Consider the following 72,089-nt stretch of genomic DNA (forward strand, 5'->3'; position numbering starts at 1 on the left):
GCGGAGGTATACACTATGTGTAGACCAAAGTCTACAAACAGGCTCTACAGCAATCTCAGCAGTATACAACCTTAGTGGCTTATGTCAAACGTAGCTCCGTATTATCCCCCGCGACCTGCGCTTGGTTACAGCGGACACGGGTTTGGCCGAGATTAACGATTTTTGCCTATTGTCAATCTATAGACGGCATGTGAGCCTGAAGCAATAAGACTTTTACAGTAACGGCTGTTTTCTGCTTCATCTCATGCCTTACCACAATCGGTATACGGGCTGTTCGCTCAAGTTAACATGACCTTTGGTGACGTCCCACCCTATGGCCTTCATCGGCGGTGATATAGGAAACCGTGTAGAATAATTTAAATTGCAAAGAAGTATACGGGGTGTTTCACTTAATTTGAGTCAGACCTTAAAATATGCAAATGTTACGTAGCTGGAGAGAACCAAGGTAATGTTGTTTGCTATCGCTTGGACATACTCGGATTATTAAATTCATTCCCCCTGATTAGATAATCAGTCTTAATTATTCAACTTCTCAATTATTGTAATTAGATGAAAAGTCTCAATGAGAAAATTGTACAGCAACATTAGAAACTCCCGATACAGCTTTCTGTTGCTCAACACGTGCTCCATAAAGGTGTGTTTCCGAGCGTGAAGAAGCCCGCGATTACAAGCAATGTGCCTCGAGCGGCCCGTCGCGTAGCTATATATATATATATATATATATATATATATATATATATATATATATGTGTGTGTGTGTGTGTGTGTGTGTGTGTGTGTGTGTGTGTGTGTGTGTGTGTGTGTGTGTGTGTGTGTACGTGAATGTGTGCATGTACGTATTTGTGAAGAACTACGTAGGCTGGGAGCAGACAAAACTAATCAACACCATATCGACTTTTTCTATAGACCGTCTACAGACTGCAAATAGACAAAAAGAAACAGAAACCTCATCGACTTTCGTCTATAGAAAGTCTATAGACAAATGACAGACAAAAATAAGTAGAGACTGTATCGACTTTCGTCTATAGGTAGTCTGTAGAGGGGAAACACAAGAAAGAAACAAACACCTCATCAACTTTTTTCTATAGACTGTCTATAGACTGTGAATAGACAAAAAGAAATAAAAACCTTATCGACTTTCGTCTATAGACAGTCTATAGACTTTGTATCAACAAAACACCAAATCTATAGAAAGGCAAGGTCGTCTATAAGAAGTCTATAGACTTTCTATAGACAGTCTAAAGTCATTATTTTAAGGGATAGCTACAAATGACCATTTCTCCACGGTAATGAAAGAGTGTGGCGAAATATTAGGCGCACTTCACAGGACGGTAAAGAAACGTAATATCTAACAAATATTCGCCCGACTCCTAAATACGCATCAGTCGTGTGTGTCCCACGTACGTAGAATATTAACAGTCTAGAGAAGATACAAAATTGCGCTTCTCGGTTCGTCCCGTGAAACTACATGTTTCAAAGTGGCATCACTACGATAAAACATTCCCCCGCCTGGCCTGATTTAGCATTATGTTGGGCCTGTTTTCATATGGCGTTCCTCCTATTTTAATCGCAAGGCCATAAGCAGAGATGGCTACCTTAAACCGCCCTCGTACATCTTCCATCACCGTGACCACATGCTGAAAGTGACGGAAATTCCAGCGCGTACGGTTTATTTCATGAGTACATGTTTTCCGCGCACCATTAAGTTATAAAGTCAGCTCCGTCGCGGCGCCAAGCAGGTCGCAAACCCTGACGAACTTCTTGTAGTCTTGCGAGATTCTGTGTGCGTTTCATGCTTTGTTTCATGTCATGTTTATTCTTGCGCCATACTTTGTGCAAGCAGCATAGCAGGCTCTTGTACAATATGGTATATTGCATTTCTTATTTGTGCACTACTTTTGATTTGTTTATTTTGCATGGGTAATCGTAGGTACTAGTGTTCAAGTGCCATTGCTTTGCACATGCAAGTTTTGCGGTCTGAACCAGCGAAGCTCGTCGTTTTTACCGTTTGCTGCTCTTCTCGTGTAATTTGTCGTGTTTTTGTCATATTTTGCGTTCTATTTCGTGTATTTTTGTTAGGCAACTGTTCTCTATCTTTTGTATTCTTTGTTGATATTAATTAGTTTCTTGCGTTGCACAGATTTCTCCCGAGTAAAATGTATTTTCCTCCCTAGTGTAATGCTATCTGGGCGACTGTAGGTAGGTAAATAAATAAATAAATAAATAAATAAATAAATAAATAAACAGTCGCCCTTGATGTCGTTGCGACAGCGTTCGCCCGGAACAGCCCCAGACCGCAAGCCTATCCGAAACCCGTCAGAGTGCCGTTCCTCAGGCCGAGTTATAGCATCGTCAAGATCACATACGAGCGTGGGTGCTCAAGGCACCGCAGGCAACGGCAAGCCGGCTGAGCGCCAAATGTTTATTTTATATTTTATAGAGCAGAGTTAGCTATAAGTCCGCAACATTTTACTGTTTGTCTGCATTAATTCGTACCAGGATTGGGTGCGTTTATATAGTAGTGCAACATGGAAAAGGTTGTCGTTTAATCAAGGAAACGGCACACAGAATGGCATCACGAAACGCACGCGCTAAGTGCGTCCGACTGCGTGTGCGCGGTTTCTTTATTTCTTTATGTTTTCTTTTGTTGGCCACGAATCACCGACGCTTCTGCCTTTGTAATCGTGGCTACTTCATTCTTTGTTCTTCCCACAGCCTCCGAGACGGCCCTCAAGTTGTTCACGTCCTTGGAGCATATTGGCTATGGAAATGTTTCAAATCAACGAAGAAAGTGCCAGCCCTGGAAGCAACAAGTGGTAAAATTTTCACATGTTACGTTTCTGCGCATTTTATCGAGAAGCGTTGAGGAATAGTAGGCCAGAGACGGCCTTTCTTAGAGACCTTGCTCTCCTCGTGTCTGCTCAGTAAAACTTCGCTCTCTCTCCCTCTCTTACCTTGAAGTGTGATTTAATAATTTACTAGGCAAAGTCCTGTATAACGTAAGGATTCCTTTCTCACGCATCTCTTTGCATCATACACCGCTCACGATGGGCCGATTCTGGGGATAGCGTAGGGAGAGCGCCGCTCGTATCCCTGACAAAGCGGTAAAAGGAAAATAATTGGAATAGCATCGCTACGTTATCCCAGCCCAGTTTTTGTTTACGCGCTTTTTGCGTACACGTTTGTGTCGGATTCATCATTTCTCGTTTCAAATGCTCTAGCATAATTGTACACAAACTAAGTGGTCGGGAAACTACACGCACCAAACAGTAAACGGTGGCCACAGTCAAAATAGGCCCGCTTGATCCTCGGTCCTATCAGACTCTTCACAAGCCTGCTAGGTATTGTATGGAAACATAGAGGTTCCACGCGAAGGCACCAATAATTTGCAGTGCCATATTCTACTGGACAGAAATGCTCAAATTTAACATGCAAGCTCTCCTGTTTTTAAGGTTGTTTCATAACAAGCAGTGAACATGTTCACTCCCGACTTCTTATTTCTCTTCTAGTCATTACAACTATGATGACCAAAGCAAAAGAGTACATTCCCACTTACCCACCCCTTAGGCGACTCCTTGTGGGCTCTCATCTGTTCTTCGCAGTTCAGTTTAGCGGCTTTGGCCACCTAATATCGCATGGTGCCTCTTGCGAATGATTTGGAGAAATACATTTCAATGAATTTTGAAACGATCATCAGAGTTCGCGGAATCAGTCTTGAGGGAATGACAGTTGTGATTTGACATATGACAATCACTCACACAGTTTATGAAAATTTAGCATGACGTCAAAAACTAGGCTAGCTATGCATGTAATGCCGACTTCAATATAAACCTAGATATATGTAAGCCTGGCTGATGGTTTGTGGCCTATTCTACGTTTCGCAAACACAAAAAGTCACTAAACCCGCTGCCATTGTCAACATAATCTGCCCATCCGTATTTTTACATGTTACTGACCATCTCCAACTACATTGTACATGATTTTTCCTCATATGTGTTTGTATTTACATACGTGTATGTTGGTCTACATATATAGGCTTTGATATGTGTAAATACATGTGAATATACTTGAATATGTATACTATGTATGTGTATATATATGCGTGCTTGAACTTGAACGTTACTTGAACTAGTGTTAATTAATTCGAATCTTGTACCCACCCCTTATGTAATACCCCTGAAATCGGGGGTCTTTAAGGAAAATAAACTGAACTGAACTGAAAACAACCTTTGCTTCTGCTTAGCAGATAACATACCTGAAACAGAGTAGTTTTCTTGGAAAAATTTTGAACCGCAATATTAGGTTGCATTGTTGCTCTATATAGCAGTAGTCCTCCTAACACTGCTCGGATCTACTCGATATATGGTGCACTGTGTGAACAAAAATGTAGTAGGAACAACCTGCACTGTTTATCTTATGGATGTTGGTCCAGCACACTGTCCAGCATCGTTGTTCTTAGTGATCTCCACGAACATGCCAAACCAAACCGGAACAATGCTGGCTGCACAAATGTTCACTCACAATTGCAGGAGCCTTTAATTATTTTGTTCTTTTATTCATCCATTGAAGAGTTCGCAATAGACTTGTTAGCTTCACATTTCTCAGATAGTACCTGTAATAGAATGTATTTATCTATATTTCCGCAACCAGTTCATGTTTGCAGACAGTGCCGCGTGCGAGTCAGTAGCAAACAGGCCATTAGTATAATGTCTATACTGAGACATTCCGTGCTTTGGACTCTGTGCAGAAGCTTGCCAATGTCAAGCTATGTTGCTTTCTTGGAAAGAGTTGGCGAAAGTTGATTCGCAGATGTTACAAGGTCTCGCAAGGTTTCGCTGTGTGCTGGCTGCGCCTGTTCCCTTGCATCTCTGTGAAGGAGCTGTGAATGGACTAGTGTTGTGAGAGTTTTGCTAAGAATGAATCAAGCGTCAGCGAAAAATGTAGATGCAAATTCAGGTTATATCAAATGTGTGCACTTACGTTGTGCGATAAATGTATTGTTATTAATCTGAGCAGACAGAGAGAGAGAGAAGGGAGAAGGATAAATGAAAGGCGGGGAGGTTAACCAGTGCTGAGCCCGGCTGGCTAGCCTGCAATGTGAGAAGGGAAAAGGGGAGGGGAATATTAAGAGCAGGAAATTTAATGACAATGTACTACCCGCAGCACCAAGAAAAAAATGCACTACGATTTTAGCAAATGCGTACTTAGTCAAAGCTGTTCTCGTCGCTTACCAGAAATCTTTGTGACCTTCTGAATATTCTGTTGCAGCTAAGACTGCCAGTTCACTGAGAAAGGGATGAACTGTCTGCATGCAGTGTCATTGGTTACACCGTTCTGTCGCCTTTAAGGTGTTTGGTTAGTGCTCTGCTCGTGGCAGATATCGAGGGCAAACTGAGGATGCATGTCTGTCCCGATCCCACGCTGAAGCGGGCTGGTGTCACACTTTAAGGCTCGAGGGTCTCCCACAAGATCTCCTAGTCCCGTTGCTTTTCACTTAAGGCTCAGGATGATCACGGAGACCGTAGTCGCTACTGCACTCACCCAAAAACATAAGAGCATCCACCGGTGTGACAGATGTTGGGTCCGCAGCAGCAGTTAAACGTCATTCGTAACGAGGCCAACCAGCCACCTCTGCACATAGCAGCAGGACTTTATTAATGCGCACTTCTGTAAAGTGTCATTTCCTCTAGACCTGGCCTTGGTGCTGTGTGCCGCTAACAAGCACATGACGAATAGCAAGAAAAAAACGTACGAGTTCCCGTTTTCTATTTTTTTATTAGGACAGATCATCTATGTATGTAGGAGGATCACTAATTACGCTCCGCTACGCGCACGAATCGGATTAAAAATCGCAGAAGTGTTGCAGAACGGCGCACACAAGTCGACATCGAACGTCCTTTCAACAGGCATACTAAGTATAGACGGTGGCACGTGCGCGCATCTCCCGCAGACAGCTTCGTACCCGCCAGCTCTGGCAGCGCGGCACAAGCGAAGCAAGTGACGCGTGTAAAGCAGCGACATCCTATTTTTTTACCTCTTTTATTTCCTTTTTCTCGTGTATAATGATCAGGTGCTAAACAACTCGGAGACGCGTGCGGCTTCGCAGGCCGTGTCGGCTTGGGAAGGACAGCCGTATGTGCCACGAACAGCGCGAACGCGCATGCTTTGGCGAAAGGAACGTGTCGAGAGGTGTGTTTTTATGAATGAAGAACGAACGCACGTAACGGCTGCCTCTGAAGACAAATAGCAAACCGGGGACGCTAGCTGGAACGCTGGTTCTGAGCATACGGGACCGAGGTACAACAGGTGGTCAGCGACGGCGCTGCTACTGGAAACCGAGTCACCAAGGTTGGGCAGAGAAGGAAACTTTCGAAGACTATGGTCCGGCGGCGCTATCGGCATCTGTCCCGAGCACAACAGCCCGGCTGTGGGACTCACGACGGGGGCGGCGCAGCACGGGCGCGCTGGGTCCGCGCCGCTACGCAACCCGCAGCGCCAGTAGCACGCCCACGGCCGCCAGGCCGGCGGCGGCGGCCGGCACGCTGGCGCTGTTGCATTTGTCCTCGAAGCAATGGCACACGTTGACGCGTCCGCCGAAGCCGGCCTTGTAGTAGCACGGCCTGTCCGGCTCGCCCTCCACGGCGCACTGGCGGATCACGCGCTTGACGGCAGGCACTGCGGTGAAAGGGCCCGGGGTGAGACGACGCGGGGGTATTCTCGCACGCCGGTGCGGGAATCATAATGTGTAATGCACATAACAAGTAAGATTATTAACTTCAGTAGGGTCCACAGCGCCACCAGCAGGCTGCTCAAACATACCAGCCAGGTTGCGCGAAAAATGTCGATGCGGGGATGGAGTGCATGAGCCGTTTCGGCATTACAGGTAGCAGTTAAGTCCCACCGCTATTGAAGCAGAGTGGAATCAGGCCACGGTGACAGTTTATCAGGTGAGAAACATCACCGCCGTGCACGCAGAGGCAACGCAGCTCGCAGGCCTGTCCCTTCTGCGCACGGCGCGGCCTTGACACTTTTACCCAAGAAAAAAAAAAAACAGAAAGAAGGAAGGTAAAAAACGCACGATGCGGCAGGGCGCGCAAGGAGACCGCGACCCTCGCTCGACACTTTCGCGCGCGGTCTCGCTAAGCAGCATTGCTCGGAAAGGACAACAAACACCGTGGCGCACGCGCGAGGCGTCTCGACCACGGCAATTTACTCCAGAGGCGACGAAGCGGCGAAGAGAGCGACGGAACGTGCACAATGTCAATATAGGCAGACTGTCGTGTTCCTAGCCGCACCTCTAAAGGTTGTAGGCATTGATACGCCATTCCCCCATTTTATGGGGAAAGCGCTCCTGATCCACGTGATCTACGCCATCGTCCAAGAGTGCTTGACAGCAAGTAATAATTTCGTGAGCACGAACTTATCCTGCATGTTTGCGTTCCTTGTATTAGCAAAAGCTCGTTACTGAAACGCTGTGCAAGTGCTGCAGATACTCCGCGCTTCTCGATGTTACTCGCGAAATGTTTAAGGTTGTCCAAGCTGCCATATGCTGGAATAACGCGGCCACACCACTGTTCAGCAAGCCTCGCGGATGTTTTGTTTGTTTGCTTGCTTTGGCTAGTCGAGAACTCGTACCTTGCTACAAGCAAATATACGACTGATCTTATAGCTGCTATCGTGAGAAGCTGTTAACTGACACATTTATGCGTCGTAAAGTGGACCCGCCTGCTAAGAGTAGCAGCATAGTTGGAAGCTCCGGATAAATCATCACCGCCTGTGGTTCTTCAACGTGCACGGAAATTCCAGTACCAGGCGCTTTGATGTTTTGTCCCTACCGAAAAGCGAGCACCGAGATCCTGTAACTGGTGCCTTTGGGTTCAGCAGCAGAACGCCCACCGCTGCGGGTGCATAGTTTTATTTATTACACTTCATTATTATTTTTTCGAACTTGCGTTAACATTAGCCAACTTCCGTTATGTTCAGTAATTCGGCTTCATAATATTCTATAGTTCATATGTTACATTTTGGGGTTTTACGAGCCAGACTACTATCACATAATGCACGCCGTAAATGGGTGACTCAAGATTAATTGCGACCACCCGGGGTTTATTAACGTGCCCTGAATGCAAGGTCCACGAGTGTTTTTGCATTCCGCCCCCATCCGAATGCGGCCGGGATCCAACCCACGACGTCATGCTCAACATCGCGAAATATTACGTAGGCCCTTTCACTATTTACAAACAGAGGCCCAGGACGGCTTCCGGTTTCGTCCACTCTCGCAAGCTTCCGCTCGCATCGCGGCCGAGATTTTATCGCACTTGGACTTTATACGGAACACCACGGTGGCGACGAGGACGAAATTTTGCCTGGAGCGTCCATATAATTCCTATCGCAATAATAAGTTCTACCACACTTCCACTCATCAGCGTGGAGCGCGTGGCTACCCGAAGGGCAACTGACATATTTTTTGCTGCTTGTTAATCCACTATCACGTATTCACCATACCATACGATTCACGCAGAAAGTCACGTCAGTGCTTCCCTCTTAAGAAAAGTTAACTATAAATTAAACATTCGCCCGGGAATTGACGATCATTCCGTCATTCTAGAAGACCCTTCGCAGAAAGTTACTGATAAAGTATTTAGAAATTACTGAGGCTGGTTTTCTCGCCTAACTCACCTGAACTCATTTAAAAAAAAAAAAGAAAGCGGCGCTGAGAAAACAAGAGCAAAAATAAAATTCCATTTTTTACTTGCACGTCATTGTGTTAAATTGCGTGCCAGGCAATATGGATAGCCTCCCGAATGAACAATTCATTAGGCGTCAAACGTTTTAAACTGTGGCGGGCCAGTAATCCCCGAGTATTTACTGCAAGAATGGCTCTCAACAACCGCCTTTCATCAAATCAAAACCGGGGGACGGATTCACGACGCTTTTTTCTCGTCCTTGGCCAGCTGCCTTTGGCTATGTTTAACACTCTCATACATGATTGACTGAAAATTTCTGTTGAAAATAATTCCAGCCTCAGAGCTACAGAAGTACATGCCCAGAAGCACGTGCAGGCTATACGCGATCCCTTACAACCATGTATCGGTCGCGCGCACCCTTCCTGAGAAAAAAAAGAAAAAAGAAAACCTTCCCTGTCTTGCCATAGGGCACGTGAGTCTGCTTTGAGTGCTCGCGTCACATACGTACTTACAGCTGCACAAAGAACAAGTGTATTGGCTCGGCAGTGCATACGATTAAAAGTTGTTTTAACTTACATCCGTTGACTTCAAAGTCGACGTTCTCATCAATCTTCCTGCAAGCCGTGTACTTGGAGCCCTTGCTTAAATCACTGCACTTTGTTGTATTCATGGTAGACGGCGGGTTCTCGCAGTCGGGATTGGTGGCAGAGCTGCAGACGTAGCACTCGATGGCACTGGTAGCTGGAAGGGAAAAACATTGGGAAGCACTGTTAGCAGGCAGAGAGTCGTTGCCGCCCCTTCTCTAAGGACACCATTATAATAATAATATTTGGGGTTTTACGTGCCAAAACCACTTTCTGATTATGAGGCACGCCGTAGTGGAGGACTCCGGAAATTTTGACCACCTGGGGTTCTTTAACGTGCACCTAAATCTAAGCACACGGGTGTTTTCGCATTTCGCCCCCATCGAAATGCGGCCGCCGTGGCCGGGATAAGGACACCATTCGCAGTCCGGGCGCACGCTGCTGACGCAAGCACCGCGCGACAACCGTGACGTCAGCCGACGCACGCCAGCTATAGCTTCTGACCAGTTTTTTTTATAAACGCTCGGTGAAACGCCTAATCACCACAGATATTGGAATTCGAGCGCTCGCGAAAAGGTCTGACCTTTGACGAATTGCAAAGGCTCAGCGATGCGCCCGTATTGTTGCATTCCGTGAATTCCTTGCACATGCCGGTGAACTAGGTTCCTTTAACATTTCCGAGGCACTAAGGGGACAAAAATGCCCCGAGAAACCTACGCACGCCACTCTAAAGCTTCGATCAGAGACATGGTGCCACGTAAGTGAGGAAAGAAATATATCATCAGACTTATTCAAGACCATGCACTGCAGGGCAAAGTCCTTTCGGACCAAAGAGCTGGAATTAGCCCCGTGTTGCGTCAGCCGAACCCCCCATCCTATGCCTGAGTCTATTCACATCCGATCGTCTGCTGCCCCCCTCGATTGCATGTCCCTTCCCTTGGCACCCATTCCGTTACCACCGGTTATCTGCCCTATAACACGCCTTACATGACCCGCCCACCTACAATCCTTCTTCCATGATTTCAATTAAAATATCAGCTACCTGCACCTGCCCTCTAATTTATACCGCCGTCTTTTTATCTATTAACGTCACGCCTATCATGGTAAAACTGACAAGCTGGACGAGTTGATTCGGGATGGCAGAATACACTATTCTGGCGATACGATTAAATACGCAGACAAAGGACAGAAAGCAGAGAACAAACGCTGTAGACTGTCGTATAGGCGGTTTGTGTACTGTCGTTCGTTCTGTTCTTTCTCACCCTGTCGGCGACTCTCTCTGTGTCTTACGGGCTTTGACGTCCTGAAGCTGCACAGTGGGTCATGACGGCAGCGAGGGCTCCGGATTAATTGCAGTCACCTGCGGCTCGTTATAGCGTGCACCCGAAGCACGGCGTACACGAGCGTTTCTTGCATTCCGCTCCCATCGGAATGCTGCCGTCGCGGCCGGGATCGAATCCGCGATCTGATGCTCAGCAGCGCGACGCCATAGCCACAGCAGGAGCCACCGCGGCTCTTGACCCGCGTCTTGAATCGTTTTGCTGCAGTAATCTGCTCTCTCACGCAATCATTTCTCGCTCCATCTCCCGTTGTGCGCTTTTGGGCTTTATATTTGTTACCTTCCATTTTTCCATCTTTGGCTACTTGGTCTATGTGAACGTGCTGTACCCAATTAACTGCACAACTATACAAATTACGACCTCTTGTTGCCTCGCCGGGCCATTGTGAATTGCTTTGGTCTGCTGCATAAATAAAGTGCTCCCGACTGTCCACGAAGACGATGGGAGCAGGTGTGTGCGATGCGGACGAGAAAAAAAACTTGTAAAGCTCGAAACTTTGCAGCTAGACGGGGTGAGCGTGGACAGGGAGCGTTCGAGGGAAGCTTTTCGCTAGTTGTCCTTAATTTGCTTACGGGATAGTCTACAACCGTCAATATACAGGCGCCTAGCCAGTTTGCCAAATCGTCAAAGGCAGAGACTGCACAATCGGAATCCTTCCGTCATCGTCCTCTGAGGCATGACTGCTTGCTTGTCGGCTTTCTCGCCCGCTAGACCGAACTCCATGCAAAGCTCAGCGTACTTCGATCGGTATGCGCTACGTGTTCGGTGGATCATTATGACTGTGAGAGCCGTTTAGCGAGGCCAGGCCTACTAGACCCGAACTCCCCTACAACAGAGCCAGACTTTGCCCAAGTCCTGCGCTGATCAATAGCTGGAAACAAGAAAGAATTGCGAGATTCTCATCTCCGGGAAAGTTGCACTACATTTGTAGCGCATTATATCTAGGAAGTAATAGTGCGTGGTCTGAACCTCTATTTCTATTTTCTTTTTTTTTCCCTCGATGTAGTGACGTTTACCGAAAAACAGGTTGTCTGCAAAGAAGAAGCTAGCGGGGAACAGCGTGCGGTGCCGATGCAAGTTGTTCACTGGCATAAGACCAGCAAAGTACCAAGTACATTAGCTTCAAGTGATCAACGCGGCAATACCTCTGTTCCTGGTAGATGCGTAAATATAAACTCCGACAGAAGTGCATAAAAGGGATAAAAGAAAATCTGTAATTATCGCTTCTCCTTAACCTTTCCGTATAACATATAGGCAGTGGTACCAGGAAGTCTATCTACAGATTTATCAAACCTCGCGGAGTACTTTAAACATCATACTGAGGTTGTTATTCCCCGAACATCCAGCAAGAATATCTATTAAACAAGTACGTATATATCTAGTGCATAGCCACAAGTGAGGATTGGGAGGAAGTGAGGCAGAAAGAGAGAGAGGAGGTTTAAATATTTTCTTTTTTATTTTAAAGTCAGAACACTTTCCCAAATTGTCAACGCCCATGAGAACGCACTCCTAAGAAGTAGAAGCAGGGTGCACAATCATGCTGTAAGCATCCACTGAAATTAAGAACAGACTGAAACCTCCCGGAATAACGCCCTGGACTTACGGGCCTCCAGCTTCAAGGCCTTATAGTGACACGTTCAGCTGGTAGCAAGCCCTAGTTCCGCAGCGGTTCCACGTGATCAATTCAAACACAAAAGGTGCGCTGCTTTCTCAGATCTACCAGCTAATCACAAGCTCAAGTACCATTTTCGCTCCTTCGCCATGAGTTTTGTGTCGAGCAGCAAACAAACGACCACGAGGAGCGAAATCCCGCCGTGGCCACATGGTCTCTCGAGTTTGCGGTTGATTTAGAAATAGGTTAACAGTTAACTGTGCAACTGTGCTTCTTTGTGCAGCGGAACGGCATCACGTAGATCACTAGGGGCGCCTGGCAAAAATGTATCCCCGTACAGTTCGGCATTGACAATTTCATCTTTCCTCGTACGGCGCACACTCGGACCTGTTTGATGTTGCAACACTGGATACTTGTACCACGCGTTCATCTAAAAGCTCGGAAAAACAAAATATAATAAAGTAACTGAATAATATTGTGGTAATGCCCCAACGTACGGTGTAATAAATAATACTGCAAGCTCTAAGACTGTACTGAAGTGGACCTCGTGCGCAGTTTTCTGCCGATGAAACAAGCACAATGTTCTTGTGCGATATGTGACCTGAACCGACGAGCACATGCGACCGGCAAAAGAAGGGCTGGTGTGCACCGCACGTCACTCGTCCTGTGGTGATTCACGAGTAGACAAGGCGCCGAGCAAGCGGCGTCGCGCAGCACTCATTGCTCGTCAAATCAAAGAAATACCACGACTTATGCACAGAACAGCGTATACCCATCACCGATGGATTTTACATGTGCAGGAACCAGCTTTAGTTCAGGGTTCATATATCTGAATATATGGGAACGGAAAAAATCGTTTTTCTCGGCCACCGCCGGAGCAGTTTTGGTGGGATTTGTTGCATTTAAAAAAAAAAAGTTAATGGCTAGTAGCTAGTAGGAAGTAAACTTTTCCTTTTAGGTCGACAAGCTTTGACAAAAATGATTGAAAATAAAGAAAAAAAAAACAAGCTAAGTGTACAGTTTTCTACGATGGACCTATGTAATCAGTAAAATACCACAATTCTGCAAACTGAACCTGATAATACACTTAAAGGAGACAAAATTTATCTATTGCACGCCGCTCTCAGACGTGCGACTATTTCGTGAGTAATACCTTTGAAAGACTAACAATTTCACGCAAGCTGTAAATTCCACATATCGCTTTTATATGGTTGAGACGCTCAAACAGATGCATCTTACAGAACTGGGAAATCTATTTTTGGCGCGGAGTTACGAACTTGCAGACTTCATGCTTGTATTGACTTGCCGATTTTTCGGCAACTTTTGTAAAAAGAGCAGCGCTTCGGCCCAATCGGTGCGTCATGATTACCCGGGAGAGCGGCAGCACGAGGCAAAAGAACGGCTGCACGTCGAGACAAACCGGGACGACAGCTCAACATTGTTTGCCTCGGCGCTCAGTTAGTTCTGCTTCGCGCTACCGCTCTCCCCCGCTAATAAGTGTAAAAAAAAAAAAAAACACCCGACGTCCTAAATCAAAATTGTGCTTCCTATATACTCGCTCGAATATAACTTTCTCTGTCAAATGCAACTAATTGCATTCGGTCCAGCGGTTGTCCCAGAAAAGCATTTCTGCGTTCTACACGCATTCGAAAAGGCAGCATCGAAGTTGGCCCCGCGCAACAAACGCGAGAACGGGCGGTGGCCAGACCCCGAAGGGCCAAAGGTGCGTACTTCAAAAGCCCATTCCGAGTGCTCGACGTATCTCCAACGAACCGGTTATCGGCGCACCTCGAGATTACAGTTGCGTCGCCCGGCGGCAAACGTACCGCCAGCGGGAAGACGAGCAATATTTTTTTTTTTTGTTTTATGACGCAAACTCCGCCTGACGTCAGTCGCCGCGAGACAAGCTCCGGTAGCGCACCACACCGCTGGAAAATAGGTCGCCGGCGAGAGAGAGAGATCGCATCGGGCTTCACCGGCCCAGTGAGCAGCGCCCTGGCAACGCGACGTGGCCCCCCCTCGGATATGAAAGCATCCGAGTTTACAAAAAGTGCGCTTCGCGCTGTGCCAGGTTATTAAGTGACCGGGCAAATTTTAGCACGCCGCTGGCTGTGCAGTAAGTCCCTTGCGAGTTAGACCGGAATGTCGCGGCCCTCGGCATCCGTCTTACTAGACGTGTATAGACAAATACTGTGGAAGCGTACGCGTCGCTAAAAACAAAGGTTCCCTTTATAAGCTCCTGTAATATATTGGTGTACTACCTATCGTATTTTTTTTTCGTTTTCTCTCTCTTTTTTATTCAATTTTTTCCTTCTTTTTTTTTTCACGTTCGGAAGCGACGGGAAAAGATGGGTGATCTCTCAAAACACAACGCACTCGGTGATGTGCGTTTCGGTAGCGTGCTGCATAGCTACCGAAAGTATTCCCGATGAGAAATGTACACAATCTCAACAAAGAGTTACTAATAACAGTCACGCTTCTTTCGGCATACGCAACTGACAAAAGCTAATTTCGCACAGTCTAAAACTGTGTCGGTGAGTTTTGTCAAAGCTAAGCTATATTTAAAAGAAAAGCGGCGCAACGTTTCGTACAGTCAGGGACAGCGATTACTAAGTGCGTTCGATGTTTTCGCCTATGTCTGCCCGAAAGGGGACGCGAAATGTGTACCGCGAAAACGAACGTATAGGTACAGTTAACCACAAAAGCTTACGAACCACGGGATCTCGTAAAACGTTCAATATCCGAGCAGCCTGTAACAAGAGTCAGTAAAACCGACCATCACAGTGTTGTTCGCATATACTGGCAGAGGCTGTAAATGGCTGCGTTGTGACGCTGCGCAGATATTCAGCTTTTTCTCAGATCTGGTGTTCCGTAAGGTCTTGTGGTTGACTGTACGAGTTCATCCAGAACTATTGCAAATCACGTTATCGAAGTAGCTGAGGTGCATTTAGATTTGGATTATACGGTGCGTTGCTCATGCGATTGCCCATGAGCAACTCCGATCCCGGCTACTCTGTTGCTATACATGGCGTTTTTTTTTTAACTGCACTAAATTTTTAAAAATTGCCCGTGGCAAATAGCACCATTCTAACCCTTTATCTAGATTACTGAATAATTAACATAATAACATAACTTCTTAATTACGTTACGGCGCATATTTCAATCTACGAATTGTAGCTAGTGAGTATGCAAGGCATATCGACTTGGAACGAATTCTCAAAGCTATACCAGTTTCGAGATATTAATTTTAAACGTGTCCTACGAAATGCATTGGGGCTCCCGTTACGTTTGTGCTTCCATGCATGAAACAGCATTTTCTTTCAAATGTAAGTAGGACAATGCATTGACGGCGCATATCGCGAAACTGGTGCCCTCCTCAGAATTCGTTCCAAGTCGATATGCCTCGCATATATACTCACAGCTACATTTCGTAGATTGAAATATGTGCCGTAAAGTAATTAATTAGTTGATTGGAGTAATTAACCTAATTAATCAATTAAGTATTTTGACCTGTCGTAGACGGCCGCATAATCGAGTAATTTAGATCAAGGGTTAAAATTCTACTGTCTGCCACAGGCAATTTTTCTTTAAATTGTGGTGCATCTTTAAAAAAAAAAAAAAGAAAGGAAAACTACCCTAGTTAACGGATCGGAACAGCAAGACTCTACAAATTAGAAAGACGAACAAAAAAGCAAAATGAGAAGAATAAAGTGACGTGTACGGATAAGAATGCGTTCTTTAAAAATCCGAGCCGTTCGGCGGAGTCCGGGGATAATGCTTGTCAATGACAGACGTTTGCAATACACCCGCGAAAGCTCGGGTCCCATAATTGCTGCCGTGCTCTCCCGAGGAATACCCAGACGCTGCCTACTAAAGCGGCAACCTTTTCGGACCTGTCACGTCGTATGGAAAATAACACGGAAGTGAGGTAACAAAGATCGACCAAGCTAGAAGGCTGTAATATTTTCTTGCACTGTTCACGCAAGTTTGAATATGACTCTTCGGGAGTTCGACATTTTAGAGGTCGATCGCTTGACAACGAAAACACGCCTTTTCTTTCTTATTTGTGTGTGTGTGCGGGGGGGGGGGGGGGGGGGGAGTTGGGAGTGTTTCGCTTTGTAGCTATTGTAGTGCACCCAGCTGAACTGTTTTTTTTTTTCCTGTCACCCATTTCCTGCGTATGAGACAGGGCGCATGTATAAACGCATTCCTAATGAAATCCATCAGTTGAAAGTCGGCGCTTATTTGTCCGTCGTACGGTGCCTTGCTCTCGTCCCGCGTCAGCTTAGCGCTGCCCCTGCAACCATGAACGACCACCAACTTCTCCCCGTTCACCATTCTGGTCAGTGTAAGGAAGAATCCGCTCGCCGGCGAGTGTTCCGTCACCAAAAATCGGTCCCGCGCGTCGCCTGAAGCGGGCGTATTCTTTCCGAGGCAAACTTCCAGAGACTGCTCAGAAAAACGCGGAGCACGCCGGCGAATTCCGGTAGTTCTCGAGTGTTTTTCCAGAAGGTTTTGGCGCACTCGATTCGGTTCTCCCGAAGACGAGAGACGCGTCTTGCGCGTTTGCCGGCGGTGTGCTCACCGCCGGATCGCCATTATCCGCACTCAAGTGGCCGCTATCTCGAGTGGCTGCTGTCGTCTTGGCGATAGGGAGCGGCGACAAGAAGGGACGAGGACCGCGCGCCGCGCTTCACGACAGCAATCTGTGCGCGCAAGAAAACTCTCGTGCACCGCCGGAGAACAAAGATGCAGTCGACCGCGGCGTACACTACAGCCTCGGCCGTGTTCGTCGGGAAACGAACGCGGCGCCATGCTTCATAAGGCCGCTATTCTTGACCACATTTTGCGGGCCAGGCATTTAGAAGCTGCTGAAAATCGACTTGAATTCCTGCGCCCCCCCCCCCCCCGAAAACACAAAACAAAACGAACGCCCCGTATAACACCCGTCTACGAGAGACGCAGTAGCTAGGGGTTCCGGATTAACTTTGACAACTTGGGATTGTTTAACACGCACCCAAGGCATGGCACAATGCGTAGCTTTTTTTTTGCATCCCTTTCCCATCAAAATGCTGCCGCTAGGGAGGGGAATCGAATCCGCGGCCTCGGCAGCAGATAGGCGCGGGTTACTACCTCTCTGTATCCGTGCGTGTCAACAGTTTGAGACGACGGGCGGTGAAGAGAGGACGTGAGCCCATCGCGGCTCTTGAAGTTTGCGCCCACATTGGCGTCAGCACCCAGTCCCCGTGTCTGTTTACCGTTCCTTATCGTTTTTTGATGTGCGCTGTTAAGCTGTATCGCAGCCCTTGGATGCGTAGGCCTGTCAGTGTTTGCTCATCACGAAAGTAATTCTACAAAAGCGGCACAAACAGCACTTGGCAGCCTGACGGCGAAGTCTATATAACTGAGAATGGAACGTGATGCGCAGGGCGCAGCACGTACCGCTTTCACGACCATCAAAATTACTGCGCGTAAAAACGAAGGAATATTACCTTGTTCACGCATATTTGCGAGATAATCAGCGGGCATAAGCATGGGCGATGCAACACTCATACACGCGATTTCTTGGGTGTCATACAGCCTCATTCTCGCTCTACCGCTCCACAGGAATCGCGAATTGTCATAATTCTATTATCATTACCCGCAGCTAATTGCTCGGCAGGTAAAAGGTAAACCGACCATTCTTATATTATTCACTAGTTCATTCCCATTCCAATTACTGTCTCTTAATATGGGGTACGACTTCAGGAACGAACCTTGAAAGGTTAAAAATTATACAAAAGAGAGCTGTTCGCTCCATAGAAAATCTGGAACCCACTGAACACACTGCGCCATATTTTATCAAGCTTAAATTGCTTACTGTTAACCAACTTTTTAATCTGAAGCTCGCCTTGTATATTCGCAAGGAAATTGGAAATGAATTGAATAGTTATATGGCTCAGTGCTACCCTACTAATGTTCCCTATGATCTCCGACACGAGCGATTTAGAATACCGTTATTCAGAACCATTTACGGTAATCAAACATTGCTCTACCTTATACCTAACTTTCTCCGCAACAATAGTTATATCCACGAACTTATTGAAAAATGTACTTCTATCCACAGTTTAAAGAAAAATGTTACAGTGTACTTACTGTCTGGTGCTCTGTCCTAAATAAGTTCTTGAGTTCAAAAAAAAAAAACCTTTTTATTGTTTTATAACCTCTGTGTTCTGCTGCGTTTTCTAACAGTTATACATTGCTAGGAATTGTTATGTTACATTTTGTATAACGCTTGCACAAACTTTGTACTTTTTAATATGTTGCCATTTATGTACGCGTTTGTGCTTGTTATGGGTTATTGCTGTTGCATTATTGTGATTCCGTTACTCAATTTAAGATGCCTAATCGCGATGTTACTTCTGTTCACGAAATTTTTTTTGTGGCGCTTTAATGTACAAGCCATTGTTTTTCTTTTTTTATTCTCACTGCTTCTGAGCAAATGTATGGGTGGAGGGACCTTAGTCAGGCAGAGCTCATCTGCCTTCTAGTCCTTTCAACCCAAGCAATGTATGTCTGAATAAACAAACTGAAACTGAAACTGAAACTGAAACAGCCATTAACCAGCTAGGAGACTAGCAGCCTGTCCAATTTCAGTTAACTAGAAAAGCGTTGCCCACTATAGCGATAAACACTGCAGATGACTGAGCTATCTCACTATAGCAACCCGGCTACCCAGAGGTCGCTGCACTCGCAAAGTTAAAACGCAAACATAATTAAATGGCGTTTCTGTTTAAACTCAGGCATGAAGAAGAAAACTACCCAGAAGAGATAAGGAAGAGCGAAGAGCCGACAAGCTAAGTCCATACTAGTTTGTTTTTGCACGTGTTTATTTAACAAACTGCTCGGGCTGTTAAAGTCATTTCATACGAGACATTCACCATAAGTCACCGCACGATGCCAAGGAATGAACGTGACCTTAATTCATCGCGTTCACATCATAAGCTTCCATTCCCTGCTAATTCAAAAGACAGAGTGGGTCGTATTTTTCTGGCTTTAGATCTGTATAATGGCGTACAACGGAGTCTACCTTTTGCAACGGACCACTTGACTAAACGCTCTGTTTTCTCCCGCATAGCCCCACTCCCCCTCTTTACTAAAGCTTTTTCTTCAAAAAATAAAAAAATAAAAACGAAACACGGTTCACAACGAAACCCAGAAGCTTGTACTTATAGCTCTGCTCACAAATGAAGTCGTGGAACAATGAAATAAAGTATGGCGAAAGAACCGCTTCGCAGTTAACGCCAGCAGCAAGCGGAAGAGCAAGAATTTATCCGCAAAGAGCAGAACGAATTCGGGACCGTCTTGATCTGTCCGAACCGTTCTGCGCTGGTGCAAGCAGGTATAGGATGAGGAAGGATGCACTACAAGCAGAGGAACTCGCACGTGCCCGCGAAATGACGACTCCTCTGTGATGAGCCAGGGCAACTGCGGCACAAAATATTTCGCCCGAAGTGCGAAACAGGTACAGCAGCTAGAGCGATACTATGCGCGCCACAAGAGCCTCGCTTCGCGCTTAGCCCTCGGTGCTCGCCTCTGCTGCAGCGCGCACCATCGCATCAGCGGCCGCCGCGAGCGCTGCTCCTCTGAGCACTTTGGCGGCGATGACCTGATGGCGGAGCGATGCAAGTCGGGTCCGTTTCATGAAACTTCCCCGGTCTCCTTCTCCGGTGTTTTATTTTAAATTAATTAATTACGACGTCTCAATTAGAACGGTATACATTTCCATTCTAATATAACAATGAAAAGCTGCCTTAGTACCCGTTAATTTCATATTCCTGAAAGGGCGAGCGCTCAACCACTCTTTATCGATGTATAGAAATGCATTTCAAGTTTGACTATTTCAGAAATACTGTGCCGCAAAAGGTTCTTCAATGCACTCAGCAGAGGTGAAGTTATTGGCAACCAAGCATACCGTTCGCGGTTCTTCCGCTCCTTCTTCAATGATTTGCACGGTGAATGCTACGGCGGAGTGGGGTGTGCCCACAACACGTATCCTACAGAACGTCATCGTGGCGGGCAATGCAAATTCGATATTGGATGTCCACGCAGACGCCACCATTTCCGATATCAGCGCCTACGACGCGCCAAACGCGCTTGTCCTCGGTGAGCTGCAGCAGGGCACTCGGCCAGTGGACTTGTCACGGCACCCCACGACGGCCGCGGTACCTACGCTACGCATTCGACCGCAGCTACATGCAACCACAGCACTGGCTTTGTGCACGACAGAGCTAAAATGAGCGCTCACGCTCACATGCTCCCGTGTGGCTGTGCTACGTGGTGCGGACCGGCTTTGGGTCCTGCACCAGCTTGACCGACGGATAGTAGCCACTTCCAACTTGCGCATTTCGAAGCTTATTACGAAGCGAAGTCTGCGAAGGCGTCTAACCGGGAGCGGCCAGGAGCGCGCGCGCGCTGGCAAGCGTGCGTGTGCTCTGACCGTGGAGAAAGAAGTACTTGAGTCTGACCTTAAGATTCGCGTGGTTCGAGGCTAGTTGAGTGTTCAAAACTAGTCGAAATTAGCGAGACCCGGCGGCTACGACATCGATAAGCAGGGTGGCCAACGTTTAATTACTGCGCGGGCGGCCGCGGCTGAGCGTGATCAGACGACAGTCGACTTCTTCCGGAAGTACGTAATTATTATCGAAATTCTAAAGCAGATTTTCGCTTGTTTATTAAACTGCACCAATAAATATGCACAGTAACAATAGGAAGAAGCGCACTGAGCCAAACACCCGTCTTGAATGATGTCAGCTGTTAGCTAATAGCAATCGCGTATGGGAATCTGTTATATTATGAAATAAAGCATCCAAAAAAGAGTGAGGAGCAGGCTTCTGTTGAAAAGACAGCACTTAAGAGAAAGGTGACTTCGCGCTCCGTTTGCCAGATCCACGCGCCGCGCACGACTGCAAAATTTGGCTGAGATGTTCACAGCAGCGTATGCTATCCACATGACTGCGTTTTTTCACCAAGCCCGGACGGAGTGGTTCAGGACCCCTTTAAGTTCTTGCATTGAAGTTGAAAATAATCAGATGCTTTTCACATTGTTGCGATAATAGCAATGTCCCCGCGCTACTCACGGTTCTTTTTATTGTCATTTGTATTAATCGTATGAGCCCATCTCGCAACTCTTCAATGAATTGTCGGGTTCGCGTGTATAAAAAAAATTTTGTAACGTTTCGCTTGTTTACGTGAAACTAAATTCATTGTAATTATCTCTGCCATAACAACCACGACACCATCGCGTCAATGGCGGCGTCACACGCCGCGACCGAGCTGTGGGTGTGCCGCAAACATTCTTTCGCCGCTAATATAGAACGATGGCAGGCATACGACAGGAGATCACTACGGCCACAGCTGCTCACAACCGACGTTGACAGCAACGCCATGCATTGCGGTTAGAAAGTGCTCAAAATAGCTACCGCGGTATAAATGACAGCACGCCACTCGCCGCTTGGTCTATCAAAGTCCTAAATCCGCGTCTCCTGACAGTGGCATGCTGTCAACGCTGAGCATTATATACCACAGAGCCTACTATAGACTCGATAACGTGCATGGGGCAGGCACAAAATAAGATGTGCCGTACAAGCAAACTTTTCCGCCACTGGATGGCTCAATTTCATCGCTTTCACAACGGAAAGGGAGAGCGCTCGGAACCGGTGGCATTAACAGTGTTTATTATTTTTTAACGATAAAAGGCGCATGGAAACCGGGCGGTGAGCAGTGAGTGCGTGCTTACTCTTTGTGCTACGTTTGAAGCATGCTTGTCAAAAAAGAAAGAAAGAAAGAGAAAGAAAAGTAAAGAAGTCTCCGCCGATATGTTTCCGACACTTCCTTCTAGCTTTTCGATGCACACTGCAGTCGCCACAACAGTATACACTGTAAAATAACTCACACCCTTAGGGTATCCGTTTAATATAAATCACATCCTAAGGGTGTGAGTTATAGACAGATTTACACCCTTTTTAACTTTTAAGGGTGTAAATTACTTTACAGTGTGGCGCTCGGGCATCCAAGAGGCACAAATTGCAGTACGCACGGTCTATCAAGCAACGCGTTTCCACTGCGAGGTGTAAAGTATGCGCAACGCGCGGCTGCTTGGGGTTTGTTCTGAGGGGCGAATCCAGCTGATCGTAATTCCCTCGTCGCGACTCCCCGTCCAGAACTTCTGTCTACGAGGAGAAGGGCATAAATAGGCAGCAGCGGCTTGCCCAAGGGCGACTCTCCCAGCGGGCCAGACTACCACCCGTGTGCCGTCGCGCCTCCATTCATGCCCCTTCCTGCGGCGCCGTTCGTCACAGTGGCATGGCGTGACGAACAGCGTTCGCAGCCCCTGACGCGCAGACGCCAGAGCAGTTTCGCCGCCCCAGTCAACACGCAGCGTTGCTGGGAACACGAATAAACTACTACAACCACGCCACGTGCCCACACAAGCGCTAACGGTGAGAACGAACATGCGTGAAACACGGGAATGTTCCCCTCCCCCCCCCCCCCCCCCCCCCGCTAACCTCTGTGCCTTATGCTTCCCTCTGAAGTATTTTCCGCATTAGTGAATCGGAAAAAAATAACGAGGCAGAGTTTAACGTCCCGAGATTACACACGGGCTTTCAGGATGACCGCAGTGGAGGGCTACGGATCACTTTCGACCACCCGGAGTTGCTTAACGCGCACCCAAAGCCCAGTAAACGTGCGTTTTTGTATTCCGCATCCTGCGGAATGCGGCCGCCACGAAAAGGAATAGAATCCGCGACCTCGTGCTTGACGGCAGAACGACATAGCCACTGGGCCACTACAGCGGCTTAGCAAAAAGAAATGAAAAGAAAGAAACAAAGAGAATGGTCTGAGGGGAGAGTGTAGAAAACGAGTAAATTCTTAACCCGTTCCCCCCTCTTCTATTATTATTATTATTATTATTATTATTATTATTATTATTATTATTATTATTATTATTATTATTATTCGGGGGTTTTGCTACGAGGCATATATGTAGTAAAAATTAACGAAAGGGACATCACATAAATGCGAGAAGCCGTGTGTGATGCAGGTACCGCGGCAATGAGTTGGCGCACTTGTGCGTTATCCAACGGGTATAGTCCTCCGGAACATCAGGCTTTCGTTTGACCTCCCGAAGCATCTTGTGTCTATAATATCCTTGTTCCAGGGCGCAGTCACAAAGGTTGCTGAACGTCCGCCGTACACACAGGCGCTGGGCAGCTGGGAAAAAACGTTGTAGGGCTGTCACTTGCAGATCCCCAGGCGTAGACGTGACGGCAGGTGTTATAGGGCCAGCTCAGCCCGAAGCCTCCAAAGAAAAACTTGCATTTAACCAGGAAGATGCTGTGGGGAAGGAAGCAGACACAGGGGGGTACAAGTACACGTGTTCCGTCGGAGAATGGACTTCTGGTCATGGAGGAGAGCTCGGGATTCAGAAGGAAGCGGGGCTGGTGTCAAATAAGTATGCTTAGTGTGTCATTTCGTTTGACGCAGTGGGAGCTCGTTCAACAACGTAAGCAGTTCCACCTCCTTTTTTTTTTTCTCTCGTACTTAAAGTCAAGATGACGTCTTGGAAGGTAGTTCCTTGCCATAAGAGCCAATTAAAACAAAAAAAGGGCAGAGAGAAAATTATCACGCCCGCAATTTGTAACCTCTCAAGAGGCAGCCTCAAGGTACACGGCACAGCTTAGCCATATGCAGCACATCACTGCCTAAAGGGGTAAGCTCCACCGACGACGTCTAACCAGCCGTGAAGGGTAGCGGCCGTCAAGGGAGCTTTATGATATAACGATGAAAGAGTGCGTCGACCTTTGACGCTTTCGCAGGAATCGAGCGACGGCGAGAAGGGCGCCGGCAGGATGTCCGATTTCTAAAACAGGGAAGCCTCCGCATACGTATCCAAGAATTTTGCGGGCTCTCGTTATGTGGACGTTAGCGAAAGAATCTGCAAAGGACTCTGGTATCATAAGAGCTGGATCACATGTGCTGATCTCGGGGCCACCCGAGTCAACACAATTGCATTAAGTTGCAAAGGTTGAGAACGCTTCTTGAGGGGATACGTAGAGCATGGTGAAAAGACAGGCACCGCATTATTTTTTTTGTGTGTGTGTGTGCCTTTCTACTGTGCGTGTCTTATCCAGAAGCTCTGTTTTGACTTCGTATCGTGTCCCAGCAAGCCCTGCTCAGCAAACCGGTGCAGAATGTTTCCACCAGACACCGACAACCCTCGTGAATGGCATACTGTGTATGCCGAACAGATACAAAAAGCCCGAACGACGGCAGTCTTCCGCTTGCAGTCACGTTTAGCTAAAAAACGATCGTTCGCGCCCAAGTCGTTGACCTCAGCCATCGATTTCTCAGTTCGCCTGTACGGATATAGTTTCTCGTTCTTTATGTTACTTTTTTGCCTTACTGTACACAATAGCCCAGTGCGCTGCATCGGCAACCGCCAACTACCGCGGAAGTACAGGTGAAGGCACGGTAACCGCTACACCGGCCGGCCAGCGCCGTGAACGTGACGACGCTGACGGCAGCGCTAACGAACTACGTCTACACTGAATGAAGAAAGCATAGAGTGGTCGCGCGAGGCCTTGGTACAGTCGCGCCACCCACTTCCCTTCTCATTTTCGGATTGGTGCCGCGTGCGCTCGACTCGCAGCCATTGCCACAGCCGGCACGTCCTTGCGAAACGCGCTAAACCAGCGTCACAGATCGCTGGTCCCCGAGCCGAACGAGGCGTGCGCGAAAAAGAGCGCCGTTGCCGGCGCGTGCGGGTGCGAAGCGCGACCGCGCAGGGGCGCTCCCGTGTAGCAGCTACTACCCCCTTGCTGTCGGCCTCGTCTTTCGCCGCTGTACTGCGGCTCCCGCAAGAAGCGGGCCCGACAATGGCAAGTCGGTGCGCAGCACAGTGTCACGACCTTCGAAACACCCTCCTGCTTCCCCACTCTTGGGGGATACGCCTCGTTAGTATTCAAGCGTTCATATCGACCTCAATTTCGAGCGAGGGCCTGCAGGCAAATCTTTCAATATTTGAAATCTGCGTTATTGTGGCCACACTTCTTCTTTCTCATAAAGTAAAACAAAGGCGCGAGTAATATGGGTCGGAACACGATGTCATTTTTCCTTCTTCGCTCACAGATTGAGTTTTTTTTTTTTTTTTAGCTCTTCCCTTACAGCCTGTTTCGTGGCAGAAAGCGTGCAGGCTGAGAAGCGGGTCGTTGTGTCGTTTATGGCGATGCTCCCGTAAAGTTTAGAGACGCAAGAGCTACATCGCGCAGGCAACACCGTTCTTCACAGGCGCATCTTGCGCGTTGAAACCTTTTCGTCGCCGAGTCCGCATCACATCATGCGACATTGCCATCAACTTTTCATTGCACTGCAAGAACAAATCACGCGGTATCTCCCGTGCAAAGTTCTCCACAAAATGTCGCCGCGAGAGTCGCGAAATGGTCGCATGCCGCACTGGTAACCACCCAGTATAAAGATGGGCTCTCCTGCTGGATTCTAGAAGAGGTCGGTAACCTGTCCCTTTACAGCTATAGTGTCCTGTCCGTTTGAATAAGAACAACTCGCGCATCGAAACCAGGCGAATATGAACAGGCAAACTTGGTGGCGCAGCATAAGCAAGTGTATCAGGTTCCGAGGCGGTCGCGTCGAACTGTGCGAGACTCTGCCACACGCACAGGTCAGACGGCAAGAGAATACGGACCAGATGAAAGGGCATTTTGAAGTACCGAAAAGCAGCCCACTGTTAAGTGAGCCATTATTCCGAGAGGTCGTGCCTCAACGCCACTTTTTCCAGACGCATCCTGTGAGTTAGGCCTCCAATACACTGAAGGACGTCACGCATCCTGCTTCCCTCATCCCTATAGAACAGCAGGCGCATATGCACTGCGTGTCTTTCATGGGGAAATGTTTACGAATATGTCCGGACGCGCGGAGTGCACAGTTATCTAGATGGCTTAATATGCGCAATATGTCCTATCAGTGTGTGTTTGTTAACGTACACTCACTTGCGGGACACCGGTAACGTACGGCGGAGACCTTAATCGGCTTTTGACGTTGGTATGGTTACTGCCGTCTGCGTGCATATCAGCCCGTGCTTGTTATGCGTGTGTGCATCCGCCCGTTACATCATCTGCTTTCGCGTCTCGTGCAGTCATGCGTTCCGAAAGTTATTCTCTTTGTTGTACCTAGCAGGCGCCGACAACTGCGCTGCTTGCAGCTACTGAGGGTACTCTCGAGGTGCTGTAGTAGAAACAAATAAGAAAAAAAGGTAAGGTTTTCCTACTGACTGTTTGTGCATAGGCAGTGGATGCGGTAGCGCGCATCTACTACGCTTGAAATATTCGTCTGTTGTCGGTCCCGACGTGGGAGCGGCCCGCGACGTGCTAATACGCGTTCTGCAGGACTGTAAAATAAAAGTTACTCAATCAATCAATCAATCAGGGGTTACGGGTACGGCTAACCAGGGAAAGCTGACCAGGGAACCCAAGCAGGGAAGAAGCGGTCACGTGTAAAATAAATAACGGACTGTAAAAGAAAATCCATGCAACGAGTGAGTCCTTGCATCCATGTAATCACTTGAAAGGGTGATAGAAACCTTCTTGATGTGCCGTTCTAATCAGCATCACTCTCCATCCTATGCGTGTAGCCCCATTTACCGGAACATCATTGATTCGTGGCCAAATAATTCATTCTGTGGTATCACTTTGGTTGCTGTAACGGAGAAAAATGGTGTTTGATCTTTCTAGCACCTGGTTCAAGTTCAGTCAATAAAGAGGGCTGCAGGATCCCTGCACTGGTTACTGCATAATAAAATGTAAATGGAGGTCAGATAATATTGCGTGGAACTGATGCGCTCTTCAAGCAAATTGAAGAAATTGCTGTACCTAACACTAACACATCCACTGGCGCTAATATTCTGAGCAGAAAGATGAGTCGTTTTCTCACGGTGATCACCAATTAATAAATTAGAAATGCACCGTGAAAACTAAAATGAGAAGCTGTTAATCATGCTTTCGTCCAAGATGAACACAATCCAAGCAGAAGCAGCACATTATTTCCGGGTAATTGTCATTTACCAGAACGGAGGAGGAGGAAATGAGCTGATGGACATTAGTTTCAGAATAATGGGTGCGCAACGTTCTTCTCTGTCAAATTGCCAGACAGATAGAAGGGAAATTCGTTATTTGCTGTTTTAACGTGAATGTACTCAGCTACGCATGTTCACAAAGCGACTGTGCAACGGAGTCCTAGAAGGCGTCAGAAGGAACCTTAACGTTCGGGCGGTCGCTTAGGATGATATCAAACCTGGCTGCTGGGACAAAAGGATCATCCATGTATATAAGCAAGCATCCCGTGCAATGGTTTTTAATAGGCAGCAAGGTAAAACATTAGCGTTTCACGTAGCTACCTATTGCATTGCACTTCGTTCCACGAGTGGTTAGTGTTACGCACTGAAATCGCGGCGCCGCCACTACATTACGTTCAATAGTGAAACCAGTGGCGAGAGTTCGCCGCGCTCACTGCGAAGAAAGCGCCGTACTCTTGCGCCTCCACGAAGCAACGAAGGGGGAAAACACAGTCGCCCGTTGATCGAGCCAGCGATTATAGGCGAGATGCCGGATGCGGAACCCCTGGGCCCACGGAGCTGTTTGCACCCGCTTGCGCCTGTCAAAGATCAGGAGAGGAGCGCGCGCGTTTCTCCGCTAAGGCCACGAGGTTTCTCAATGCGGTTTCGCCGGGCTGATCGGTGCAAATGGCCTTCGCTCAATAGCCGCGAGCAGGAACTCGTATAGCACGAGCCTGCTTGTCGCCGGGGCTGGCCACATCGCGCGCGCGAGCGACCCGGTGCACAGATTACGGCGGCGGCTCGAACCCGGCGCTGGAAAGATGAAGCCGGGGAGCGGCAGCGAACGGGATGGCGCGCAGAAGAGCGGCGCGTGCGAGGCCGACCTCTGTTCGACCTTTAGGGACGCCACTCACTCGAAGGCAGCGTGGCCAGCGTCAGGAAGAAGGCGGCGGCGGCGGCCAGGGCCGCGGGCTGCAGCTGTGGGGCCATTCCGAGGGCGGCAGGGTTCCTCCGAAGCTCGACTTCTCACGACGACTGGCTCACGGTGTTCGCTGCCGACCGACTCTTGCCTCCGCCGATCCGTGCTCGCAGGCGGCTGCTCGTCACGTGGGGCCGCCTCCGTAACGCCGCCGCCGCTGCCCTGGCGGTCGCCGCTGGCGCAACCTCCTCTCGGCGTCGCGGTAGCAGCGTTGGACCCCCCTTCCTCTCCCTCGCGGAAAATGGAGCAGCGCTGGGCCGCGCGGCGGGCCTTTCGACCGCCCGCTTCGCCTCCCTTCCGCTGCCGACAAACGCGCCTCGTCCGGGCATGCGCCGCGGCCACTGTTTGGTGGCCGTGTCCGTTCCCTTTCCTCCCCTCACGCATCTCGTGTTCCTTTATATATCATTAACTTGAGGAGAAACAGATACGGGATTCCCTGGCTAAACATAAGTGCTTTGGCGTAGCTGAGTGGGAGGCTGATGACGTGATTGCGAATTAGATGGTGTCAGTGATGAGCATATCGACCAGTGATGCTTCCTAAATTATATCGCTTGGATATCAATTAATGCCTTCGCGAAACGCCTGTAGTCACCTCTCCGCAAAGAATTGGTAGCTCCGGCAGTGACGTCAAGACACATGACAGAGTACCCCACGACGGTGACTATTGAGCAGCTGATTGAAACAGAAATTATTCAGTACACAGGACGAGGCAAAAGGAACGACGAACATATAAGCGAGCTAATGATATAAAGTTTCAACATAAGCTCTTGATGTACTTAGGGAAAGCCCTAACATCACCTCAATAAAGCCGATTCTCGGCATTTTGAAATTATAGTTTGTGCTACAGTCTGCGGCAAGCGCAGTCGCCACTTCTGTACGTAAACCATGCATGAAACTGCTATGAAGTTGCAATATTGCCTAACGTCATCGCAGTTTAGGCTGGAGCTAAATGTGGGCACAGTCGGGTCTGCAATGACCGCAATTATGCTCGGGCTTCTCGATTCTTCTTAGCTAGTGAATTTCGTAATATGAAGATAGGTAATCTCAGATGGCAGTATTCTGCTCCAGTGAGCATATGGCTCAGTTCGATACAAATAAGCTAATATTTGGCGATTTCAATCTGTCAGGTATAATCCTGGGATCGTATTAATTCGGGTGCCGGTTCGGTTTTCGATGAAAATGTGCTTTTTGATATGATGTCCAACCACAGCTTTTTACAACTTGTTCGTGAACCTACCAGGAAACGATTTTGGTTCAGTCCTTGACTTCGTCTTGAACGATCATCTTCTGATTAGTCTGTATCTGTGGAATCTCGCCTGTCTGACCACGAACCTGTTTCCTTGAATGAATGAATTTAGGGGTTTTACGTGCCAAAACCTCGATTTGATTATGAGGCACGCCGTAGTGGAGGACTCCGGAGTAGTTATGCCCACCAGGGGAGCTTTGAAGTGTCCCCCAATGCGCAGGACACGGGAAATGCGGCCGCCACGGCCGGGATTCGATCCCGCGACCTCGTGCTTAGCCGCTAAGCCACCGCGGCGGGCGTTGTTTCCTTCTCATTTAATGTGAAACGTGCCAATGACGCGCATCCGCATTAGGTTGTTGAAGATTTGGCGCATGCCGATGATGTGAGCAATAACAGCTTACCTTGACTCTTGTTGCTTTTTGTCAGAGTGAGATCCTGCAGCTTTGGGAAATGTTTAAATTCATGTGTCTGTTCTGTCTTGCTCAGTTCATACCGAACAAACTTAAAAAGTCAGCTGAGCATGTACCATGGATGAATAGGCGTACTATTCTATTAAAACGTAAAGCCAAACGTTTAAGAAATAAAGGCCCCGCTTCCAGCAATCTAACCAATGTTTTGTCGTTCTTTCAGAATCTATTGAGCGTGCTAAAAAATAAATTAAATTAGCAACACACTACTTAATTTACTTAGAGAAGACCCTCAGAAGTTCTGGAAGTTTGTTGAGGAAAAAAAGATAACCATAACGAATATTATCCACGATAGCATTCCAATAACGGATCCCATGACGGCGCTCGTCCTCTGTCTTTCTAACTCGGTTTCTTCCGTTGTTTTCGCGCTGAATTAATAAGTACGCGTCCTGTCCAAATCCCCATCTTTCTACCATGTCTATCGCCCACTTTTTCAATGGCCACTTCCACAGCATCTTCTCCTCGCCCACTCATCACTCCGTCCAAACTTCACCCTCATGCCCCTCTAACGTTGACATATCTCGTCAAGGTGTACTTAACATACTCCTCAGGTACAATGTAAAATCATCTCTAGATGGCATTCCCAACACTTTCGTTCGGCCCCCCGTTACGGTAAACCTTTAAGTAAATTTCTTGTGGTAGTTTTTCAGGCCTCTCTTAATTCGGCAGTACTCCCGCAAGATTGGAATGTATCCCTTGTTATTCCTATATTAAAAGAGGGCGACCCATGTTCAGCCTTGAATTATCATCCGATTTCCATCCCATCGCCTTCTTTCAAATTAATTGAACACATTGCAGCTGACTGCATTACTGGTTTTTTGAACGAGAATAACATTTTATCGCCTCTCCAACATGGCCTCAGAAAGCTGTTCTTGACAGTCACCCAATTAAGTACAGTCATTCACTCTTTCGTTTCTATACTTGACAAGATTCGCCAAGTAGACGTAATATTTTTGGATTTTCTAAAGGCTTTCGATGTACTTCCTCACGACAAATTAATGTTCATTTTAGAGTTCCTTGGTCTTCCTAGCTTCCTCATATCTCACGTTTCTGCTTATTTAACGGGTGGCAACCAGTACGTAGTAATTGTTGGGCAGCAGTCTGATCCTCTTCCGGTGACCGATGGCGTTCCTCAAGGAAGCATGTTGGCCCACTACTTTTTCTTATTTATTGTAACGGCACAGTTGAAGTAATAAATGCCGCCATTGTTATTCGCCTGTTTCCCGACGATTGTATTATTTTTAACGACATTAATACAGCTAATGATCAATTGCACTTAATTTAGCATTGAACAATATTCTAGAGCGGAGCAACAAATGGGGGATGATACTCAACTGTGATGAATCTGTGCTACTACGCATAACTAACGAAAAATACCACGGAAGTTTTCTTATTCCATTGGCCCAGACCCCAGTACACTATACTGAAGAGCGACTTCAATTCCAAGGAAGGCAAGAAGCAGGTTGGAGACAAGGCAGTGGGGGAATATGGCATAGGCACTAGGAATAGCAGGGGAGAGTTAGTAGTAGAGTTTGCGGAACAGAATAATATGCGGATAATGAATACCTTCTTCCGCAAGCGGGTTAGCCGAAAGTGGACGCGGAGGAGCCCAAATGGCGAGACTAGAAATGAAATAGACTTTATACTCTGCGCTAACCCTGGCATCATACAAGATGTGGACGTGCTCGGCAAGGTGCGCTGCAGTGACCATAGGATGGTAAGAACTCGAATTAGCCTAGACCTGAGGAGGGAACGGAAGAAACTGGTACATAAGAAGCCGATCAATGAGTTAGCGGTAAGAGGGAAAACAGAGGAATTCCAGATCAAGCTACAGAACAGGTATTCGGCTTTAACTCAGGAAGAGGACCTTAGTGTTGAAGCAATGAACGACAATCTTGTGGGCATCATTAAGGTGTGTACAATAGAAGTCGGTGGTAACTCCGCTAGACAGGATACCAGTAAGCTATCGCAGGAGACGAAAGATCTGATCAAGAAACGCCAATGTATGAAAGCCTCTAACCCTACAGCTAGAATAGAACTGGCAGAACTTTCGAAGTTAACAAGCGTAAGACAGCTGACATAAGGAGGTATAATATGGATATAATTGAACATGCTCTCAGGAACGGAGGAAGCCTAAAAGCAGTGAAGAAGAAGCTAGGAATTGGCAAGAATCAGATGAGAGACAAAGCCGGCAATATCATTACTAATATGGATGAGATAGTTCAAGTGGCTGAGGAGTTCTATAGAGATTTATACAGTACCAGTGGCACCCACGACGATAATGGAAGAGAGAATAGTCTAGAGGAATTCGAAATCCCACAGGTAACGCCGGAAGAAGTAAAGAAAGCCTTGGGAGCTAAGCAAAGGGGGAAGGCAGCTGGGAAGGATCAGGTAACAGCAGATTTGTTGAAGGATGGTGGGCAGATTGTTCTAGAGAAACTGGCCACCCTGTATACGCAATGCCTCATGACCTCGAGCGTACCGGAATCTTGGAAGAACGCTAACATAATCCTAATCCATAAGAAAGGGGACGCCAAAGACTTGAAAAATTATAGACCGATCAGCTTACTGTCAGTTGCCTACAAACTACTTACTAAGGTAATCGCAAATAGAATCAGGAACACCTTAGACTTCTGTCAAGCAAAGGATCAGGCAGGATTCCCTAAAGGCTACTCAACAATAGACCATATTCACACTATCAATCAGGTGATACAGAAATGTGCAGAATATAACCAACCCTTATATATAGCTTTCATTGATTACGAGAAAGTGTTTGATTCTGTCGAAACCTCAGCAGTCATGGAGGCATTACGGAATCAGGGTGTAGACGAGCCGTATGTATAAATACTGAAAGATATCTATAGCGGCTCCACAGCCACCGTAGTTCTCCATAAAGAAAGCAACAAAATCCCAATAAAGAAAGGCGTCACGCAGGGAGATACGATCTCTCCAATGCTATTCACAGCGTGTTTACAGGAGGTATTCAGAGACCTGGATTGGGAAGAATTGGGAATAAAAGTTAATGGAGAATACCTTAGTAACTTGCGATTCGCTGATGATATTGCCTTGCTTAGTAACTCAGGGGACCAATTGCAATGCACGCTCACTGACCTGGAGAGGCAAAGCAGAAGAGTGGGTCTAAAAATTAATCTGCAGAAAACTAAAGTAATGTTTAACAGTCTCGGAGGAGAACAGCAGTTTACGATATGTAGCGAAGCACAGGAAGTGGTAAGGGAATACATCTACTTAGGACAGGTAGTGACGGCGGATCCGGATCATGAGACGGAAATAATCAGAATAAGAATGGGCTGGGGTGCGTTTGGCAGGCATTCTCAGATCATGAACAGCAGGTTGCCATTATCCCTCAAGAGAAAAGTGTATAATAGCTGTGTCTTACCGGTACTCACGTATGGGGCAGAAACCTGGAGGATGACGAAGAGGGTTCTGCTTAAATTGAGGATGACGCAACGAGCTATGGAAAGAAGAATGATGAGTGTGACGTTAAGGGATAAGAAAAGAGCAGATTGGGTGAGGGAACAAAGGCGAGTTAATGACATCTTAGTTGAAATAAAAAAAAGAAATGGGCATGGCCAGGACATGTAATGAGGAGGAAAGGTAACCGATGGTCATTAAGGGTTACGGACTGGATTCTAAGGGAAGGGAAGCGTAGCAGGAGGCGGCAGAAAGTTAGGTGGGCGGATTAGATTAAGAAGTTTGCAGGGACGACATGGCCACAATTAGTACATGACCGGGGTTGTTGGAGAAGTATGGGAGAGGCCTTTGCCCTGCAGTGGGCGTAACCAGGCTGATGATGATGATGATGATGAGACCCCTTGACTGAAGTCAATTCATACAAGTATCTCGTATTACAATTACTAACAACCTAAACTGGAGTAGCCGTATTACCAACACTGCTTCTTCTGATTTTGGAAAACTACGTCTACTACGCCGTAAATAAATATGCTTAAATATGCATCATCTGAAGGGAATTCATTTGCTTTTACCACTTTTTTTGGACATAAACCCGAATATTCTTGCGTTATTTTGGATCTGTTCACTAAATCTAACACGTATGCCTTGGAGAGGATACAGAGAAGACCCATTCGTATTATTATTATTTTTTGTCCAAATATGACCGGGAAGTGTCTGCAACCGAGTTATTGCGCAATAATGGGTTTCACGCCCTACAAACAAGGCGACAAAACACACAAATGCCAATATCATCACAAGGACCGAGAGTCAGGTCGCCTCTAGAGCCTTCTGGACTAGGGATTTCCCCAAATCCATACATGACACACTCTAAGCGTACTTCAAAGGACGCCCACATATCCAGATCACTCTTCAATGGGTACCTGGCCACTGTAACACAGGAGAGAATGAGCGAGGAGACGCTCTCTCCCGAGTCAAATTCCGGACGCCCCCCGTAATCTGGACAGAGCTATCCACGAACAAAAAAAAAACTACAACTACACAGACTGGAAAGACAAAGCTAGGCGATTGAAAAAACAACGCATTATTCTTGCACTCCCTTCACCAACCCCGGGAAGGAGAGAGGCAGTCATACAGTATCAGGCCCAAACCCATTCCCTAAAGCTCCCCAACACTCTCCCTTACACTACGGGCAAAGCAGGCACACCCCAGTCAAGCGCATGTAAGGGGGCTCACCCAATATATCACACGCACTCTGGCACTGTCCTGGCACACAACCTATACTAATGCGCAACACACCAACCAAAACGGCACAGACATTGGACGAATGGTTGACCGACCCCCCACCTGTCTACATTGCTGCGTTAGCCAGGCTCGCCACAGCCCTCGGCCTCGAAGAAACAGAACGGACCAGAGAGCGACATCTAAGCTTATATTTGGAGGCCATGTTTATTACTAGTGTGAAAGACCGTTGTCATGCTGAAATCCCCAACAGTGCTGGTAAAAATGAGAATTCTTGAACATTCTTAGGATGTACATACAAGAAGCGATTTTCTCTTTCTCTCTCACTCCTTCATAGTTTTTCTCCTTTATTTTATTTTCTCTCTCCTTTTGTTTATTGCAGAAAATATTGCTTGCAGATAACCCTTTGCTTCTTTTAGAAACAGAGAGCTTGAATAAGTTATGCCCTGGAGGAAAATACTTCTAATTGAAGCTCGTCTAGTGAACCTCACCTAAATTAAGTTAAAATGTGGCGCTTATTCTGCCCAAATTGCGCATTGGTGGGCTATGAGGAACGCACGTAGTTGAAGGCCCCGGATTAATTTTGGCCGCCTGGGCTTCTTTAACGTACAATCGGCGCTCTTGCGCCATCTCTTGCACGGTATGGAGGTCACAAATGTCTAGGCATTTTGTACTAGTGTGACCGATAGCCCCGCGTGTGAAGTATATGGTTGCGAAGAAACAGCCGAACATCTCATCTGTGATTGCCCCCGGTTTTGAGGACGGAGGCGGGCGCTCGGCCCTGGCCTCGTTAAGTTGGACAGCAGTCCGAGTCCTGAATGTGCAGTTGTAAGCTTCCTGAGCATACATGCCGCTCTGAAAGCCACGCTCCGTTTTTTAACGACCACAGGCTAATCTGAAAAAATTGTTACCGCATGCCGGGGTAACTCTCCTCTTATTTCTTTATCTTTTAATCCCCATGTTCTCCCTCTCCGACGTAGTCAAAATCGTATAGTTAACTTCCCTACGTTTCCGTTTCTTATGTTCTCCCACGCTTTGCCCCTCCTTATGCAAGGCTCCACTCTGGGCGACATAAGGGAAATTAAACGAAAAGACCGATCAGCATCACATGTTTAGTGATTTGTCATCTGCAATCGGTGACTGCTCGAAAAACTACTAAAGAAAAACACCAGTAAAGAAAAAACAGCATGATTTTGTGCGTATACCAGACTTTTGCACTTTCCCTCTCTTGTAGCCTTTAGCATCAGACTTGCTCACATAGATGACATAACTTTGTTTCTGTGGCATTCCACAGTGGTCGGACACGTGTGTCCACAACGACGAAAATTAATACGTGTGACTCTTATTTGAACACACATGTTCTGTGCCGTTACAGATCGGTTGCTGTGGGGAGAGAGAGATTCAGTTGTAAAATATCTCGGCAGTTTGGAAATGGAAATTTGGAAAATATCTATTTGTTCTAAAAATGAATAATAATAATAATAAAAAATAAGATTATATTTATAACAACTTTATTTTTCATTTATTAGTACACACTTAAATATTCCGTTTCGGGTAGAAAATGAGTGCGCGTCTCATTTTCTATGAATTGTTGTTGCATGTATGTATTGTTGCAACTCTTCAGAAACTAGCGAAATTGTAGCAACCATAACCAGGAAGCGGAGCGCCGTATGGGTGTTGCCACCAACAAGGCAGCGCAAACCACTCACCACGAAGCCCAGCATGGAGACGCGGCAAGAGTTATACGCAGCAAGCCCAGCGTGTGTCAGCTGTACACCGCTACTATAACCCAACATGGTGCAACCAAGACTCGTTATCCAGAAAAGGTTAACCTTAGTTGTCAGGAAATTCAGAATAGAGAGGAGTAGGATAGTAGGATATGTATTAAAACATATAGAACGCGAAAAGGTGAAGAAAAGTGACTGTCCTTTCCCTCCTGTTGGATAACTCCGGAGGTACCGTCTACGAGAAGTGAAGGCCACAGTAGCGTGCTGCCTCTGCCGAGTGGTCGAATAGGACCAAAGCCTCGGCGTTGGCTCGACTACCAGGACGCCTTTTTCCCAGTGGACAGCCAATCCACGCGCGGCTAGGCGTAGGAGTGTGCGATCCCTATGTGCTGAGGTTCCGTGGTGTCGCAACACACCAAACGCTTGCAAACCGCAGACGTCCCTGTGAGGTTAGTTGAAAACAGTAAACGATCATATAAAGCAAGACCTGGCGAATACAGCGGGCGTTCTAACACAATGACGGAGGAGTTATTCAGAACAGCTACTGTCTTGCTAAAATTTCGAGCCCGGATAACGGCTCTGGCTTTTGACTCAAGGTCACTTAAAGGTCGCCAACAACGGGAGCTAGAAGTATTTCATGCTTAAAATGTTTGGGTTTCCGCGGCGGTAAATCCGACTTTTCTGGCATCACTTGTTGGCACCCATTTCATCCTTTTCTGATCATACTTGCAGATGATTCTCTCTCATTTGTATATTTTGTGTCCGAGGGTCGTAGTTTTTATTTATTTATTTATTTGTTTGTTTGTTTGTTTGTTTATTTATTTACACGTGTTTTTTTTTAATAATAGCTTTAGTCGCGAGCTAGAAAAAACGATACTCGTGCCGTGGTCTTCGGGGTCTCAGACCACGTCTTTTGCTCTGTTTTTACAAAATATGCCACATGGAGGACAATAAAAGTGACCATGACGACAAAAACATTAAGTTATTCAAACAAGAAGGGAGTCACAAGCTTTATACATTGTAAATTATTACCTTCCTTTTAGTAATAAAAGCTGTGATCTTATTTATGAAAATCTAAACACTTTTGTTTGATAACTTCATTATTTCTATGTACTTTTATTTTTCTGCACCACCAACCATAGTTTCCGGGATAGGCTTCAGCCAACTGTTTTCCGTGCTTCGATGGTCAGATTTTGTAACTTCGCGAGGGCTGTGTAAATTCTGCAGAGGGCGATAGACGAAGCTCGCGACGCTCGCGGTAGGCAAGAGGTGGCGTCGTGTATATTTACCTACTGTATGTGTGTGGACAATGTCAATTATTTACTTCTGGCGTTTTGAGTGCCAAAATCTCGATATGAATATGAGACACGCCGTGGTTGGGGTGCTCCAGATTAATTTTGACAACCTGAGGCTCTTTACCGTGAACCTCAATCTAAGTACACGAGCAGCGGCGTGTTTCATGCACCGAGTCTTTCGCTGGATTTCGTCGCTGCCTCGCCATATGGCTTGTCGAGCCTGCGGCTTACAATTCGGCGCATATTAGAATGCATAAAGTTAACGCCGGAGGCTCTGAAGCCAATGAAAGCGAAAGTAGCGAAGATCCGCGCATCCGACGTTAAATTACATCCGAAAAAATAACAGCCGAATCTTTCCAAGGCAATGACGAGGTTGTATTTGAAGGAAAAAAGAGCATGAAAGAGAACTAGGTGGAAAAGGACTTGGTGCTGACAAATTTCAACTGGAAGAAAGCCTAAGAGAAAATTCCTAACGCACAGCCACAGGGCTAGACGAGGCTCCCGTTAGGCTGATTAATGAACTAGGACCGAAAAGTAAGGAAGCTCTGGTGAACGCAGTGGAAAAAACCTTAAAATATACAAGAATACCAGTAGAATTAATTTAATTTATAAAGGTAAGGGGGGGAAAGATAGAATTCATTCGCATAGACCGTTGACCCTTACATCGGTAATATACAGGTTAGCAATACAGACAATCAAATTAAAGCTGCAAGCCTGGGCAGAGAATAGTGGCTTGTTGGGAGAACTTCAGAATCACTTCAGTATAGGTAGGCGTTTGGATGATAACTTATTTGTTCTAACTCAGTGTATTGAAATATCAAGAGTAGAAAGAAGACCGTTATATGGGGCCTTTTTAGACATTATAGGAGCGTATAACAACGTAGACCGCAACATTCTGTGGGATATTCTGGAAGGGGAACGCTTAGGCAGCGATTGTCTACAACTTTTGAGAGAGATTTACCTAGAAAATACAGTTTGAGTTGAATGGGAAGCGGTGTGAAGCGAGGAGATAGTTGATATCAACAAGGGACTGAGGCAGAGGTGCACTTTATGCCCACTGCTCTTTATGATGTACGTGGCAAAGATGGAAAGGGCGCTAAAAGGAAGTAATATCGGCTTTAATCTCTCATACAAACAGTCGGGTACAGTAGTAGAGCAGAAGCTTCCAGGTTTATTTTATGCGGACGACATTGTGTTGCTAGCTAACAAGCAAAGTGATTTGCAACGTCTGGCTAATATCTGTGGACAGGAAGGCGTGAATTTAGGTTTGAAATTTAGGGTTAAAAAAGTCAGGTGTTATGGTATTCAATCAAAATAGTGGACAGTGGCAATACTGGGCCAGGAAATACCTCGGGTAAAAGAATTTGAGTACCTTGGTATATGGAAGAACGAAGGCAATAGATACGTGGAAACACAGGAAGAAACAATAACAGCAAAGCGGAAGAGAAATGCAGCCATAAAGAAGCACAGAGCGCTGTGGGGATACAATAAGTACGAGGCGCTCCAGGGAATGTGAAAAGGTGTAATGGTTGCAGGACTTGCATATGGAAATGCGGTTGTTTGCTTGAAGTAAGAGGTACAATCGGGAATCGATGGCAACCAAAGGTCAGTGGGACGCCTCGCATTAGGCGCTCACGGGAAGACTACAAATGGGGCGGTGCAGGGTGATATGGGCTGGACTAGTTTTAAAGTGAGGGAGGCTCACAGTAAAATTGATTGTCAAGAATGACTGAGGAATATGGCGGAAAGTAGGTGAGCTGAGAGAGTGTTCAGATATTTGTACAGGAAAAACATTGATTCACAGTGGAGGAAAAGAACTAGGAAGCTTATCAGCAAATATGCGACCGGTATGGTGAGCAACATGGTAACAAAGAACGTCAAGTGGCATGTCAGAGAGGTTGAGATAATTTCATGGGTGGCGGCAATGGAAAAGAAACCTGCTATGAGTAACTACTTAAGAGGAAAACGAAATCAGGAAAGAAACAACTTATGATAACTCAAAGGGAAGATCATTACTTTTCGAAGCGAGATGCCTTAGAACACGCACTAATACAGAGAGATATAAGAAGGAAGAAGAAGCATGTGCTTGCTGCTGTAAAGCTAGGGAAACGATGGAGCATGATTTATTAGAATCACTGGCCTACTTGAAGCCCTCGGTTTCAGCGAGAGCAGGGAAAAAGTAAACATGTCCTCAATAGAGATTAGTAAGAGGCGATGGGAGGATTGATGGAAGAAAAGTAGGGAAACGACAAACAAATGAGGCGTACAATAACAGAGTTCCCAATAGGAGTTCAGAAAGTTTGGTTATAGGAATTCTTCGTGTCTGTTTTTTTTTTTTGCTTTTCTTCTTTTTTTTTTTTAACGTAGGTAGGACATTAGGCAATATAATAAGAGCTTGGTGGCGCAACCCACCGCCCCGTTTCAAAGGGGACGCTAATAGCATCCATCCATCCCGCTTGGCACCGCCGCGGCAGCATTTCACAGTTTGTGCGTATGGCACGTGCTGTGCTTGCTTTGCTATGCGACGAAAGTGCAGGTGCTGCACTGTGGAGTTTGCGCGCTGGGCTGTGATAGCGTAGACATTACAATCTTCCATAGCCTGAAGAAAGCGCTTGGAGCTGGCGTCTGAACAGCGTGCTGGCCACGTATGCAGAAGGAGCACGTAAACACGCACCAGAAAAATGGCTCCAAAGCGTGCACTCAGCGTCGAGGACACCCAGGCCCCAAAGAGGCGTCGCGCCGAAAAGGAGCGTCTCCGCTACGCAGCGAAACATGGTGCAGACCGCTGCTGCCACGATGCGATGAGCCATGTGAAGCAATGATAATGCTCAACCCTCTCAGAGATTATGAACAATGACGCACACAAACAAGTCTTCCTGTGTGTTCTGTGGACTACGCGGACAAACAGTAGTGGTGCACGCAGTGACGTTTAAGATCAACTCGCCACTCTCGTATTGAGCTAAACGCTCAAGAAATTACGCATTCGTATTGTGTAAAAAAAAATGTGAAATTGCATATTGTAGTAGTTAGGCAAATAAATATGCAAATTGGAATAACTTTTTAACCAAATGAGTCGTGCGACTGCTCCCAATGGAATACTTAAGGAGGGCCACTCGAGTACCTCATAATCCTTTCCAGAATCGAAGTGCCTAAAGCTACGTAGGGACGTATGCGCGAACAGTCCAGTTTGTCGCCTTATATGTAAATATACGAAGGAATGGCGGCTCCGTCACGAGAACGTTCTTCCTCAACGACATTCTGCGAAGCTTCGCACTACGTAGTGCGAAGCACTACGTACAGAGGCTAAATTACTTACAGAGCAACTTATCACACGCCCATACGTTTCCGTGATAGGTGCTAGCTATAGGAGCCCGCACAAACAAGAGGGAGGAGTACGTGCCATAGCGAAGTTCGACAGCAATCCGCGCTAGCGCGGCGGAGGGCTCGCTATTCTAGCAAAAGTTGCGTTTAGAAGTGGCTCTTGGCGCTAAATACATTATAGGATAAGAGTTTAGGATAGAATGTATCTAAATTGCACTAGAATTGACAGTGGAAACGGCGAAATCAACAGCAATAATGCGGGAAAGACTAACAATTTTGAGGCGATGGTTAGTACAGCAACTGGAAAAGTCACTAGGGAAGTTTCAGTGGTAGCACTGACTCCGGGCAACGTGTCTGCCTTTCACACTGCGGTGTAGGATTCGATTCCTGGTCGCAATGTATTTGGTTTCTCGTTCTTTTTCTTCTCTATTTCTTTTTTCACCGCTGTCTATACTGTGGCACAAAATTGGTCGACGATTACGCTTCTTGGTAATGCGATCTTTGAGCGCAGCTGCTGCCTTATTTCAACAACAGACAACCGCATACAGAACATGCAGTGCCGAACGGAGGCGGTTCTGCGTTTCGGATTGGGCAGCACGCACCGCGATCCGCCGCTATCGAGCCGGCGTTCCGACAACGCGCCATCGCGCCGTCTTATAGTGGGTCACCGCCGCGGAGATGGGGCGGCGGAGATTAGCAATTGTTATTTAATGTTTCTTCTGAGGTGGAATGAGGAAACAAGTGGGGAACAGGGCTGTTGAGAAGAGGTCACACACTCATTCACTCACACACAGGCCTCAATGTGGCCGCACAAGGTTGGGGTGGGAAGTAGAAGCAAGGGGACGAAACGCTATAATTGTCTTTCGAGTCACCGCAACAGCACTGTGCCAGGTAAAAGGCAAGGTATAGGGCAAGAGGGGAGGCGGGAGAAGGACAGCCAGGCGCAAGCACTGCCAGAGGCGACAAATGCCACTGAGGAACGCTCCGCGAAAACGGGGAAGCGAAAGACACGGCTCAGAGCCGTATAGCCACACGACGCGGAGACGGAGGAGCGGAGAGCTGTAGATCACGCGCGAGGTAGCAAGGAGCGCCCGCCGCTGGCACCGCGGCAGTGCCGCGACAGCGGGAGAAGGGACGGCGAGGGCGGAGTGGACGGTAGCGGCGAGAGTCACCGCAAGGGCGCTGCGCGGAGAAAGGGGGCGAGAGGATAGGCAAGAACACGTGATCCGGCTTTGGAGGACAAGGGGAGAGCAAGACTCGCGCCGCGCGCGAGAGGCGGTTGCAGGAGCCCGCGCAGCTAGAGCAGCGCGTGACCTTGGTTACGGCGAGGCCTACGGCAAGGCTCAACGGCGACGCGAAACGCAGGAACGGGCGCCAAAGAGCTGCGCTCTAAAATACTTTAATAATAATATTTGGGGTTTTACGTGCCAAAACCACTTTCTGATTATGAGGCACGCCGTAGTGGAGGACTCCGGAAATTTTGACCACCTGGGGTTCTTTAACGTGCACCTAAATCTAATCACACGGGTGTTTTCGCATTTCGCCCCCATCGAAATGCGGCCGCCGTGGCCGGGATTCGATCCCGCGACCTCGTGCTCAGCAGCCCAATACCATAGCCACTGAGCAACCACGGCGGGTGTAAAACACCTTCCCCATCTAGATCTACGAATGACAGATGACAGCAAGCAACCCGTCCTCACAATCGCTCATTAGCCAGATCAAATGCCCCGTCGGGTTGTACATTTATTGCGCTGTTTTTACATGCATGTGCTCTGTGGCGCATGTGAGAACGGCACAAGAAGCTTACTATAACGCATGACCCGGCGGCTTGATGCGTGTGGCGGTCCGGCAGCAGTGATCACGCACTGTTTCGTGTCGTCTTGCCTTATCAGATGTAAGTGGCGAAAACGCTTTCGCCACGTCAAACTATCACAGGAAAAAAAAAATATACAACAAAAGATTTAGTCAATTCGTATGCGAACCAGCTACCCGGCGTAACAATCGGAAATTTTACCGCAACTCTAGCAAAACGACCGACCTGCGAAAATTTTTGTACTTGTATAATATTAACAACCGATCTCAAGCTGTTCTGATTTCTACCGCATAATTTTTGCTCATTTCGGTGTTTCTAAAGACCAGTATTGCTGCGCTTTACGTACGTTATCTAAAACGTGTTGAACACAAACAGCTGCGGCATATTTGGTTAGAAAAGCGGGCCCTCAGCCGCGTTGGCACCGCTTACCATCGAAGTTAGTTACTGTACGTGTATTTTCGATCACGTTTACTCCCTCCCAACCACCCCCCTCCCCGCAGAACCCCATCTATATCGCATTCACTATGTTAAGAAGACGAAGCAGCCTGAAAGTATAAGTGTGTATGTTGTAGCGACACGACTGAAAATGCTTTTAAGCCTGCACAGAACCACGACGCCTTATACGAAGCCATAACTCGCGCTACTAGTTTTTAAGTTCTTTATTAGTGGTTTGCATTGCGGTATAACTAAAGCTGTCTTCCGAGGAAGCGTTAAGGAAGAATTGGTTTGAGTGATAAATAAAACGGTACGAACGAAGGTCACTCGTGCCTGTTCGCAAACGAAAACTGAATGCCACTTGAAGAGCTGTCCGCGGAGCTAACTGTACGTGGAGGAGCCGTGCGTGTCTGCTTTCGCTAGTTGACGATTCTGTTAATTTGTGGATTCCAGTTTCTACTTCGACATTTGCGTAATTGAGAAATTCTGCAATACGAACGGATCTGCACCGACCACTTAGTGAATCGGTAGCGAAGTGTAATTGCAGCATTGCGCTATTGGCGATGAGCACACGTACTCAAAGTGTCGCGCCGATGGGCACCGAATAGAATGCGTTTTTCTTGCTTTGAAAGCGCGCATCACTGCTATGGAACAGATGCGGCAGTTGTTACGGCAACGACGAGCGCGCCTATCCGCGCGGGCTGAGCTGAAACAGGAACGCTGCACCACAATGCACGCAGAATAGGCGCTGACGCGAGGGGAGCATGTATTTGGCCGTGGAGCGCGCTTATTCCCGATGCATCCTAACGTGAAACAGGCAAAACCAACGAGAAACGTCGGACGTACTTCGATAAAGACAGCGTTCTTCTATTTTCTTATTTATTTATCTTTCTCCCGCTTTCCGACTCTCCTGCACTTGTCCCCTCGTCTTATAAAAACCACTGCTAGAGACGTCAAGCGAGAACGATCATTTGCTATTCAGTCTCTCGCTTAACAACCAGCCTCCACCGACAATAACCGCACGTGACGTCTCTACTAAGCAGTCAAAACTAACATGCCGAGGATGACAAGGCCGCCTTTGACAAAGATAGGTACTCCTGTCGAAACGTTGGCCAGCCTTTCTGAGGCCCACCTTATCCCTTTTCGTAACTTTTATACCACAGTGTGCCGGATCCGTGCCTAAAGTACCTGTAAAAAAAAGTTGTAAGGAGACGTCGGACGTACCTTTCAGAATTCCAAAAACTTGACGCTGCTCATTTTTACAGCGCAATGAATTCCTTAGAATTTCACACAGCTGCGCTCTTGGGCAGTACAGTTTCGCTTTCCTGTATGAATTTAGCCGGAGTTCATTACGATGTAAAAATTAGCAGCGTCAAGTTTTTTGCAATTTTGGAAAGGGTCATGAGCTCCTCGGATGGTAAACTTCGTCTTCAATTGTAACCAATCGCAAGACTCTTTTGGTTAAAAAGTTAATTCGTCTAATTTGCATAACTACCTTAGTAGTTCTACATGAACTCAATTTCAAATGCACGACCTTGTAGTAAAATGCACGTCCTTAATCTCATTCGGTGCGATTCCCTCGAGTAACAAAGTGAGAACTTGCCTATTGAGGAGCCGCAAATTGGTCATACATAGGGTCCACGGGCAAGAAGAGAGCACAGTGTGCGGCCAGCGCTGTGATATATCCTGCACGGTTGAAACACTGACCGGCGATGACGCCCGCAGCAGTCTTATTTTTGCCGTTCGGCTCATGAAAAGCTTGAAGCCGTCGTCCGAGCAGTCGCAACTGTCCGAGCACAATTCGGTGGCCACGCTACCTGTGTCGCATGACTCACTCCCACGTTTCCCTGATGTAAGCCGACCTGACGGCTGCGCGCCCAGGGAGGTCCTCAGGAGTATCTTCATCCATTGCCGCAACGTGGGAGCGGCAGCTTCCAGAGTTTTCAAAGAAGCAAAGCGAAAACGCAGAGACAATGACGATGACGATGATGAAGCCTCAATTAATGGCACAAACCCACTATGGGGGATAGGCCACGAATCGGGTGGTAATGGTGCAAGCCTTCAAACAACGTATCACTTCGTGGTCCTTCTATGAGAGGCGCAAGAGTGGGTTTACCCACATCGCTTTGCTGCACAAATGTGAAAACAATTAACGCTATCATTATTTATGAGGCCCTCAAAGAGCTCGCAAAGGCGAGCCAATCGCAGCATGAGTATTTCAGTGGATAACGGTACATTGTCAAATTTCTTGCAAAACAGCAACCGACGCAGCAGCACAAGTACTTCGCAGAGATGATATGATATCCCTCCCTTGTCAGGAAGTGAACTGCGAACTGAACTATTCTAAAAGCAATATAATTCAGTATATGTAGAAATACGTGGTTTGACCGAAATTCCGGAAGCTACGATCTATCTTCTATTGATCCGCTTATTCAGTTGAACATTCAATTACCTTTAGATAAAAACGTAGAAACCATTATTCATCGATTACGGTTGAGCAACGCCTACACAAAACACATTTTACACAGAATTGGCCGTGCTGAAATTCCGCAGTGTTATTGTGGCTTTGTTGACCGAGACACATATCCCCTTCTTCTAAAATGCCCGCATCATGACACGTACACCAAGGCGCCGACTTAAACCGTCCTTAAAGACAATTAGATCGTAGGCCACTAACTTTCAACAAATTATTGGGCCCGTGGCCAACCGGAGCCATTGAATTCAAAAGTGCGCTTTTAACAGCATTAAAGAAATTTCCTGAAAACAGCGCAAGTACTATCCTATGAAAAAAAGAAAGTTTCGTTTATAAAAGCGTTCTATACTGTCACTGTGTATGATATGTGATATTATTGTGGTTTGCGATTTGCGTGGTGTTACGATTTGCGTGGTGCGATTTGCGTGGTGTTGAAGCAATGAACGACTATCTCATGGGAACCATTAAGGAGTGCGCAATAGAAGTCGGTGGTAACTCCGTTAGACAGGAAACCAGTAAGCTATCGCAGGAGACGAAAGATCTGATCAAGAAACGCCAATGTATGAAAGCCTCTAACCCTACAGCTAGAATAGAACTGGCAGAACTTTCTAAGTTAATCAACAAGCGTAAGACAGCGGACATCAGGAACTGTAATATGGATAGAATTGAACAGGCTCTCAGGAACGGAGGAAGCCTAAAAACAGTGAAGAAGAAACTAGGAATAGGCAAGAATCAGATGTGTGCGTTAAGAGACAAAGCCGGCAATATCGTTACTAATATGGATGAGATAGTTCAAGTGGCTGAGGAGTTCTATAGAGATTTATATAGTACCAGTGGCACCCACGACGATAGTGGAAGAGAGAATAGCCTAGAGGAATTCGAAATCCCACAGGTAACGCCAGGAGAAGTAAAGAAAGCCTTAGGAGCTATGCAAAGGGGGAAGGCAGCTGGGGAGGATCAGGTAACAGCAGATTTGTTGAAGGATGGTGGTCAGATTGTTCTAGAGAAACTGGCCACCCTGTATACGCAATGCCTCATAACCTCGAGCGTACCGGAATCTTGGAAGAACGCTAACATAATCCTAATCCATAAGAAAGGGGACGCCAAAGACTTGAAAAATTATAGACCGATCAGCTTACTGTCCGTTGCCTACAAAGTATTTACTAAGGTAATCGCAAATAGAATCAGGAACACCTTAGACTTCTGTCAACCAAAGGACCAGGCAGGATTCCGTAAAGGCTACTCAACAATAGACCATATTCACACTATCAATCAAGTGATAGAGAAATGTGCAGAATATAACCAACCGTTATATATAGCTTTCATTGATTACGAGAAAGCGTTTGATTCAGTTGAAACCTCAGCAGTCATGGAGGCATTACGGAATCAGGGTGTAGATGAGCCATATGTAAAGATACTGGAAGATATCTATAGCGGCTCCACAGCCACCGTAGTCCTCCACAAAGAAAGCAACAAAATCCCTATAAAGAAAGGCGTCAGACAGGGAGATACGATATCTCCAATGCTATTCACAGCATGTTTACAGGAGGTATTCAGAGGCCTGGAGTGGGAAGAATTGGGGATAAAAGTTGATGGAGAATACCTTAGCAACTTGCGATTCGCTGATGATATTGCCTTGCTTAGTAACTCAGGAGACCAATTGCAATGCATGCTCACTGACCTGGAGAGGCAAAGCAGAAGGGTGGGTCTGAAAATTAATCTGCAGAAAACTAAAGTAATGTTTAACAGGCTCGGAAGAGAACAGCAGTTTACGATAGGTAGCGAAGCACTGGAAGGGGTAAGGGACTACATCTACTTAGGGCAGGTAGTGACCACGGATCCGGATCATGAGACTGAAATAACCAGAAGAATAAGAATGGGCTGGGGTGCGTTTGGCAGGCATTCTCAAATCATGAACAGCAGGATGCCACAATCCCTCAAAAGGAAAGTGTATAACAGCTGTGTGTTACCAGTACTCACATATGGGGCAGAAACCTGGAGACTTACGAAAAGGGTTCTGCTGAAATTGAGGACGACGCAACGAGCTATGGAAAGAAGAATGATGGGTGTGACATTAAGGGATAAGAAAAGAGCAGATTGGGTGAGGGAACAAACGCGGGTAAACGACATCTTAGTTGAAATCAAGAAAAAGAAATGGGCATGGGCCGGACATGTAATGAGGAGGGAAGATAACCGATGGTCACTAAGGGTTACGGACTGGATTCCAAGGGAAGGGATGCGTAGCAGGGGGCGGCAGAAAGTTAGGTGGGCGGATGACATTAAGACGTTTGCAGGGACAACATGGCCACAATTAGTACATGACCGGGGTAGTTGGAGAAGTATGGGAGAGGCCTTTGCCCTGCAGTGGGCGTAACTAGGCTGATGATGATGATGATGACTTTCTGATGTCGCTGTGCAATGTGGTATTGTTGATACATTATTTCTTTGAGAATCCCTTTGTAATGTTATGGAATTATTTTGACTTGTGTGTGATAACGTCGTGGTGTGTGCATTATCTGTTATTCCGCTCTTTCTGCTACTAGCCTATGTGAAAAAGTATATAAACCTATACCAGCTGTTTCCGACAAGACTCTAAGCAATTTTTAAAAATCGCCCGGGGCAGATAGCACAATTCTAGCCCTTGATCTGGCCCCCTCGACGAGGCGTACAATACTTTTACGCGAAATTTTATGCGAAATTGATGTGTGATCGCCTAATAACCAGAATATCACTGTCACAGACCGGCGCCAACCATGTTATATATATATATATATATATATAGTGCGTTTTTCGGGCATCCCGTTCGGAAGCTACGGGAGGAGGCCGCGAGAGAGGGCGGAGAGGACTGCCCAGGGTCGAGGGGCATCTGGAGACGGTCGGCTTTGTGAGCCGCGCAAGCGGCTGTTCTTCGGAGGCGGCTTCGCTGTCCCCTTCGACGGCGTCGGGGCTTGGCCGCGGTGTAAGGTTACCAGAGTGGAGCAGGCAGAGCGCACGGTGAAGAGAGTTGTGCGCCCTGTGTCCACTGTTCGGTCGCTTCCGCTGGTCGGGATCGCGGAGACGGCCGGGCCATAAATCGACAGAGCGCATGCTGTCTTCGGTGGCGCCGAGGAGAACGCCCGTAAATAACCGCTGGGCATAGCACTGTCTTTGACCAGCGTCTTCCGCCGGCTCGTTAGCAGTTCGGTGGGAAGGGACATAGTCGGTTGGAAACAGGCAGCGAAGAAGGTTGTGTGAGCCACAACTCTACGTTGGAACACTGGGCCCAACCTGATCGACGACACAAGCGATTACACAAATGGGACCAAGAAATGCGATTTCGTATGCCTCAAAAGATCAATAGAAACCACACGAGCATGGTGCACCGGATTCGCCTTGGTGTCGCATTCACCAACCGTTATAGAAATATGATAGGTGCCAGTGATACTAGCCCAAACTGTGAATGCTGTGAGGTGCCAGAAACACTTGAACATATATTTTGCGTGTGTCCCGCGTACGCGCAAGAACGACAGCAACTTGTCTCTTCCATAGCAAACATCCATGAGAGACCGCTATCGGACGAGTTTCTTTTAGGTCCTTGGCCTAATGCAACCAGCGCAGCCCTGGTCACAAGAGCCGCTGTAGCTTTTCTCCAAGCCACTGGGCTGGACGCACGCCTTTAGAGATACCACAACTCTGTGAATTTGTATATACGCATCTCTTCCTTATACCATCCTCATTCATCAGCCCTTTCCCTCCCCGTCCCTTTTCCCCAGAGTAGAGTAGCAGGCCAGAGCAAGTTATAGCTCAGGCCGACCTCTCTGCCTTTCTGTAAATAAATTTCTCTCTCTCTCTTTGCGGCGTGCGGGGCCGAATTCCTGCCGGCGAGGCGCGCGCTTCATCACACCGGGCCCTTCCCATGGCAATTCGTCAAACGCTACGCATTCGACCGCTCCCCCGTAACATTCGTCCCGACCAAAACCGCGAGCGACGAAAAGCCAGAGCAGCAGCCCTTCATAAACGGTACGGCGATGAACAGAATGCAATATGGGTAGGTGCTGCATGTGATCAGCACGGAGCCACTGCGGTTGCTTACACACCGAACACCCCTCCCTTAATACAGGAACTACCCGCGGGAAGACTAAGAGGAAGCGGAAGAGATCGTTATAGCGCTAGCGCTCGGCAGCTCCATTGCTACCTACATCTTGAGTGATTGTAAAACTGCACAGCTAAATTATGCTAGGGGCAGAGTTCACCCTGCCACCCTTCACATACTGACCCAGAACCCTCCCTTCTCCCGCAGCGCTGAGCTCATCTGGGTGCCCGCGCACTCGGGAAACTGGCAACGAGGCCGCCGATTCTTTAGCCCGAGGGTCGAGAAACCGGGCACAGGCGGACCTCATGGGGGGTTTCTCGAGGGAGCGTGCGTGTACCTTCGCTGACTTCATCGCGAATGCTCGTGCCGAGAGGCAAATATACCCACCCCCCCACTCTTCCCTCACTACCAGGGAGCAACACCTATGGCGCCGCCTGCAAACGCGCACGCTACCTACTCCATCCCTCCTATCCCACTACCGACCCATCCCCCCTTCTTGCCCTCTGTGCAATGCGCCGAAAGCAAACCTCACCCACATACTCCTGGCCTGCCCGGCTTCTCCTCCCCCCGGCGGTACGGTACCACTCCAAACCTGGGAGGACTGGGAGACCTCACTACGCTCCACGGACCCGGCAAGGCAGAAGGTCGCCGCCAACCGGGCTGCCAGCGTCATGGACATGTTAAACATGAACGTTTGAGTGAAGTGGAGTCGTGCGGGGATCCAGGGGGCCTGGGAGGTCCCCAATTCCTTCGCAAAATAAAGATTTTTCCTCCTCCTCCGGGCCCGCCGCCTTCGAGCTATCGCCGCAACGCCTGCCACCCGAGCCGTCCCCGTTCTTCGCCGCGCTCCGATATGGTCTGTCCGCCGGCTTGTCCTCTCCTTCTTTTCTTTTAACTCTCAATGACTCGTGTGCCTCTAAACTCATTTGTTTGCTTTTGTTGTAACCCTGCCTGATTATTGTGTGTTCTGGTCGCGTTTCGAATTGTGTGTGCTTTTCGCCAATTTTGTTCGTTCCTACTCTGAGTTCTTTGTTCCCTTATTGTCCTTGATCAGTTTTGTGTATGATTTAATGCTTTGTTATTCCCCTTCAACGAATTGCTTCGTGATTGCCGACGCACCGATACCCGAGCGCCTTGATCGGGCTGACCAACCCTGAATAAATAAATGTTGTACAAAACCTCTCGCTTGTAGGCCGGGGCGAAGCGTAAAGCGGACCCCTGTGCTCCGTCGGCTTGCGCCTGGCAGCCGAATCGGCGAGCGGGGTGTAAGTTTTGTGACAATCACTAATTAAGTTTATAACTGCTTATCTTACAGCATGAATTGCAATTTAGAAATTGTAGCCGGTGAGACTGCAAGGCATATCCACCTGAAAATAATTCTGTGGATGACACTATTTTCGAGATATGCGCCATCCAACTTGCGCTAAAAATGCGCTGTCGTTCCACTTACTTATTCTGACAAAGTGCCGTTTTATGCATTGACGCGCGAAAGTAACTTGACCGCCATTGTATTTCCTCACAAAGTTCAGGAATATCTCAAAACTGGTGTCATCCCGAGAATTCGTTCCAAGTGGATCCACCTTACGAACTTCCATGATACAATTTGTAAATTACAATTTATCTGCCTGTAAGGTAATTATTTTTAAAAACTTAAGTAGTGAATTTTTGTTCTTTCGACAGTTATGCATTTCGATCTCTCGTGCAAATAGTGCCCTCCCCCCTTCCTAATTCAGCAATGCAGCTCAAAAATTGTAATGGTGCTTCGTGCCAGAATTTAAAAAAATGGTTAATGTCTTCGCGGAAGCCCTCGGTATATGAAACTGCACCACCTGCTTAAGAGCCAAGCGTTAGCCGGCGCTGTATCTGTGCGCCAACATCTACTTCTATCATGTCCATTAAAAAAATCGGCATTCGCTATTTCAGAGAGAGAGAAATGAGCTTGTACTGTGAATCGCGAGTTGGTCTTTGGCAGAAAACCAATTTTCCAGCTCAACGAAGCCGTAGAATCAGCTGCAAGTATCGCCTGGCATCCTGAAGGCGATATCGGAGACTGACGGTGACGATATCTCTGCAAGAAACCATCAGGTATGGGGCAATAAATATTTCGAAAATAATAAGCGCACATTTGGTGAGGTACGTTTCTGCCATAAAATGAAGAAAATACAAGAATGCTGTTTTAGACACGTAAAACGCGCGCTGGGAAGAAAAAAGAGAAAGACAACGGTGACGTGCGACACTCTTTAAGCAGGATATATATATGTTTGAAAAAAAGCCAATTATTACACCTACGTGTAAGGAGAGTAGCAGTTCTAAGCATACATATACATATTTGCGCTGCGAACTAAATCAGTAGAGCAAACCTGACGGAGCAGTACAATGCCGAGAGAAGCTGTATGGGAAGCTTTCAAAGTAACATACTTGGTGAAGCAGATGAAATCTCGCACTCGTTCATTTCAAGGGTGAGTACTTGCAGAACACAACACATCACCGCAAATACGGGTCGCGACTTCATCGCAAATGTCCTTGTAGTAGAGGTATTTTCGTCTTTGTCCGAATCTCGGACACAACAATAACTTAGCGCTTTGCAATTAAGGTCTCAGCCAGCATCGTGCCACATGTCTTCGAATAGGCTCTCTTTTGCAACGTATAAAACTGCCTGAGGTATCAATTTTGACAACTGTGAGCCAACTCAGTCTGTGTAAAGTGAGCCGTGTAAAGTGAGCCGACTATGTGCAGTAAGCGCGAATCGGCCATGAAGTCCCACGGAATGATCGGTTCGTTCATAAGGTTTCACGTCAGAAAGCAACCCTGGGGCTACGGCAGACGCCGTAGTGTAGGGCGCGAGGTTAAGTTAGACCACCTGTGGTTCTTAAAAGTGCGCATATAGTTAAGGGACACGGATATTTACGCATTCCGACCCATGGAAATGCTGCTGCAGAGGCCGGGAGTCGAACCTACGACCTCGCCCTCAGCAGCGGCACGCCATATACAGGGTGTTTCAGCGAACACTTTCAAAATTTTTTAAAGGTTGCCTGTGGCAGATAGCTCAATTCTAGTTTGTGAGCTGGTCCACTCGAAGCGGCGGACACTACTTGCACAAAAAATTGAAATGCAAAATCGACTAATCAACAAGAATTCACTAATTAACTTTTTAGCTAATAATCTTATGACCCATATTGCAATTTACAAATTCTAGCAGTGGACTTCGCAAGGCGGATCCACTTGGAGCGAATTCTCAGGACGACACCAGTTTCGAGATATAAATTCCCGAACTTCCCGCAACGCCCCGAAATGAGTCTGCTAGACGTTACCAATCAGTGTATAAGTCCACATTGCTTCAGAAGTTGAGTAGGAGCCGGAACACTTCCCACATGAATGTTCAGTGTTCTCGCGGAAAGAACATGCCGTCTACACTAGCATGTGTGGCGCCTCGACAATGAAGCACTTCAAGCAAAGTGTTCCACTCTGCAGTAAGTATAGGACACTATAACAAACAATGTGCAACATCTCCTTGAGTCTTATAGGTCACACACAAGGGCGACGCGGCAAGTACAATCTTTTATAGTCATGTAGAAGTGTACGCGCTGACCCCGTGCGGAGGCGATGCCGCAGGGAAGCTTCAGGCCTGCTCCGTCCCTTCGTCACAGTAGGCTGGGGACGTGATGACCATAAAGACAGAAAATGAATGGCTTGTTTTAGATGACGTCGAGGGTCTCTAGGAGCCTTCGTTGTTAACCTAAGGGCTAGTGCATCGCGAGCAAGTCCATCAGCCACCCCGTTTCCCGCTGCGCGTACATGCGAAGCGAGCCATTGAAGCCTTATAGTAAATTCGAGGCTGCGTAGTTCCTTGAGAAGGCGAAACGAACTTTTAAGTGCACTTTTAAGGAGGAAACCCTTGCTGTAACAATTGCTGAGCAAGCATGATGTCCGACAGCACTACAACTCGCTGCGACTTACAAGACTTTAGTTTCCGTGTAGGCTACTTGAATGGCCACTGTTGTCGCATAGTGTTGACGAGACGATGCCGTCAAATCAGCCCGCCCAGGTCACCATGAGGATCGGAATCACAAACGCCGCTGCGCTAGCTCCATGTTCCATATCGGCCAAACCATCAGTGAAGACTTTAAGATGCCGGTCATACGTCATCTCCAAGTTTTCCAACACCAACGACTGAGCTTTCCAAACAAGCATAAAGCGCTTGTTGTGAATACTGGAAATATAGTCAGCTGGCAGTGCAGGTTTTCATACAGTCATGGTGTCTCAGGTCGCTGCCATTCGCTGGGAAATTTTAGACCGAGAAGATTAACACTGTTGAGTGCCATGAAAGTACGCGGCTCCGTACGTCACCGAAGACGATTTAGGAGGGCTCACCCCGCGGCTGTGTTGCTCAGTCGACATAACTGCGTAAGCAGTCTTTGAGAGGCGAAAAGACCATGAGCCGAGCGCTTTGACGTGGTAGCACTTTGACGCTCGCCGCTGCATGTGATATGCCAAGGAGAAGTCCGAGGCCTTTTCTACGAAGTGTTTCTAGCCGATCGTCTGAGATTCACATGGAGATCGAGATGAAAGGCAGTTTTAAGAAAATACGCGGTTGACAATCAATGCAGTATGTAACTTTATCATCGATGATGGATGACTTCCCAACCTTGTACCTGCCACTATTCCCATTACATTTACACGTGATACAAGAACTGTAATCGTAGTGTCGACCACACGTCGCCATTTGGGTGACGTGCCACGATAGATTCCAGGTCATTGGTGCCGTCTGGACAGCGTCCCACAGGTAGCGGAATTGCACCAATCTGACTGTGCCAATAGTCACTGTGTTAGAATGCGTACTCTACTTGCTCGATTGCGACGTGGCATCCTTAACGACTACGTCACTGCTGTGCATATGCAATTCTTTAGGCTGCGTTTTTCATGCGACAAGACTCTCTTCGCTATCCTGACCGCGGCAGCCGCACTTAGATGGGGGCGAAATGCAAAAACGCCCGTGTACCATGTTTTGGGCGCACGTTAAAGAACCCAGGTGGTCAAAATTAATCCGGAGCCCCCCACTATGGCGTGTCTCATAATAACATCGTGGTTGTGACACGAAAAACCGCACAATATCATTTTTTAACATTATCTTCGCTCGTGCAACGTTGACGGGTGCATTCCTCTTTCATTTCACTGGGCCGAGCATGTCTGCTCAGTATTTCGCAATTACAGATTAGTAGATCACGTTAGGGTTTTGGCGTTTTATCAGACCTGGTGAGGACCTTCCGCATGCCGTAGGAAGGCTAAGCTTGACAGCGCACGCATTGCGAAAATCAACGTGTACATAGATTTTTTTTCTATTTTATGTACCACGTATTTGTATGGCGTTCTACTTGGTGAAAATATTCAGATCGAGCCACCTGCTGCACCTGTTACCTGTGTTTACTACAGACGCTATGAGAGTACTAAGAGGGTCCATATATAGGGCCACGGTACAGCAAGCGTCTGATGACTTAAGTGGTCACTTGCGTAGAGGCAGCAGCTGCCATTTATGCACGTAACGCTCTAATGATTGAAATCGCAATGGCATATATGTAACCGTCGTCACACTGGAACAATCACACAATGCTCCGCCGCCCACCTATTTCATGCTGAAAATCCAAACTTGCGCCGTATCAGACGCTAGGGCCACTGACGTCTGTTTCAAGTATCTAGGACACGCCAGCGCTGAAAGTCAGTAACATGAACGGTCTTGTTCGACGGTGCTCGCGTAAGATCGCCGCCAAAGTGGCTGATAGGCATGCGACGCTTCAGACCACTTTACGGCGCTCGCTTATCGTTCGAGTGTCGAACGGCATCAAGGAGTGCAGGTGCTTCCGTCGCTTACTCACCAACTTTGGGCCGCATTTCGAAGAGGTTCGCTTTCTGGAATCATTCTGAGCGGTAGCGATGCAAGAGGGAGTAAGAAGTCGCAGTGTAAATGCCGCTACACACGTCGCCTTCATTGTGAGGCTACAATCACCAGCCCCTTCATCGATTATTACGGCTAGTTGTTATCGCCATCGTTATCGATGAAGGGGAATGAACTTTATGAAGAACGTCACAAACTCCGGCTATTGTCCGAGTAGACTCGCCCCCGCTGAAGCGCTGAATTCAGCAGCGTAGACAGAATATATGCGAGAAAAAAAATAACAAAGCGAAAATAGGCTCGTTGCGCGACAGCCACGGTTTACTTTCGGGTTAGTTTGTGATCTCCTTTTCGGTCTCGTGAGCTTAGTACTTCAACGAAGCCACGCTGTGAGTACAGAGGGCAACCAGATACACACTCACGAGCAAGTACGGTAGCATTATATCGTCCTTCGATAAAGCATAACGATGTGCTCGTAGAAAAAGGGAACAGACGACGCTATCATCTTCGGCTGGCAAGGTGACTTTGAGAGAGAGCACAGACGTCTGGAGTGAAATGTTCTTTTCGGTAAAGAGCACTCGTACTTGTAATCGTTACTGAAAAACAAACTATTACAATTACAATTAAACAAGCTTTCCAAGAATAAATGGCTGCTCAATGCTTTCCGAAAACGCCAAAATCAATGGTTGCTGAAAAAAAATTCAAGCAGAAACTCCTCTGGGAGTTGTCTAAGCATAGGTAAGCATTGTGCCACTTGCTCGTCTCCACGCCGCCCGGTGTGATAATCAATGTTATGAAACTTGGTTCGACCCTTATCAACCCTTATCGTGTGTTGTCAACCTTATCGGGCTAAATCCGACCATTTTAAACCCTTATCGGTTATCAACGTTTTCGGTCTCGATCCGACCATTATCAACCCTTATCGGTCTGTATCAACCACGGTGTAAGAAACTACTCTTACACCGTGGTATCAACCTTATCTCAATCGACCCGGTCCTTATTAACCCTTATCTATCCTTATCAACCTGAAAGTTCGACATGATCCTACCCTTATCAACTCTTATCGGCCCTTATCAACCTTATCAGAATTTCTCCGACGATTATAAGCCCTTATCGCTCTTTAGCACCTTATCCATCTGCGTCGAACCATTATCAACCGTGATGAGATCTACATAGACAAGAAAATAACAAAGTAAAAATAGGCTCGTTATAATCACTGTAATTGATCCTAACGTGCAAATCAGGTTGTTCGCAGATGATTGCGTGCGTTTTCAAGCAATCACTTAAGCTAACGATCAGAACCATCTTAACTCCACTCTTCCGAACATTTTTTAATGGTGTCAAGCGTGGGATATGCAGTTTAATACTGATAAGACCGTCTTTTTTCGCTTCTCTCGCCAAAATGCTCCGCTCTCTTTTACGCACAGGATAGGTTCGTCACCACTGCAGGAAGAAGGAGGCGGAGAAGGAAGGAAAAAGGCCGGGATGTTAACCAAAAATGCGTCTGGTTGGCTACCCTACTTTGGGAGACAGGAAAGAGGGAACATAAAGTTGAGATAGAGAGAGGGGAGGAAAGACGCGATGAGCTCGCGCTCGCAGCGGAGGGCCTGAGCAAGCCAAAGGCGTTCACACAGACCAGTCGCCCTCAAGAAAACAAAAGTGCCTTCACAGCTTTGTGGGCCGATGAGCGATGGGGAGGGTCTTCAATTAGCACCTGCACGGACAACGGACGATCGTCCAGTCGTCGCAATGCGATAGATAATGCCTGTCTTTCCGACTGAAATTGATGACAGTGGCACAATAAGTGTTCCACGTTCTCTTCGCCGCCGCAGCCATCGCACGCAGCACTGGTCCTTCCAATCAAAGTGGTGAGCCTTCGTGAAAGCCACTCCCAACCACAGCCGCTATAGAAGCGATGCCTCACGTCGGTGAAGCCCGGGTGTAGGGTGGAGTTGGAGCGAAACGTTCAGTTCGTGCAACCTGGTGCGCCTTTATATTTGGGGTTACCACTGCCCGAAGAGACTCAATACAAGTACTTAGGTGTTAGGTGTTACGCTTACTAAAACTTTATGCCGGAATTTACACATAGATAACATTTGTTCTTCTGCATTCCGTAAACTATATCTCTTAATGCATAAGCTTAAAAATTCCTCCCCTAGTGTAACATTACTTGAGTACAACACAATAATTAGACCGATACTTGAATATGCATGCGTTGTTTGTGATCCGCTTACTAAACACAATATTACCCGTCTCGAAAAGGAACAGAGGCAAGCTGTAAAGTTCATTTACTCAAAATTTTCTTCGTACGACTCACCCTCTGAAATAATGCAGGCTAATGGCATACAATGTCTCGAACAAAGAAGGAAAACTTTACGTTTGCAATTTATTTTCTTGCTTTGGAACCGGGAATTAGTAATTAAACAATCACCCTATATATCGTCTTCACAACATCAAGACACACACGCCACCATCATCCTAATTCGCTGACACCGCATACTTATTCAAGTTTTCATTTTTCCTTCGTAGTGTAACCAATTAATGATTCTTTATTGCCAGCAACGATACTCACAGCATTTTCTTCCTAATTTAAGCCGTGTACCTATGTAATCATAATAAAGGACGGCGGTTAGGGAATGATACATTTATTTGTTAGGCAGTTGTTAAATAGGTCCTCTTTATTTCCCGTAAATAATGACCGTTTCTTACAAATTGTGTGCCAAGTAATTAAGACTTGGACGACTGCTGCCAGAACTTACTGTTTGCATAAAGATATGCCTGGAGTGGTTTAAGGTATATTTTAATGAAGCAATGTCTATAGTGTATACGTCTCCGGACTGTACGATTTTCGCTGAATGCCAAGAGGATAAACCTCTGTAAGGAAATATTGGACAATATATTCCCCATCCAATAGTGCAGAGCCACATTCAGAGGAAGCCCGGGTCAGAACCTACTAAAACGTGTCGAAGGAATGTAGGCGCCATCAAGTATGAGGACTATCCTTTTTAGATTACACGCAGGAACGCTTTCGGACGCAAGTTTCTCAAAATTAAATTTTTTTTCCTTTTTTTATTTTTACAAATAAAGGGTTCTTTATATAAGTTTGTCACTTTCCAAGTCACAAACGTTACGGCCCATGTTTATATTGAAAGGTTGAAGCGAATCATCGTAACAGTCTAGTTCCGTGTTTCTACATTTCAAAATGGCCATGCAGATCAAGATAGCTGGCGTCAAATTATTCGTTCCATTGACGGGATTACTTACACGGCACCACGAAAAGAGGCGCTCGCGGTGCGACACCCCCTCCCACCGCCATGTGACGTAAAAGGGTGGCAAAAAAAAAGTTGACTGTCACTTCAGCAAACGCTAAGGAGGATGGAGGCGAAAGTCTGCGCGCTCACAAGACATTCATCACATTACTTGAGAGAGAGAGAGAAAAAAAAAAGGATGCATAGAAAGGCAGGGAGGTTAACTAGAGGTAGTTCCGGTTGGCTACCCAGCACGTGGGGAAGGGTTACAGGGGATAAAAAGAGAAACAGAATAGAAAGGGGAGATAGATGACATTTTTATTCGAATGCGTTGTTACTTCCAATTACTTGTTTTCTCCCACCAAAGGTCGTGGGTTCGAGTGCCTTAATTAACTATGCCTTTATTAACTTCGCCTTAATTAACGTCGAAGGTAGTGAGCTCGACTCTCGACATTCACGATGTTAATTGGAATCCAACTTGGAGATAAGACCGGTTCTCCCATATCTCCATGTTGGTTCGTGGGTTCGAGTGCCTTAATTAACTTCGTCTTAACTCCAAAGGCCGAGGGTTCGACTCTCGACCTTCATGATGTTAACTGAAATCCAACTTGAATATATGGCCGCTTCGTCTATATGTCCAAGTGGGTTCGACTCCCAGCAAATGTCGAGGATTCAACTCCCACCAAAGGTAGTGGTTTCGAGTGCTTTAACTATATCCTAGTTAACTGTGCATTTATTAACTTCGCCTTAGTTAACACCGAAGGTCGAGGGTTCGACTTTAGACCTTCACGATGTCAATTGTAATCTAACTTGGAGAAGCCGGTTCTTCCATATTTCCATGTTGGGTCGCGGGTTCGAGTACCTTAATTCATCATCATCATCATCATCATCATCATCATCCTATTTTATGTCCACCGCAGGACGAGGGCCTCTCCCTGCGATCTGCAATTACCCCTGTCCTGCGCCGACCGATTCCAACTAGCACCTGCTGATTTCCTAATTTCGTCACCCCACCTCGTTTTCTGCCGTCCTCGACTGTGCTTCCCTTCTCTTGGCACTCATTCTGTAACTCTAATGGTCCACCGGTTATCTAACCTATGCATTACATCGCCTGCCCAGCTTCATTGCTTTTTCTGTTAATGTGAATTAAAATATCGGCTATCCCCGTTTGCTCTCTGATCCACAGCGCTCTCTTCCGGTTTCTTAACGTTACGCCTAACATTCTTCGTTCCATCGCTCTTTACGCGGCCTTTACCTTGTTCTCGAGCTTCTTTGTCAACCTCCAAGTTTCTCTGCCATATGTTAGCACCGGTCAAATGCACTGATTGTACACCTTCCTTTTCAATGATAACGGTAAGCTTCCAGTTGGATCTTACAATGTCTGCCGTATGCGCTCCAACCCACTTTTATTCTTGTGTAAATTTCCTTCTCATGATCAGGGTCCCCTGTGAGTAATTGACCTAGGTAAACGTACTGCTTCACAGACTCTGGAGGCCGACTGGCGAGTCTGAACTCTTGTTCCCTTGCCAGGCTATTGAGCATTATCTTTGTCTTCTGCATATTATTCTTCAACCCCACTCTTACACTTTCTCTGTTAAGGTCCTCAATCATTTGCTGCAATTTATGCCCAGTGTTGGTGAACAGGACGATGTCATCTGCAAACCGCAGGTTGATGAGATATTCGCCGTTGTTCCTCACTCCTAAGCCTTCACAGTTTAACAGCTGGAATAATTCTTCTAAGCATGAGTTGAATAGTATTGGAGAGATGGTCTCTCCTTGGCTGACCCCTTTATTTATAGGTATCTTTCTACTTTTCTTGCGGAGTTGAATATCAAGGTAGCTGTGGGATCTTTCTAGATATTTTCCAAGATACTTACGTAAGCCTCTTGTACTCCTTAATTACGTAATGCCTCTATGACTGCTGGTATCTCTCCTGAATCAAATGCCTTTTCATAATTTATGGAAGCCATATAGAGAGGCTGAGTGTACTCTGCTGATTTCTCAATTACCTGATTGATGACATGGACGTGACCCATTGTAGAGTATCCCTTCCTGAAGCCAGCCTGTTCTCTAGGTTGACTCTAGGTTGAATAAGGTCAAATGTTGCCCTTATTCTATTGTAAATTATCCTGGTGACTGTTTTATACAATACTGGAAGTAAACTAATTGGCCTATAATTTTCGATTATTTAACCACTCCCTTTTTGTGGATTAGGAAAATGTTGGCATTCTTCCAGCTCTCTGGAACCCTTGAAGTCGTTGGACATTTTGTATAAAGTGCCGCAAGCTTTTCAAGAATATCTCCTCCATCTTTGATTAAATCGACTGTTATCCCATCTTCTCCTGCAGCTTTTCCCGGGTTCATGTCTTGCAAGGCCCTTCTAACTTTGTCGCTAGTTATAGGAGGAGCCTCTGTAACCTGTTCATTACTACTTCAAATGGAGGTATCATGGCTACTCTGGGTACTGTACAGGTCAGTATAGAATTCTTCTGCTGCTTTTACTATATCTTCTAAATTGGTGATGATATTACCCTGCTTATCTTTCAGTGCATGCATCTTGGCTTGTGCCATGCCAAGTTTTCTTCTCACCGATTTCATAGTGCGTCCATTTTTTACTGCTTCCTCAGTTTTTTTCACGTTATAATTTCAAATATCCCTTACTTTCTCGTTGTTGATCAGTTTTGACAGTTCCGTGATTTCTCTGTGATCTCTTGAGTTGGACTCTGACTTTAATTCTTTGTAGTTTCTTTATTTGGTTCTTTGTTACTTGGGAGAGCTGACTTACTGGTTGCCTTGGTGCCTTACCTCCCACCTCATGTGCTGCTTCTGAAGCCAGGCTAGTTACGGCTTCATTCATTACCTGTATGTCATCTTCATCTCTCTGTTCTAAGGCTGCATAATTGTTTGCAAGCACCAGCCTGAATTGGTCTGCTTTTACCCTTGCTGCGTCTAGGTTCGCCTGTTTCTTCTTCAATAGTTTTACTCTTTTTCTAACTTCATATTCAGGTAAATCCTAGGCCTGACTAAGCTATGATTACTGCACTTTACCCTTCCTAACACTTATACATCCTGCACTATATGCTGGGATTGGCAGAAAGTATGAAATCTATTTCATTTCTTGTTTCTCCATTAGGGCTTTTCCAAGTCCACTTTCTGTTACTACGCTTCCTCAAGAAATTATTAATTATTCGGAGCTGATTCCTTTCTGCGAATTCTACCAACAATTATCCTCTTGTGTTCCTAAATCGATGCCGTAGTTGCCAATTTCCTGTTCACCAGCCTGCTTTATCCCCACCTTTGCATTGAAGTCGCCCACAACTACAGTATACTGAGTTTGTCAACATTTTCATAAAACTATTCTATTTCTTCATAATCGTGACTGGTGGTTGGAGCGTAATCTTGTACTACCTTTATTCTATACTTCCTATTTAGTTTTATTGCGACTACTGCTACCCTTTCATTAATGCTGCAAAATTCGCCAATGTTGCCCACTATGTCCTTATGGATTAGGAATCCTACACCGTATCGCTTCTTATCTCGGAGTCCTTTATAGCAGAGGACGTGGCCGTTAGTCAGCACTGTATAAGCCTCACCAGTTCTAACCTCACTAAGGTGAATAATATCCCACACAATGTCTGATAGTTCCTCAAAGAGTCCTGCCAAGCTAGCTTCACTTGAGAGGGTTCGTGTGTTGAACGTTGCCCGGTTCAGTTTCCAGTGACGGCCTGTCCATATCCAGGTATTCTTAACACCCTCTGCTGCGTTGCAGGTATTATTAACACCCTCAGCTGCTGGGGAGTGTGGGCCATGGGTTGAATGAAGGAGTCGTGAGAGAGGTAGAGGCCGAATGCTGCACCAGGGAGGCCAATTCCTGTTGTGGTGAGGGAGTGTCTTGTTGAAGCTTAGTAGGCCTTTCTAATTTGGTTGCACCTCGATTAGTATAGCCTTACTGGCTCTCGATATTTTTGCCGGTGTCAGGCACCGCTCCGAGCATGGAGGAGTAGTGTACTGGACGAAAATTCGTGCTTACCACCTTCAGATTAGAAGTCTTACCACCTTCAGATTAGAAGCGCTAGGTAGGTCGATATAATTTTTACATTTCCTTGTCTCTGGCCGCGTCGAAAGGCACGATAGAAAAAAAAAACAATAAGAAGGAAGAGGGGGAAGAACGAGTTACGAATAGTTCTAACATCGTGGTTCTGAGCCGCGCGTAAGCAGGCGATCTTGAACGCGGCTAGGTGCCCTATACATTTCAACAAGTTTGAACAGCGCTTACACGGGAACGAAAGAAAAAAATGGCGGAGCGGGCGGCCTCACTCACCCGAACGTACGCACGGTGACACATTCAACTGCTTACTGGCACGTCTAGCTGCCACAGGCCTCGACGAAGTCTTAACACCGAAGGTCAGGGGTTCGACTTTGGACCTCCACGATGTCAATTGGAATCCAACTTGGAGATATGGCCGACTCGCCCATATCTCCAAGTGGGTTCGACTCCCATCAAAGTAGTGGGTTCAAGTGCCCTAATTAACTATATCTCAATTAACTGTGCCTTAATTCATCTCGCTTTAATTAACACCAAAGGTAGTCGATTCGCCTCTCGACCTTCACAATATCATCATCATCATCATCAGCCTGGTTACGCCCACTGCAGGGCAAAGGCCTCTCCCATACTTCTCCAACAACCCCGGTCATGTACTAATTGTGGCCATGTCGTCCCTGCAAACTTCTTAATCTCATCCGCCCACCTGACTTTCTGCCGCCCCCTGCTACGCTTCCCTTCCCTTGGGATCCAGTCCGTAACCCTTAATGACCATCGGTTATCTTCCCTCCTCATTACATGTCCTGCCCATGCCCATTTCTTTTTCTTGATTTCAACTAAGATGTCATTAACTCGCGTTTGTTCCCTCACCCAATCTGCTCTTATCCCTTAACGTTACACCTATCATTCTTCTTTCCATAGCTCGTATCAATATCAATTGGAATGCAACTTGGAGGTAGGGCCGATTCGCCCATACCTCCAAGTGGGTTCGATTCCCAACAAGGTCGTGGGTTCGAGTGCCTTCATTAACTCTGTCTGAATTAACTGTGCCTTAATTCACCTCGACTTAATTAACACCAAAGGTAGTCGGTTCGCCTCTCAACCTTCACGATATCAACTGGAATACAACTTGGAGGTATGGCCGGTTCGCCGATATCTCCAAGTGGGTTCGACTCCCACCAAAGGGCATGGGTTCGTGTGCCTTAATTAAGTATACCTCAATTAGCTGTATATTTATTAACTTCGCATTAATTAACACCACTGGTCGTGCTGACGCTTTTTCCTGTGCTTCACGCTTTCTTATAGAGAAACTGATGACCTAATTCGCCCTAATTAACACCAAAGACCATGGATTCGAGTCCCACCAATGGTTGTGGATTCGACCATCAATGACGGCACCATCAATTTTGGTGCCATTGAATTTTGCTCCGACCAAAGGCCGAGGGTTCGACTCCCGCCTAAGGTCGTAGGATGTGGGGTCCTCACCAGTGCTCTTGGGACAAAGGAACGACAACACAGTAGAGCAAACAATCACAAGGGCATTTATTGCACCATCCATAGACTAATGCCGGCTATCCGAGTTGCTATCCAGAAAACATGCCGATGGGCGCGCGACAAATCGCGGAAGTCCGATCGATTCACTGCGATCGGATAACGAGCGAATATGTTCGCCCCATGCTGGACACCAACGCCTGATCGTTCGCGCGTGCGGTCACGCGAACGGTGGCGCGTTCGAACTATCGCGTTCGTCCATCCCGGGGTAGGCCTCGCGAGACGGTCTCGTAGAAGCATGAATCGGCACACGCGCAGAACATCGGTGCCGCTTGCCGACTCCGAGCCAAAGAGGAAGAGCCTTCTCCTTTTTGCGCCCAAGTAACCCCGCCGCTATGTGGCGTTAGCAGAGTAACACTCGTGCCATCTCTCCTACTACCCTGCAAGCATACCGACCGTCGCAGTAAAGCCACGCGGCAAAGCCGGATTACAGGAGACAGGAGCTATGCGAGAAAACAACATATCAGGGGACGCGTGAGAGTCGCGCTTCCCCACAAGGTTCGACTGCCACTATTGCTGCACAGTATGCACAGTACGCCCTGCAGTGGGCGTACCCAGGCTGATGATGATGATGATCGAAGGTACATGTATCGTAGGTACTATCTTACTCTTTGGGTATGCTGTACCTGTATTATAATACGTCTGGCAAGACGTGTACCAGTATCTGTATTTCCGATAAATGAAAGAATAAATCGTGTATCTTAAGATACAAGATACTGCTATCGCAACATCACCGTGCGAAGCTATAAACTTTGACTGAACTACGCTTTTCAAGCTGATACTGCTGCCCCTAAGCCACCTAAATTCCCACATGCACTGAATTTTCTATTGTCTGACCTGTGAATTTTGATGCCATAACGCCGCACATCGGATTTTTCGTCCCATGACGTCTGGGATTTTTCGTCTCAGGCTTTCGCCTTAATAAATCTTCTACATACCGCGTCACTCACCCTGGTTGCTTAGTGGCTATGGCGTTGGGCTGCTAAGCACGAGGGCGCGGGATCGAATCCCGCCCACGGCGGCCGCATTTCGATGGGGACGAAAACACCTGTGTATTTGTATTTAGGAGCACGCTAAAGAACTCCAGGAGGTCAAATTTTCTGGAGTCCGTCACTATACGGCGTGCCTCACAATCAGCTCGTGGTTTTGGCACATAAAACCACATAATTTAAGTTTTTTTTTTTAATTTTTACACACTGCGTGATAAAAGGTCTCGCCCCTGCTGCTAAGGTGACTATGCGTCCATTCGCGGTCGAGACGCCCAAATCGCCAATCGGAATCAGCTCGTGGGGAGAGGGAGGTGCGACAGAAGCTTCATTTCATGCCACACTGCAACGTCACAAAGGAGTTGGACGGAGAGCCCCGTTTCGGCGGTGCCGCGTGCATAATCAGAGAAATCGAACAAATAATTTGACGCCAGTTATTTCGGCCCACACGTTTTTTTTTTTAATGTAGAAACATTTAAACAGACTTTTACAACAGTACCTTTCAACATTCCAATATAAACATGTGCAGTAATGTTTGTAACTAAGAAGTTGATTAATGTAATTAGCGTAATTAGTGTATGGATTGCTTTGACTGTTCTTGCAACTTATGTCCCCCTGGGGAATTAAGTGATCTGTAGTGATGTAATTCGAGTAAAGTTTGTAATCTTTGGAAAAAAAAACGTTAGAACTAAAAAAAAAGAAACAAGAAAAACAATGTATAAAGTACATAAGACTTTAAAACTGGAATATGAGGATAGCATAGATGAACTGAATGAGACCCTAGCGAAAATGCAAATGATGTCGGGGGTACACTAAGACAAGAAACCGGCAAGCTCTTCCAAGCCGCAGCGCACATTGTAAAAAAAAAAAAAAAACGACAGATCATGACCGTCTGGAAGATGTGAGATCAGGTTGAATCGGCTAAGCTGAAAAAACTAGTCACAGGGATGTGGAAAATAGGTGACATTTAAATTTGGAACATTTGGAAGATTGAAGGAAGAAGTAAGGAACAAGGTAGGGTGGGGGGGTCATCAAATCAATGAAAAGATTTGCAAACGGTTCAGTAACTTAATGCCTTAACATTTAAGACATATTAGCACGCTAACGCTCACTAACGAACCAAATTTCATTAGAGGGAAGCCATGTAACACAGACAAATATCTCATTTTGTCTGTCCGTCTGTCCATCTGTCAATGTCTTTGTTTGTGTGTTTGTTCTGCTCGTATAATTACGAGTGTTTCTTGTATATGGCTTTTCGTGCTTCTATTCTAACTATAAAGTCCGTTTTCTTTTAGTTCAAACACTTTTTTAAGCATTCAAAAGTTACGCGAATTATGCTACAGATGAATCATCTGCCTATGCAGACATCTTTTGTAAAATCGCAGCAGAGAACTGTATTGAGAGAGAGAGAGAGAGCGGAGTGCACGTAAAAGTGAACGTGATGAACGCGTTTAATGATTTCGCACTCTTTCTATCACCACCTGATTCGAATTGAAAGAACTGTGTATCCCGTGTAATGCAATTCTCTGCGCCTTTTGTAATGTGATTAACGTCAAAATTAGCTGCAAGAGCATTGATAGTTTGCCTTGAGTAACACTTGGTTCTATCGATTATATATTATTTTCTGCCGCCGTCAAGCCCCGTAAGCAAGCAATGCAAATAGTACAGTTATGCTGCACTGGTTCTGTTTTTGGACGGCAAACAAAGGCTTCTCCTGGGTCAAAATATAGTCGCGCTCAAGTCTCTTTGCACGCTAAATGCACGCAGGCGTCCTTCTGCTCTTTCGGGCCACCTACCCCAATCTTCTTTTCGTAATTATCGTTGTAGGTTTGAGAAAGCACACATTGTGAGCGTGTCGTCAACGACAACCCTTCATTTCACGCGCCCTTTGAAAGTGTGTCGTTCATTGTGTCGAGCAGCCTCCTCTCCTGCAGTCGCAGGCCGTGCAGGTGAAGAGTGCCTTCTGTGCAGACTGCGTACTGAGAAACCAACGCCCTGCGGATAACATATGGCGAGTGTGTTTCTTAAGTGTTCATCTGTTCGCTACACGCAGACGTGGGCTTCCGCATCAACAGTAAGTCGCTGCTAGTGGCTAACCAATCCTAGCTGAACACAGCAGGCACACTGTATACATACGGTTCACGAAGCACAGTATATGGATGGCCAGTCAAAGTGGCCCTTGCCGGGAACAGCGAGCGGCAATCTGCTCGGTATGCTTCGCGAGAGCGGCCTTTGAGATGCGCACGCTGACTGATTCTCGTACAACGTAATGGCATAAAACAATTCCTGTATCTATTGCTATGAGTTCATATGACAACGTGCACGGGCGTGCTATAATGTAAGCATGGCGATGTTTTCTTTTTTAACGCAGTGTCATTGCTGGTAGGGTGTAACGTTACTGCTGAGAGTTCGTTATCACCGTTATATATATATATATATATATATATATATATATATATATATATATATATATATATATATATATATATATATATATATATATATATATATACACAGTGAACTCTCACTTGAGTGAACTTCAAGGGACCGAAGGAAATAGTTCACTTAACTGAAAGTTCACTAAACTGAATAGTCACTAGATCAACATAAGGCATGGCATACAGAGTTAAAAGTTTGAAGTGCAATTCATGGAGGAAAAGACATGGCATCCATAGTGTTAGAAATGTGTGAAATGGAATTTGTACATATCAACAAGTACAAGGTTCATAACAGTTATAATGCTGCCTTTATCACTTAAAAAAAAATCTGTAACCTTCTTCTGCACTTGTACTTTTAAAGCACAGGAAGTAGCAAAACTTTCCAAAGAGTCAATGTTTTTGTACACTTCTTCTGGCACAGCTTTCTGTTGAGACAAAGTCTCTCAACTTTCCAATGTACCCTACAACCTCAGCTAGAGTTATAGGGCTTGAAACTGGCCCGGCAGCTGCCTCTTCTTCGTCTTCTTCGCCTCTTCTTCAAAAGAAGGAGACGACGACCATACACATAGAAACACACACCACGTGGTTTATGGTGTGACAGATCGCCGCTTTGCTCTGGCGGCGTTGTAAGCACCAGCGATGTTACTTTGTTCATGGCCTCCGAGATTACATGTTTGCTCGTCTTTTGCGGATGATCTCGGAGGCCATGCCTCGTTGCCGTTGGTTTTCCACGCCGCCGCTTTGCCCCAGGGGCGCTGTAGCGCCAGCGACGTTACATTGCCGCTGGAGCGGCGGTTTGATGAGGGCGGGCATCGGTTCTGATCGCAAAAATAAGCCTTGGTCCTCTGAGCGAGCTCGTTAAACTGAAATATTGACTGTTCAGAAATTCGTTAAAGTGAAACATTTTTGCATAGAATCTATAAGAAAACTGCCGGGGATTTTTCAAAAGTTCGTTATTCCGAAATATTCGATAAACCGACGTTCGTACAACTGAGAGTTTACTGTATATATATATATATATATATATATATATATATATATATATATATATATATATATATATATATATATATATATATATATATATATATATGGGGGGGATTGAATAAAGGGGGCCGACGCATAAGTGATAGGTTTGTTTAAGAAACTGGCATTTCGGTCTGAGTAATACAAGACGCCCTGCAATCGGGAGGCTCTAATGGATTCTGCAGTTCTAAGCCGACACAACCAGTACATGTAGGAATGTATGCAACATTACCTTATCAGATTATCAGATTATCAGAACGCTTATCAGATTGACCTAATACATGTTGGGCTGTAACTGGCAGCTGTACATCAACAGGTGGGGAAGCTCTAAAGATGGAAAAGAAGATCACAGTTTCACCGTGCAGGCGATGCAATGAATGCGATAGCAACATGTTAGAATATTACACGAAGTGTAAAACACGTAACTGTAGTGGCAGTGTTAATTGAAGTAAACGTAAGCTGACTAAGTAAAAACGAGCTGTTCTGCTAGGGGCCCTCCGTTTGAATCATGCCATCGGACAATTTCATTTATGTTTATTGATAAATGCCAACGTCTTTCTTAGCGAATTTACCACCCATTTTCCGTATCGGGTATTTTCCAAACCTCTTGCGCGATCCGATAGCGGATGTAGTGCACAGCTGCGCCAATAAAATTACATCATTCTAAAGTTTGAGCTCAGTTATTGTTTCGCACTTTTAATATTAAAGTTTTAGACGATTTAAGATGAAATGCGTGCACTGTTGGTGTTTTGTTTCACGACATTTCTTTGTGGGCTGCCATTGTCGAAATTGAGAGGACTAATGTTGTCAAGAATGTAAGACCTACTATGACCAACTTTAGTGACAGAATGATGTGGCACTATAACCCGCGTATACCGCATGTAATATAGCAGGGCGTGGTATATAGCATACATATGCCTAAATATATGAAGAACCTCACAGCGACGACGACAAAAATTATCTTGCAGTGTCCATGTAATTGCTATCGCACTAGAAAGAAAGCACTCGTAGACTCCGAGACGAAAGAAGGTATATACAGTCATTCGTTGTTCTGCGTCCGAAATTGAACTTTTCTCTAAATATGGCCCACCTTATCAGCTTGGTATATTGTAGACGCAGTGGTGGTTTCCGACTTTCTGAGCTAGTTTTCTCCGTTTTCCTCGTTTACTTATTTCTTTTCCAACGTGCAAATAATTTTCGCTCTTTATCAAGCATCTCCGTCCTCGTGATATCAAATTATCGCGTGGTAAGCCACCAGCACCATTACCGTGAAACTCACGAGACCATATCATTGCGCGAGCGGCTTAGAAACAATTACCAGTGGCTAATATTTAACTCTTTATGCGAACATTGGTGAGCAGAAGGTAATCAAAGAGAGTTGATTCTTTTCAGCTACCAATGAAATGATAAAAATCTTAGGGGTAAGAAAGAAACGTTTAAATTAGGTGTTTCCAGACGCATTTCTTGGCTAATTTTGCGCAATTAACGAGGTGTAGTTATTTATCATTACGTGGCACGCCCTTTTGTACAGCCACATCAAAGAATGTCGCCACCGCCTGCGCACTAAGCCAGCCAGTTTAACCCACATTCATCTTATCAATATAGCAGTGCCCCTATACCAGTACCCGCTTCCAGAACAACCAGTACTTCGTACAGTGCAAAATGTGAAAGTTGTACAAAGTCAAATCTGAGCTGTAAGCCGGGTGGTAAAACATTCATCGTCTAAAGCGCTGGGACGAAGCGTGCAATTCATGCGGGAGCGTTGTCGGAACAGCGCGGGGACGCCCTCAACGTGGATACTCGTTCCTCCTTCTCAGAACCTGAGGAAAATCATGTCTCACGCAGCTTTCTCCACGCTATATACTCTAGCACTGAACACAGCTTTCAGTGAATATTGGCAGCATTTGTTGGTTCAGCTAGCGGCGGCGGATGCCGTGCACCGAGTTTAGGAGTGAACCGAACAGACTGTAACGAACAATAATGGAGCCGCGCGTGAGACGCTAACCAATTCTTACCACAAACGCCATTTTCTCATCAGTCACAGCTGTCATTGTGCTGCCAACGAGTCATGGAAAAAATTAACACGGCCCACGCAAATATCGCAGCATTCAAAATGAAAAATAAAATGGAAATTTAAAATGAGAAGCCTCCCACAGCCTCCCACTTTAGAATTCGAATAAATAAAGGGTGAGTTCATTTTCTTTTTCTCTTTTTTTTCTGTGTATCTATATTCTGGGGAGGCGGAGAGGGACAAGGTTCAAATTTTGTGCTATTGTGGCCGTTCTGAATGAGAACGAAAACGCAAGGAGCTTCCCGACACCGCAGAATGCTAGACGGCGTTGCATAATTTTCACAAAACTGATCATCTAACGTTGTGATCTGTTCCCGCAGCGCGACGCGTATCGGAAGAACGCCGCACGCATAAATATCAGCTTCTTCGGTAGCGAGTGGAATTTTCCGCGTATCCTGCAAGGGCTCGGAGGACGCGCTCACTGATCGAGTCTTCTATGGCGCCGTGTGGCGGGTTTCCCTCCCGCACAGATTTTCATGCCCGCGCCGATAGCCAGCGTCTCTACAGCTCGACGGCTCGTCACCAGCTCTAATAACGCAGTCCCGCCGCAGAATGCTCCTTTTCTTTCCCTTTCCTTTCCTCTCTCTCTCTCTCTCTCTTTATTATATTTTATGCCGCCAAGTCTTTGCGCCGGGCTTTACATGATGCGAACGAACGAACTCCAAGCTGAGAAATGAGATCGCGCTCTTTCAATATAGACGAATATTTCCGTCTAGCGAATAGGCCTCCGCCTGACCGGTTTTTATTGCAATTCATATAGTGGGCGCACGCCGCCACGTCAGGCCCGTCCTGAGAATGGAAATAGAGGGGGGCAGAAATGCCGAAGGGGAGGAAGGAAAGAAAGGGAAAGAAGGCGTGTGAGTCGATGGGGGCTGAGGCGGTTCGGAAGGAGGCAAACGAATTCGGCGTTCTCGCCTGCCCCTTGCGCAAAGAAGCGCTCGTCGTGCGCCGCCAGAGGCAGCCCATTGTTAAGGTGACCCGGTGAGAACCCCAGATGCACGGAACGGCGCTC

General features: G+C 46.6%; 1 protein-coding gene across 1 annotated transcript; it reads right to left on the reverse strand.

Moving 5' to 3' along the window:
• Positions 1–5,755: 5,755 nt before the first annotated feature.
• Positions 5,756–28,441, reverse strand: LOC142558466 (uncharacterized). Its single transcript, XM_075670601.1, has 3 exons — positions 28,244–28,441; positions 9,264–9,428; positions 5,756–6,675 (listed from the first exon to the last, which is right to left on the reverse strand). The coding sequence occupies exons 1-3, from the start codon at positions 28,317–28,319 to the stop codon at positions 6,479–6,481; spliced, it is 438 nt and encodes a 145-aa protein (XP_075526716.1). The 5' UTR covers positions 28,320–28,441; the 3' UTR covers positions 5,756–6,478.
• Positions 28,442–72,089: the final 43,648 nt, after the last annotated feature.

The sequence above is a fragment of the Dermacentor variabilis genome, chromosome 1, assembly GCF_050947875.1.
Source record: "Dermacentor variabilis isolate Ectoservices chromosome 1, ASM5094787v1, whole genome shotgun sequence".
NCBI lineage: Eukaryota > Metazoa > Arthropoda > Arachnida > Ixodida > Ixodidae > Dermacentor > Dermacentor variabilis.

Bases quoted from the DNA above. Each gene is read 5' to 3' on its own strand.
- LOC142558466 (XM_075670601.1), bottom strand. From the start codon at position 28,319: ATGGCCCCACAGCTGCAGCCCGCGGCCCTGGCCGCCGCCGCCGCCTTC. The intron at 9,429-28,243 runs GTGAGTGGCGTC...TTTCCCTTCCAG, and splicing joins GCTGGCCACGCTGCCTTCGA to CTACCAGTGCCATCGAGTGC. The intron at 6,676-9,263 runs GTAAGTTAAAAC...CTTTCACCGCAG, and splicing joins CGACTTTGAAGTCAACGGAT to TGCCTGCCGTCAAGCGCGTG.